This window comes from Cornus florida, unplaced genomic scaffold (genome assembly GCF_030987335.1).
Source record: "Cornus florida cultivar Cherokee Brave unplaced genomic scaffold, ASM3098733v1 CherokeeBrave_3.0.0_Hap2_Chr03, whole genome shotgun sequence".
NCBI lineage: Eukaryota > Viridiplantae > Streptophyta > Magnoliopsida > Cornales > Cornaceae > Cornus > Cornus florida.
Genome location: NW_026775573.1, coordinates 73,082,594 through 73,154,682, shown reverse-complemented (window position 1 = coordinate 73,154,682; position 72,089 = coordinate 73,082,594). Strand labels below are relative to the sequence as shown.

The window sequence follows — 72,089 nt, the reverse complement described above, 5'->3', positions numbered from 1 at the left end:
TGAACATAGAAAGTTAGGCATAACTAGGGTGACTTGCTTTTTCTAATGATCATTTTATGTAAAAGATTAAAAATTTCTTTTTTACAAAATTTCATAACTTCAGGACTCATTTGGATTGGTCTTACCTTAGTGGGAATGTGTCTTCTCCTAAAGCCTTTAACGTAAGGTAACCTAACCGAATGTCGTTTTCTATGCCAAATGGCAGTTGGAAGGTCAGAACAAACTTGGTTTTTAATTTGTTGTTCGAAATCTTAAATTTTTTGTTGAAGCACTGGACCAGCTAACTGATCATCAATGCATTTATAATTAACTTCTTCTTTTAAAAATTCTAACTCTTGATTTTTACTTTGAGGTAGGTTTACGGATTTGGAAACAGAGGAATCAATTACTAATTTTAATTCTTTCCTAGAGGGGGGGCTTAGGAATTTAAACTGGACCTCTTGTCCAAAAGGACGAGTGACTAATCCTTCATTATTAGTAGTGAATGGATAAAGGAGGTAGATAAATGGAACTCCTAGGATTAACTTATCAGTCATATTTTTTTACCAAAATAAAGGATGTCTTGAAATATACATTGTTTTGACAAATATGAGCTTTAGATAATTTGTAGTTTATATCCATTTTACTTCCATTAGCTGAGCTTAGCCTTTTAGAGGTTTTCTCATAGTATTTGGTTGGTATGAGACCTTCCTGAATGCAATTAAGATCAGCTCCCGTATCAATCAAAGCAATGACTTCAAGTTTGAAGTCTTTGTTTATGATGAGGGTAACTTTAGCATACTATTTCTGGAATGATATGTGATTTAAAGTTTGGAGTTTTTGAGAGGGTTCTGAATGTATTGAATGTTCAGAGCCTTCTTCATCAGATGATTCTTTTCCTTTGAAGGAAAACGCAGGGTTTGTGTTTAACTCCTTAATATCATTTTTTATGACTTGGTTTTCTAACTTGAGATTTTTAATTTCAGTTTTGATTATGTTAATTTCTGCCTGAAGGTCCTGAATGGTCACTTCCTTAGGCTGGTTATTAAACCTTTCTAATGTTTTATATAGGCTAAAATTGGGTTTACTAACCGTTGGGGGTTCAGTTTCTGAGTTATCCAATAATACCTTAAGTTTTTTAAGATATAAGGTTTTTAACTCAGGGTCATCTACTTTGCTGATTAAATCAATAAGTAGATGCTCTTGTTCATCAGTTTTTGTGAGAACATTAAGTGACTTATTGGGATTGCAGCAACTATCTTTACATCCTAATGTAATGTTGGGAGAATTAGGAGAATTATCAGATGACTTGGATGAAGAACTGACTTCTGGGTCACTACTATTATCATCAGTGTCTCTTAACTAGAGTATTTGGTAGATAGAGTCTTTAATTTCATCATAAATGTGCAACTGATTGATCTTCTTTTTCGCATAACAGTCTTTTGCAAAGTGACCTAGTCGACCACATTTGTAACATTTAATTTTGCTAACATCTTTGGTATCTTTGTTATCTTTTTGTCTAGAAATGTTTTTACGGAATTTCTTTTTAGGTCTAGACTTTTCTTTAGAATAGTATTCATTTTTGGGGAATATTGATTTTCTATTCTTGTAATGCCTACGATAACCTTTATGACTGTTGTAGGTTTTCTTGTAGGGCTTGGAGTTTTGTCTTGAGGGAGCTATAGGAAAAAGACCATACTGTTCACAGAAGGTTCCCATTTCATATTTAGCTCGTTTCCTATCATCTTGTAACTGGTTATTGATTTTCATGTCAATACGCATCCTTTATCCTTCTTTTTGGATTAAGCTAATGATATTGGCATAAGTGAGGTTATCATAATCAATGTTACCTGTGGCTTTACTAAGAGTATCTCTAATTTTGTGGGCAAAGAGATTAGGTAGGCCATTAATGAATTTTTCTTTCCAAAATGGTTTATTACTATCATCTCTAAACATGACTCGAGAAAGGAATACATCTTTGTACCACCTAAAATCACTCATGGTTGGACAAGTAAGGTTGGTAAGCTGGTCATGTATTCTGGAAGTGATGTTATTTGGAGTACCTATGAAGTGTTCAACTATGGTATAGACTAGTGTGTTAACTCCATCAGGAATACCACGTCTTATGGTTTCATCAAAGATGGGAAGGCCATTGTTGTCTTTTTGGACAGTATTTTTTATTTTGTCACGAGAATCTTCAGTGAGATTTTTTTCCCACCATGATTTTAACATTCTTGAAAATCCCAAAGTAAGTAAATCAACTATTTCCGGTTGACTAAGGTTATGTGAAGTAACATAATTGTTAGCTACCATGGATATATAACTGAGTTTATTGAGAATTTCCTGTTCAGATAAACCATCTATATTCCATTCATAAAGTTTATCTGAAGAAACAGAGAATTGATTTTGGATATTTCGTTCTTCATATTGGAGATCAGGAGGCGTCAGTCTTGGGTACCAATTTTGGTAAGACTAGTGGGGTTGACACATTTATTAGTTAAATGATTGAGTTCTAGGTTGGAGAAAGCATTCTCAATCTTCTGGATGTCAGAGGGGTAACTAGAATTATCAGAGGAAAAATTACCAGAATTGTCAGTATTATTGATTACAGTGATAATTTTTTCATCTTTGACTTGGGATTTACCTTTTTCGAGGGTTTTGAGGATGGTTTCAATTTGGAGGATAACAAAAGGATCTGGCAAGGCTACTGGAAGACCTTTTCTGTGTGAAGGCATAGAAATAATGGGGGTTTCCATGGAAGAAGTAGTAGGAACCGAACCAAAAACATGTTTTTGATGACATTCTGGTGTTTATATTAACGACATCTCCTCTTTTCAAAGTCAATTGATGAACATTGGAAACATTTAAAAACATATCTTATTGTCATCCAAAAAAATGGTCTTGTAGTCTCTGCTTCAAAAATCAAGTTATTCCAAACCAAAATCTGCTTTTTAAGTTGATCTCTCAATTACATTGCTGATTTCTACAAAGATCTTCGTAAGCAATGTAAACCACTCTTTGATCGTCTTCAAAGAAATCCTCCTCCATGCACTTCTGTTCATACTAGTATAGTCAAATCTATCAAGCAATATGTCAAGTCATTGCCTTGCCTTGGCATTCCAACTACTGATTCTTTCAAAATCATTGAAACTGATGCCTCAGACATTGGTTATGGTAGCATCTTCAAATAGCGGGTCAGTCCAAATGCACCTGAACAATTGGTTCGGTTCCATTCTGGTGTTTCGACAAAAGCACAAAGTAATTACAATACTATTAAAAAAGAAATTTTATCTATTTTTTTATGTATTAGTAAATTTCAAGATGAAATTTTAAATCAAAAGTTTTTAGTTCGAGTTGATTGTCAAAGTGCAAAATATGTTTTAGAAAAAGATGTTGAAAATATTACTTCTAAACAGATTTTTGCCTGGTGGCAAGCCATATTAAGTATATATGATTTTGATATAGAATATGTTAAAGGCAGTAATAATTCCATTCCAGATTTTCTCACTAGAAAATTTTTGCAGAAATCTGATGGCTGACCGGCAGCCTCCCCAGAGGCCTCAACTAGTTAAACCCTTTGATATTTGCTCAGGCAAAGCCTCAGTTACCCGATCACAGTCATAATCCTCTTCTGCCCTAGCAGTGGTCAACTGGTTCCAACCACTTACCTCCTAATCAACCTTTAAGTCAGCTCTGGTCAATCCAGCACCAGACCCCTTCAAAGTCCAAGCACAAGTTCAACCCCAGTCCCAAGTCCAAAAATCAACTACTAGAAAGCCATCAAGTCCATATTATGAAAAAACACATGTTGTTCTATTCCACATTGAGCCACACCTTAGTCACATTAAAGACCCTATAGAATTAGCTCGCTCTTATTTTCCAAGTAACCTTCACTATGCCCCAAATCATCCTCATAAAACTCTTGGGTTTTACAGAGATATTCTGTACCATACAGAGTCCATCACCATTAAGATAACTTATGATCGTAATGATTCTTCTAAAGTCATTTACCACTCCCTATATATCCAACGGATTATCTCTATGGAAGAATGGGGCAGTCATCCCTACTTACCCCAACCACTGCCTAATCATAATATTCAGTTTATGTATTATGATTATGTATCAGCCTGGTCCTCCATATTCCTATACCAAAATGAGTCATATAGTCATTCCTGGTTTCTCAATTTTGATATATATTTATATTTATATGTTTTATGTATATTAATATAGTTGGAGTCTTATATAGAGGAGAATTTGAATTGACAATATATATTATTTATTTATTAATATTTATATGTGTCATGTATATTAATATAACTAGAGTCCTACATGAAGGAGGATTTGAATTGGTAATATATTTTATTTATTTTATTGTGTGAGGAATATATATATATATATATATATATATATATATATATATATATATATAATTAAATATAATATATGTGTATATATATTTTATTTAAGAGTATTATTATTTTTATTTAGGTAGTCATACTAGGAATAAGATTAGGGTATTAATGTGTATAAATATACACATAAGGTTATAGTGTTAAAAGGTTTTCAAGTTAAAAAAAATAAGAGAGACAAAGAAGAAGAAGACGGGAAGGCTGACAAAGAGGAAGCCGAATCAGAGAAAGAGGACGTCGGATTTGAAAGAAACAACCAAGGTTGAGACGTCGGTTTCGTTTTGAAACCTTCAGGCAAGTTCTTTTCTAACTCTCCTCTTAGAACCCATAAGTTTATCACATTGGGTATCAAAATCTATAGATTAAATTGGCATGTTAATCACTTGACATAGGATAAATGCATGTGAAGAAATTAACGTGTATATATATACATATATATATATATGATTAATTAGACATTAGGACAGAGGAGTTTAGGTTAACCTATATCATACATTATATGAGTTGTTGGTTAACCTATATTGTACATTAGAAGAAAAGGAATAATTCTTCTTCAACTAAGAAACTTTCTCCAATTTTGGGAACTTGAACTCGTTTTAGTATTCTTTCTGTATCTCTTTCCTCGAGTGTCAAAACGGCTCAAATCTATCACAAGTTAAATGAAAATTCGAAGATTTACAATTTTGTATTTCACGAAAACTTCGTGAAACGGATGTTTATCTTATTAGAACTGGGCTGAAAGACAGCATGAATTTTGTATATACATATATTTTATCCCATAATTGTTTTAACCAATTATATGGTAAGACGTGTTGGTTAAATATATATCTTATCTCATAATTGTTTTAACCAATTTAGATAATTTGTATTGGTTAGGTGTTGGCCAAATAATTCTTAATATTTATGTTTAACGTGTAACGTGTTATTTGGACATTACTAAATTGTGTAACCTACGTATTATATACGCTTACGTGTTATATACTACCACGCATAAATAAATAAATATAACATAATCAACTAATAAGTTATTCAATGATATTTAGCACGTTTATATATGTGGTGGTGTTATTGATGAAATCATAATTGGTTGCTTATTTTAATTAATTATATGCTTATAACTTGCTTGGAGTGCCTATGTATGACTTATTTTATAGTTAATTGTAAAGTTTGGTACATGGTTAAATTGGAGGTATGGATGAGTTGCCAAAGGCATAAATAAATTGCATTATTAATTATATGAATAAAATACATACATGGAGAGAATTGATGAATTGCTAATTAATAGTATGGATAAAAACATACTTTTGGAGGCATGGATGAGTTGTCAGTATATAAACAAATTGTCATTTAATAGGCATAGTTAATTTGCCAAAGTATAAATAAATTACTTGTAGAGGCATGGTTGAGTTGTTATAGTATAAATAAACATATTGCTAGAGCCATGGTTGATTTGCCAAAACATAAATTAATATTTGTAGAGGTATGGATGAGTTGTTAAAGTATAAATCAATTGTTAGGTAAGTTAGATGATTAAATATACATCTTTGAATATTGTGTTTATAAGTTGGAGGTGATTAATATTCTTATATTAGAATAAACTAATGTTTAAAGGATAATATATTATTTTATAGTATTAATAAAATAATATTAGCAAAGGCATGGATGAGTTGCCAAAACATAGATCTTTGCTATGAGATCTTTTTAAATAAAATCATACATTGGTGGAAATTAGGATTTGAATTGAAGGAAAATATTCTTTGAATTATTATTTATTATTTAAATGGCTAAATAACTGTTTAAAAATAGAATTTAGGTTTAAAGGAGTTTTCTCTTAAAAGAGGAATGTACTTGATGGTTAGTTTAATAGAGGTAGTCTTATCATTGTTTATGGTCTTGGATTTCGAGAAATATATTAATGAACCTATTCTTTATATATTTATATATATAATATATATGTATCATCTTATATTAAAAGTTAAAACTTTAATTAAGATAATTTTAGTTAGAAGTGTTTTATTTATCGGTTTTCAGAGGCTTGGTAGAAGGAACTTGCTATTAAGTTTAACCCACGATTTATTTTTCAGGTTATTAGAAGTTCTAGTCTCGAGGTTGAAGATTCGCAGCTGGGAGACTGTCATTCATCTACTCATCTTGTTTATTTTTTAGTATTGTTATTTATTGTTAGATGTTATGTATAAATTAGTGGATTAATAATTTATGGTTTAGGGGTCCTTAACTTATAGAATTCTCAAGTTGTATATTAGAATTTTAAATTCATGGAATTTATTTTTGTAAAGGAGGTTTTATTTTATTAATAGAATTTCATTCAGCGATTTATTCATTCTTTTTATTCTTTTTGTATTCTGTGTTCGTTTATTGCCATATTGTTTTTTATATTCTCGTGTTTTCAGGTGTGGGTCTGGCCAACCTACACGTGGAAATTCGGGAGTATCACAGAAACCATAGAAGAAAGGCGTCCAATTTCATAAGGAATTGTAAAGCAAATACCAACTGAATTGTTGGCCATTGCTCATCGTTATGTTCTGTTCAATCGTTCAGAAGTTGAATATTACATAGAGTACGTGAAATATAAAAATTATTTATAAAACTTAATTAATTCATATGTAATTTTTACACCATATGGCATTTGGAGGAGCTTAAGCAATTGGACAGGTGTCTTGCAATCAATCAAGGTGCGTTACAGAAAAAACATATGGATACTTTCTGTACATGATTCGCTAAAAGTCAAAGAAAATGTGAAGGATGTGTGAAGTGCACTAAAATGGATTGGATATGGTCCTAGAGTAAATGCAATTTCACATTCAAGATACATTATCAATGGACTTCGATTTCACACAAAAGAAGTTGATAGAACCACACAAAATAGTGGTGTTGCTTTTGAGGCAGAAACCATTTATTGATCTAGTGCAAGAGATACAAGTCAAGTAGTTGGAATAATATCCTACTATGGGGTTATAAGAGATATAATTTTGTTAGACTATCATGAATTTAAAATTCCAATATTTCATTGTGATTGGGCAAACATCAAGAATGGGATCAAAATTGAAGAGGGACTTACATTGGTCAACCTTCAAATCTGTATGTTCTACTCAAAGCACTACCAAGAGGTTCACAAGAGCTTGGGAATTTTGAAAAGAATACTTTTTCACTCTCGACACCATTAGATGCATCAAGACTTGACTATAATGTTTGCGATGAGGATGAATCTTATGTACGATTGGATTGTGAGGGCATAACAGTGTAGGTTCACGAGATCTTGAAATTATTACTATGAGATCATGCTTACAAGTTATTTTTTTATAGGAATCAAAATAGGCTATAGGAGTTAACATATCATCACTATAACTCTCCGTGGTGAAGTAAGTACTATATTCATTCAAATGTTGTCTTTTGCATTTTTTTTTTTTTTTTTTTTTTTGGTTATTTTATGAACTTATTAAGTTTAAGTTTCGGTCTTCTTGTTTTTCATGTATATGAAGACATCTAAACAAGCTGGTAAAAGACAGAAAAAGGACTGTTTAGCTGTCATTGCTGCAATAACACATCAAACAAATGAGCCATTGCTCATATTTGAGAGGGATGCTAATTCTTCGGATACACCATTAGGTGAACAAGTACAAGGAGTAGGTGGTTTTTCACCGAACATTGCTACAGGTGGTAGCCCTCCTCCCAATGAGACCATAACGGAGTCACATAAAAGAAAGGCTAGAAGCAAATTAAAATTGGAAATATTTGTAAGGGATGGAAGACACCAGTTGAGCTCATATTTCATGAAACCGGGCAACTAATAGGTGATGAAACTCCACAATTTAAATTGCTCTAAGGACAATTTCAAGGGAGGTTGTGTCAGTCACTTTACATAATTGATTAGATGTGATTAACGATATGAAAGATCGTATATGGACTCTTCTGAAGGTATTGACCCAATACTCGTGTAATGTTGATTTATAACCTTTATTAATTTCTTAGTTCTTTGCTAGTATGATAGTCACGGATACAAGTATGATTTGTGTTCATGATTTTATATATTCTTTCTGCTAATTTTCTGCCACTTTCTATCCTATCTCTATGTGAGCACAACTACTGGATTATAATTACTTGTTTATTTGCTTAATGCAACAAAAATTTGTGGCTCCTAATAATTATCAGAAAAAGATACTTCAATCTATCGATAAATTATGGCATGATCATAAAGGGGTGAGTGCGTTCTCACAGCGACATGACATATCTTATCAATAAAATGCCAACTCCTCTTTTATCCGGAAAATCCCCATATGAAATTTTATTCAACTCAAAACCGGATTATTCCCATTTGTGTGTCTTTGGTAGTTTATGTTTTGCACATAATCATAATATTAAACATAAATTTGACCAGCGTGCCAAACCTGGTATTTTTGTCGATTACCCTTGTGCTCAAAAAGGTTATCGAATTTTTGACATTGCATCTAAAACTATTTTTACTTCTCGTGATGTCATATTTTATGAAGGAATTTTTTCTTTTCATGATTTGTCTAAATCGATACCATCACTTTCTGATGTCACTCATTTGCCTTTGATTGATAACCCATGTTTTGATTTTCCAATTGGAGAGCATGGTGCCTTTTCTTCTCCCATTGTACCACCAGTTGTTGATACAAATATTGTTGAACAAAATAATCCAATAGTACCTATAACGACCCTGGTTTTTTAGGCTAGCGTGTCCTGTGATGAACCAAAGATTGACCCGATAACGGATCCGAATACGGAAGCGAAAACAGAAAACAAGACTCAAAGAAGTCAAAGTGACCTTCCATGAGGTTGTCGAACTCAATGAGAACTGATGCAGAAGCAAAAAGTCAAAATATGACAAATAAGCCCCCAGGGCCAAAATAGTCATTTTTGAAAAATGTGGATTCGGGTGCCATCGAGCACACCGCTAGAAGGAAAACGAAAAACTAATCAAGATGGACTCAAGAATCGCATGATTCGGAGTCCGGACGAAGGAGAAACGACATGATGACGAAAATAGACACTTAAAGCTTTAAGGGCAAACTGGTAATTATTCAGGAAGAACCGGGTGCAACCGAGCACGCCGTTGGAAAGACAGCAAAAAATTGGTCAAGTTCAAAAAAAAAATTCACTTGAATCGGAGTCCGGACGAAAGAGAAAAGCCCAAAAGAAGAATTGACGTCGCGGCGGCCCGAGGAGGGCCATAGCGCACATGGCGCCCATGCGCGAGCCCACCGGCGCGCATGCCGGCGCCCAAAGACATGGCTGATGGCAGCCCTTGGCTACTGTTACATTTTTTTTTTATCTGCCCAGAACTGAGGCTTGAAACGGAGGTCAAGACGAGTTTTTCTGGAAAAACATAAAGAAGAAACCCCCCCTAAAATCGAGTTTTCTACCCGACAGTATGGACGGAATCGAAAAAAACTCACTGTGATATCCCCAAAATGCCCCTAGATTAGAACTGAACAAGAGGGTCATAAAGCTGCTAAATGAAAACTGGAAGCTGAAACTTCACGAGGGATTTCCGGTACCAAGACGATATTTTCTGGAAAAACACGAAGAAGAAACCCCCCCTAAAATCATGTTTTCTATTCAACCATGTCAAAATAAGAAAATAAAACTGATGTAAAAGGTCCATAATGCCCCTAGATCAGAATATGCAAAAAAAATGTGAAATGAATTCACAAGAGGCTCAAAACAAAAACGATAAGGTTTTGCCCAAAAACGACCATGCACGCAAACGTAACTTACCTATTTGGATGTGCTACAATGGTCCATGACTTCAAAATACCACCGATACAAAATCCGACCCCCCAACGGGCAAAAAGGCAAAAATGGAACTTCAAATGAAAACTCGGAATCCAAAAATACAAAACGGGATCAAATGACCATTTGGCCCTTGGCCACACATCAAACATGATTTATGAGACCCTATGAAAGAATGAGAAAGGAATTCTCACACCTGATGCAACCATGGTGAAGCAATGACTTGTGATTTTTTAAGATTTTCACAATATTTCATGAAATTAAAAAGTACATAGAATACAATATAAAGTTCATTGGCCTCCGGCCTCATCTCATACATATCAAATACATTGAAAGAAGTATACTTAAGTATACATTACATACATGGAATCAAATATACATATTTTGACATATAAGTCTACAAAATGACATTTCATGCTAACATTTGCATAAAATGGAAACTTGAAAGCTACACGACATCCAAGGAATGCTAGGTGTCACGAACCAAGTCTTCGTACCTGAAATATGCCCCAGTATCGTAGGGGTGAGTAACATAAAGCTACTCGTAGGAGATGAGCATGCATCGACCTAGCATTTTACAAATTTATCACCTTAAGGTGAAACATGTTAAAGGGGTTCATGCCACCTAACGTCTATATCGAAATGAGACTCAGGGAGTATTCTAAGCTACCTTAGAGTGTTTCTAGCATAAATCACATCATCTATGCCATTTAAACAATATAGAAGCACGTTATACAAAGCAACAAGATATAGGTTCTTAAAGGTATTAACTTGCAATCTCGAATACAGAAACAACTAAAGTGATCATGTCACCTAACGTCTATGTTCTAAATAAGTCTAAGGAATCATCCTAGGCCATGCTGAACAATCAAACCGTAATTTACAGCTTCAATGCAATCTAACCACATAAAAGCATATTATAGAAGGCAACAAAATACAATTTCTTAAAGCTATCAGCTTGAAATCTAAAGCACGAAAACAACAGAATTGGGTCATGCCACCTAACGTCTAAGTTATAAATAAACCAATAGGATCAATCCTAAGCTTTGTTAGAACGTCAAAACACAATTTTCAATATCGATGCAATTTAACCAACATTGAAACTTCCAATACAACGCATAAAGCACAATTTCGCAAAGTTAACATCATGTAACTTAAAATGGAACGACAAATAAGAAACAACAAATTACAACATCATCTAGTTATCAACTTGAAAATGAAATGCGAAATCAAACAAAGTGGATACTCGGACGTCACGCCAGATCAGACCGACAACATAGTTACTTTAGGGTTACTAGCCCATGGGTAACCTCCCTATGTGCGCACTAGACCATATAGAGGGACTATCCCCCGTACTAGAACCACGTCCTAGCCATAGTCAAACAACGACATCCCCAAGTTTCCAAAATCAACAAGTTGTGCAACAACGCATATATCAACAGGAATATGCAAGATAATCAACTATCTACTAAGCACAACCAAATTTGGAAACCTATACAATACATGCTCTAAATCCACAACTAATATGATATGATGAATGTCGAATCTTCAGTGTACAATTCCTTACACGCTATGCATGAAAGATGTTAAACACGAAGTGTGCAAATCATTACACAAGGCAACAATATATTCAATAAGGAAAACATATTCTCATGAATACAAACATAGCAACTATGTTATCTAATGTTCAAAGCATAACCAGATGAATATACAACAAGTCTAAGTCCATGATTTGAATATAGAAACCACTTCTAAAACACAACTAGATTATGGAGCAAATTGATAGAATTTAAATAGATAAACACAATTAAATTCTCTAGATTCTGATTCAATTTCAAATAATCTCAATTTAATACATGTTAAAGGACATGGCATGGTCATCACCTATATCCATTCTAAAACTCAATTAGGTTGTTGGAACAACAAAGTAGAACTTTAATTAAATCATGCTAATTTAATTACCAAGGTTTCAAAACAACTTCTAATAGTCCCAAATTAATATATACTAGTAAACAAGTCATGGCCAATACAAATATCAAGTTAAAACCTTAATTAAGCTAATGGGACTACAAAATAGATTTTAATTAATTCTTTTAATTAAAATCTCTGGATTTTCAAACTTAACCAAATGCTCTCAAATTAACCTATGTTGGAAAACATGCCAAGGACTAATGTAGTATCACATTACAAGTTTATTTCATTCAATTTACGACCATGTGAATTAAACTTTCACTAAAGTTAAATATAAAACAAAAGTTGCAATTCTCATGCAATAAATCACAATTTAATACATGTGAACAACCATACCAAAACTTAATTTTCTACCATGCCACAATACAATTCCAAGTTGTATCTCACTATGAGGATTAAATCTTAAACATGGAATTTAATTAAATGAAGGGTTTGAAAACCAAACCGAATATTCGAAATCAAATATATGTGAAGTTATATGGCATGTAAGTCATGAATATCAAGTCAGAATTTAAATAGAGTGAATAGTGCACTCGGGGCAAATTAATTAATAATTACTAATTTTTAAAACACCTCCAATCACTTTCAAATTCAACTATGTTGGAGAGCATGCTAAGGCCTAATTTAATATGCTAACACATATTGATTTTAAGCTAGTTAAGGTCATGTGAATTAATCTTTCACCTAAGATAAATATTAAATAAAATCTTTAATACTTATTCAAATGTTCCAATTTTAATACACGACAATGAGCATATCGAGGGGCAATATAAAATCATGCTACATGTTAAAAAAAGTCATGAGCAACCGGGAAAATTAGATCCTGTATAAGAAAAATAAATAATAAAATCTCTAGATTTTATATTTAATCATAGAAACAGGTAGTATAAGCATCACAAGCATGCTATATAACAATAATTTAAACCTAGAACATCTCCTACCTCAATTTGAGATGAAAATCCCAAAGGCCCACCAAAATGGAACGGCTCTGAATCCGATGAAACTACTAGGTTTTGTCGGGGACAACACCGTGAACATAACCCCCATAAAAGCCCCATCAAAATCATAACTTGACCTCAAAACCAAACTCAAGAAATGGTCAAAACTGAATTCTAATAAGGGGGAAAGGTAGAGCACGGCGAGGGGAACAACAAACGTTAAGGCCGAAGACTTTCCATCAAGGAAAAGTGAACCAAAAGAGGAGAGAGAAGATGGCAGCACCCCTTGGGCTGCCATGGGAGCTCTAGGTCGTGCATGAAGAGGGGAGAAGATGAACAATGAAATATCTCACTCCCCTTTTATAGAAATCTCAAAAAGTGCTCCGAACGGGCCCCGTCGGGTCCGAAAAAGTAAAATTTGAGCAGACGAGCTCAAATGGCAAAACTTTGTGAACAAAAAAGATTCAAAATGATAAAATATGAACAACAAAAGAAATGGTGTCGAAAACCGAGTCCCGAGCAGAAAGTTATACCCAAAACAAGTTTGGCACAAACCGGGGCCAAAAACCCTGAAACTGGAAAACATCGACCAAGAGGAAATTCCAAGAGTACATAACTCGACGAAATGTGAAAATGAATCCTGTACGAGGATCCAGGCTCAAACAAGACATTTTACAATAACTTTCATTAATTGCACAATGGCCCCTCAAAAAAGTGAAAACTGCACTTATGGCCCTGAATAAAAATATCTTCCAAAAATATTTTCTTAAAAACCCCTGAAATAAAATATCTTCAAAAGATTTTTACGAAAAACACCCCAAGAAAAGAAAATAATTTCAAAGAACTTTGCATCCATGCCCCTATGGACACCAGGAGCAACCAGAGTACTTTCTTGCAAAAGTAAAGATACGTATTTCTTGGAAACCACTCAAGATGGAGATACATGAAGTTAAAAACCAACTCCGAACACAAGAAGTGTGGTTACGCCAACAAAGTGTCAAACAAGAAAAGGACAAAATAGGGAAAATGACGAAAAGTGAATAGTGTCAAAAAATGAAAAATGTGAAAATGACTCGGTCCTCAAAGGAAGTTGTCAATCCACGGAAAAGAGTCTCAGGAACCAATTCCGAGCACTCGAGATGACACTAAGCGACACGAAATAGAGCTCAGAAAAGAAAATTAAACGAAAAAATTTCATTCGTAAAATTTTAGGAAAAATGAAAGGAAGGCAAATGACTGGGTCGTTACAACCTACCCTCCTTAAAGGAATTTCGTCCCCGAAATTAGGAATATACCAGAGAGAACAGAATAATGACCAAACAAAAGGTCAAATCAAAGGACAGCTCACAACGCACTGAAGGACAAATCCTGAAGTTTAAAGATCAACTAAAGGAACGCGAAACCATGAACTGAGACAACACCTCATACGAATTGGCACGTTAACTCAACGTCAACCACTGAGAGAATCCCAAGAAAATAAAATGTCAAACACAGTGAAAGAAGAGAGTGACAAGGCAGTACGAACAGTGACCAGAACCCGCCCACACTTACTCGTCAGCAAGGTAGCATGATGGTATAAAGCACTAGTTCATAACATGCCCCAACCAGGTCAACTCTGAGAAACCTATTGATACGGATGACATCAATGTCGAAAATGATTATTACCAAAAGCACCGCGGGAACCAGGCATCTGCGAGAGTTGGGGTAGCTAATCCCAAAACTCTGACAACAATGACACTGGCACCATTATACTTAAGGCCTTAGATCTAAAAGCCACGATGGAAAAGGAAATGAAACGGTGCCTCCCTAGCCCACGTCTCACTCCACCAGATAAGGAAAAGGAAATGAATCGCAGTCGTCTACTCTCACATGAGCCTCACTCGTATCAACCAACAGAACAGACAAGAAGGTTCCCTACATGGGTCCTCACAGAATGAATTTCTCCTATCCAAGGAAGAAACTAGTGAAACAAGAGCGCATCCAAGGGATACGATAGATCCTAAGAGATAATGCAAAAACTTGACATAAAGTAAACAAGTAGCATATAACATAGCATAACTATCTACTCACAAAAGTAGTAAACAAGTTGCCACATAAGCAAATAGGCATGTTATCAAATCAAATATGTTATCAAGAAGCACATAAGTATATGGTACGACAAAACATGTGAATGAAAGCGTAAGGTATGCCAACATACGTCGCATACAGTCATGCTAACATAAGCACACTGTAACAACCCGGTCATTTGCCTTCCTTTCCTTTTTCCTGAAATTTTACGAATGAATTTTTTTTTCGTTTAATTTTCCTTTCTGAGCTCTGTTTCATGTCGCTTAGTGTCATCTCGAGTGCTCGAAATTGGTTTCTGAGACTCTTTCATGTGAATTGACAACTTCCTTTGAGGACCGAGTCATTTTCGCATTTTTCGTTTTTCGGACACTATGCGCTATTTTGTCTTTTCCCTATTCTATCATTTTCCCTATTTCGTCTTATCTCTGTTTGTGAGTTTTTGGAACAACCTCAATTCTCATGCTCGGAGTTGGTTTTTGACTTCACGTGCCTTCATCTTAAGTGATTTCCTCGAAATACGCATCTTTACTTTTGCAAGAAAGTACTCTGGTTGCTCCCGGTGTCCATAGGGGCATGGATGCAAAGTTCTTTGAAATTATTTTCTTTTCTTGGGGTGTTTTTCGTAAATATCTTTTGATGATATTTTATTTCAGGTGTTTTTAAGAAAATATTTTTGGAAGATATTTTCATTCTGGACCATAAGTGCAGTTTTCACTTTTTGGAGGGGCCATTGTGCAATTAATGAAAGTTATTGCAAAATGTCTTGTTTTGAGCCTAGATCCCTGTACGGGATTCATTTTCACATTTCGTCGAGTTGTGTACTCTTGGAATTTCCACCTGGTCGATGTTTTCCAGTTTCAGGGTTTTTGGCCCTGGTTAGTGCCAAACTTGTTTTAGGCATAACTTTTTGCTTGGGACTTGGTTTTTGACGCCGTTTCTTCCGTTATTCATATTTTATCATTTTAAATCTTTTTCGTTCACAAAGTTTTGCCATTTGAGCGCGTCTGCTCAAATTTTACTTTTTCGGACCCGGCAGGGCCCGTTCGGGGCACTTTTTGAGATTTCTATAAAAGGGGGGTGAGATATTTCATTTTTCATCTTCTCCCCTCTTCATGCATGACCTGGAGCTCCCATGGCAGCAGAAGGGGTGCTGCCATCTTCTCTCTCCTTTTTTGATTCATTTTTCCTTGATGGAAAGTCTTCGGCCTTAACGTGTGTTGTTCCCCTCGCCGTGCTCTACCTTTCCCCCTTATTAGAATTCAGTTTTAACCATTTCTTGAGTTTGGTTTTGAGGTCAAGTTATGATTTTGATGGGGCTTTCATGGGGGTTATGTTCACGGCGTTGTCCCCAACAAAACCTAGTAGTTTCGTCGGATTCGGAACCGTTCCATTTTGATGGCATTTGAGATTTTCATCTCAAATTGAGGTAGGAGATGTTCTAGGTTTAAATTCTTGTTATATAGCATGCTTGTGATGCTTATACTACTTGTTTGCATGATTAAATATAAAATATAGAGATTTTATTATTTATTTTTCTTATACGGGTTCTAATTTTCCCGATTTCTCATGACTTGATTTAAACATGTAGCATGATTTTATATTGCCCCTTGATATGCTCATTGTCGTGTATTAAAATTGGAACATTTGAATAAGTATTAAAGATTTTATTTAATATTTATCTTAGGTGAAAGATTAATTCACATGGCCTTAACTAGCTTAAAATCAATATGTGTTAGCATATTAAATTAGGCCTTAGCATTCTCTCCAACATAGTTGAATTTGAAAGTGATTGGAGGTGTTTTGAAAATTAGTAATTATTAATTAATTTGATTAATTAATTTGCCCCGAGTGCACTATTCACTCTATTTAAATTCCGACTTGATATTCTTGATTTACATGCCATATAGCTTCACATATATTTGATTTAGAATATTCAGTTAGGTTTTGAAACCTTTTATTTAATTAAATTTCATGTTTAAGATTTAATCCTCATGGTGATATACAACTTGGAATTGAATTGTGGCATGCTAGAAAATTAAGCTTAGGTATAGTTGTTCACATATATAAAATTGGGATTAATTGTATGAGAATTGCAACTTTTATTTTATATTTAACTTTAGTGAAAGTTTAATTTCCATGGTCGTAAATTGAATAAAATAAACTTGTAATGTGATATTACATTAGTCCTTGGCATATTCTCTAAGATATGTTAAATTGAGAGCACTTGATCAAGTTTAAAAATCTAGAAATTTTAATTAAAAGAATTAATTAAAATCTATTTTGTGATCCCATTAGCTTAATTAAGGTTTTAACTTGATATTTGTATTTGCTATGACTTGTTTACTAGAATATATTAATTTGGGACTATTAGAAGTTGTTTTAGAACCTTGGTAATTAAATTAGCATGATTTAATTAAAGTTCTACTTTGTTGTTCCAACAACCTAATTGAGTTTTAGAATGGATATAGGTGATGACCATACCATGTCCTTTAACATGTATTAAATTGAGGTTATTTGGAATTGAATCAGAATCTAGAGAATTTAATTGTGTTTATCTATTTAAATTCTATCAATTTGCTCCATGATCTAGTTGTGTTTTAGAAGTGGTTTCTATATTCAAATCATGGACTTGGACTTGTTGTATATTCATTTGGTTATGTTTTGAACATTGGATAACATAGTTGCTATGTTTGTATTCATGAGAATATGTTTTCCTTATTGAATATATTGTTGCCTTGTGTAATGATTTGCACACTTCGTGTTTAACATCTTTCATGCATAGCGTGTAACGAATCGCACACTGAAGATTCGACATTCATCATATCATATTAGTTGTGGATTTAGAACATGTATTGTATAGGTTTCCAAATATGGTTGTGCTTAGTAGATAGTTGATTATCTTGCATATTCCTATTGATATATGCGTTGTTGCACAACTTGTTGATTTTGGAAACTTGGGGATGTCGTTGTTTGACTATGGCTAGGACGTGGTTCTAGTATGGGGGATAGTCCCTCTATATATAGTCTAGTGCGCACATAGGGAGGTTACCCATGGGCTAGTAACCCTAAAGTAACTATGTTGTCGGTCTGATCTGGCATGACATCCGAGTATCCACTTTGTTTGACTTCGCATTTCATTTTCAAGTTGATAACTAGATGATGTTGTAACTTGCTGTTTCTTATTTATCGTTCCATTCTAAGTTACAGGATGTTAACTTTGCGAAATTGTGCTTTATGCGTTGTATTGGAAGTTCCAATGTTGGTTAAATTGCATCAATATTGAAAATCATGTTTTGACGTTCTAATAAAGCTTAGGATTGATCCTATTGATTCATTTATAACATAGACGTTAGGTGGCATGAACCACTACTGTTATTTTGTGCTTTAGATTCTAAGTTGATGGCTTTGAGAACTTAAACCTTGTTGCATTGTATAACATGCTCTTTTGTTGTTGAATTGCATGGATAATGTGATTTTTGTTAACTTGTATTCAGATATGCTTTTGTTATATTGTGTGAATTACTCTAGACCTAGTTCAATTGTATTGAAAATGCAATTCATGTTAATATATGCTCAAGCATTCTTCTTGTCGTGCTCTTTAGATTATCCCAACTATGATTCGTTTCATACACGTATGTATATCATGATTCTTGTTGCTTAGACTCTAAGGTAGCTTAGGTTGCTCCCCGAGTCTTACTTGGACATAGACGTTAGGTGTCATGAGCCCCTTTAACATGTTTCACCTTAAGGTGATAAATTTGTAAAATGTTAGGTCGATGCATGCTCATCTCCTACGAGTAGCTTTATGTTACTCACCCTTACGATATTGGGGCATATTTCAGGTACGAAGACTTGGCTCGTGAAGCCTAGCATTCTTTGGATGTCAAGTAGCTTTCAAGTTTCCATTTCATGCAAATGTTAGCATGAAATGTCATTTTGTAGACTTATATGTCAAAATATGTATGTTTGATTCCATGTATGTAATGTGTACTTAAGTACACTCCTTTCAATGTATTTTATATGTATGAGATGTGGCCGGAGGCCAATGACATATATATTGTATTCTATGCAACTTTTTAACTTCATGAAATGTTATGAAAAACTTGAAAAATCACAAGTCATTGCTTCACCACGGTTGCATCGGGTGTGGGAATTCCATTTTCATTCTTTTATAGGGTCTTATTAATCTTGTATGAAGTGTGGCCAAGGGCCAAACGGTCATTTGATCCCGTTTTGCATTTTTGGATTCCATGTTTTCCATTCCAAGTCCATTTTTGCCTTTTTGCCCGTTGGGGCGTCGGATTTTGCATCGGCTATATTTTTAAGCCATGGACCATTGTAGCGCATCTAAATAGGTAAGTTACGTTTGCGTGCATAGTCATTTCCGGGCAAAACCTCATCGTTTGTGTTTTGAGCCTCTTGTGAATTCATTTTGCATTTTTTTTGCATATTCTGATCTTGGGCCATTATAGACCTTTCACATCAGTTTTATTTTCTTCTTTTGACATGGTTCAATAGAAAACATGATTTTAGGGGGGGGTTTCTTCTTCGTGTTTTTCCAGAAAATTTCGTCTTGGTATCGGAAATCCCTCGTGAAGTTTCAGCTTCCAGTTTTCATTTAGCAGCTTTATGACCCTCTTGTTCAGTTCTGACCTAGGGGCAATTTCGGGATTTCACAGTGAGTCTTTTTCGATTCCGTCCACTATGTCAGGTAGAAAACTCGATTTTAGGGGGGGTTTCTTCTTCGTGTTTTTCCAGAAAAATTCGTCTTGACCTCTGTTTCAAGCCTCAGTTCTGGGCAGATCAAAAAAAATGTAGCAGCAGCCAAGGGCTGCCACCAGCCATGTCTTTGGGCGCCGGCATGCACGCCAGTGGGCTCGCGCATGGGCGCCGTGTGCGCCATGGCCCCTCGTCGGTACGCCGCGACGTCAATTCTTCTTTTGGGCTTTTCTCCTTCATCCGGACTCCGATTCAAGTGAAATTTTTTTTGAACTTGACTAATTTTTCGCTGCCTTTCCAACGGTGTGCTCGGTTGCACCCGGTTCTTCCTGGATAATTACCAGTTTACCCTTTTTGCTTTAAGTGCTCGTTTTTCTTCGTCATGTCGTTTCTCCTTCGTTCAGACTCCGAATCATGCGATTCTTGAGTCCATCTTGATTAGTTTTTCATTGTCCTTCCAGTGGTGTGCTCGGTGGCACCCGAATCTACAATTTTTAGAAATGACTATTTTGCCCCTGGGGGCTTAATTGTCATATTTTCGATCTTTTGCTTCCGCATCAGTTCTTGTTAAGTTCCACGACCTCATGGAAGGTCACTTTGACTTCTTAGAGTCTTGTTTTTTGTTTTTGCTTCCGCATTCAGATCCGTTATCGGATCATCCTTACGGTTCATCACACGGCGCCCATGCGCGAGCCTACCGGCGCGCGTGCTGGCACCCAAAGACATGGCTGGTGGCAGTGCTTGGCTACTACTACATTTTTTTTTGATCTGCCCAGAACTGAGACTTGAAACGGAGGTCAAGACGAGTTTTTCTGGAAAAACACAAAGAAAAAACCCCCCCTAAAATCGAATTTTCTACCCGGTTAGGCGGACGAAATCGAAAAACACTCACTGTGATATCCCCAAATGCCCCTAGATCAGAACTGAACAAAAGGGTCATAAAGCTGCTAAATGAAAACTGGAAGCTGAAACTTCACGAGGGATTTTCGGTACCAAGACGACATTTTATGGAAAAACACGAAAAAGAAACCCCCCCTAAAATCATGTTTTCTATTCAACCATGTCAAAATAAGAAAATAAAACTGATATGAAAGGTCCATAATACCCCTAGATCAAAATATGCAAAAAAAATGAGAAATGAATTCACAAGAGGCTCAAAACACAAACGATAAGGTTTTGCCCGGAAACAACCATGCACACAAACGTAACTTACCTATTTGGACGTGCTACAATGGTCCACGACTTAAAAATACCACCGATACAAAATCCGACCCCCCAACGGGCAAAAAGGCAAAAATGGAACTTAGAATGAAAACTCAGAATCCAAAAATACAAAACGGGATCAAATGACCGTTTGGCCCTTGGCCACACTTCAAACATGATTTATGATGACCGTTTGGCCCTTGGCCACACTTCAAACATGATTTATGAGACCCTATGAAAGAATGAGAATAGAATTCTCACACCCGATGCAACCATGGTGAAGCAATGACTTGCGATTTTTCAAGATTTTCACAATATTTCATGAAGTTAAAAAGTACATAGAATACAATATAATGTTCATTGGCCTCCGGCCTCATCTCATACATATCAAATACATTGAAAGAGGTATACTTAAGTACACATTACATACATGGAATCTGTAATGACCCGGTCATTTTCATTCCTTTCCTTTTCTCGGATTTTCACAGATATTTTTTTTTCGTTGATCTTTTCCTTTCTGAGTTCGGTTTCTCGTCACTTAGTGTCATCTTGAGTACTCAGGAATGGTTTCTGAGACTCTTTTCGGTGGATTGACGACTTCCTTTGAGGACTGAATCATTTTCACATTTTCACTTTTGTGACACTATTCACTTTCGTCTTTTTTTCGGTTGTCACTTTGTTAGCATAACCTCACTTTTCGTGTTCGGATTTGATTCAAATTTTGCATGCATCCATGATATTTAAATTCCATACTATGTGTATTTTCACTTTTGTAGAAAAGCATGCTAAGTGCTTACTTTTCTTGTAAAGAGTATAGATGCATGACTTTTTTGTAATTTTCTAAACTTTAGGGGGTTTTGTGTAATTACTGTAAAGTAATTATTTTTCGCCTTAGGGACCATTTTGCAATTTAATTTGGAAGATATTTTCAAAAAGAATTTTTTTGCAATTTCCGGAAAGTGTGACAAGTGTCACACTCTCATTGGTCCACTTGTTGTGATGTGTGTGGAAACACTTTGAGGCCTTGGATGAGGACATGTGGAGGGTGGAGATTTAACCACTTGTTGGCCTAGGATTGGTGCACTTGTTGGCTTGGATGGTTGACAAGTGTAGGCTTGAGATTTAGCCTAGGATGGAGCCTTGGATTTGTGATAAGTGTAGGCTCACAATTTGATCTTGCATTAGTGTGTGTGTGAGAGGTAGTGTAAGAGCACATAGTGAGTGGAGGATCTCTATCCCTTCCACTCATATTTCATCTTCATCATTTTTCATTTCCTCCCTCTTTTGTAAAGAAAACCCTAGTCTCCATGGATGGAGCCTAAAGCCTTAAGCTTTGACCTTGATTTTTGAAAGCCTTCCATTGATTTTCAAGCTTGAACTTGGGAATACATTTTGTTCCCCTCATCTTCCTCTTCATAACCCTAGAAGGGTTTGCCATTTTGTGTTGATTTTGCCTTGGATTCTAGAGAGACACTTCTCTAGTGAGGTAGGGAATGTTATAGGGTTATATGTTTGTTGTCTTGCATATCTTTGATGCTTATACAACTTGTATGCATGTAGTGTACTAATTTGAGAAATTATGATTAATGGTAGTTTGCTTATAACTCATTTTAGACTTGGTAAATGGCATGGCCATGAGTTGATCTTTGATATATATTAATTTGGGTTGATTTAGATGAGTTTTCAAATCTAAAGATTAAATGGATTTAATTTGGTTTAAATTCTAGTAAATTATGTTTTGCTTGTAATCCATTTTAGACTAGATATATGGTATGACCATGACTTAGTGCTTGATATAAATTAATTTGAGATCATTTGGACAACTTTTGAAATCTAGAGATTTAATTGATCTAAATTAATTAAATTCTATTTGATATATGTAAAGACCATGATATGTTGCTTAACATATATTAATTTGAGGTTATTTGAAATCTAGAGAATTTAATTACCTTGTTTAATTAAATTCTATCTAATGGCTCAATGGATCTATTGGTATTTTAGAAGTTGTTTCTATATTCAAATCATGGACTTGAACTTGTTATGTATTCACTTGATTGTGTTTTGAGCATTGGACAACTTTATTGTTATATTTATATTCATAAGAACATGTTTTCTTTATAGAATATATTAATGCCATGTGTAGTGAATTGCACACTTTGTAATTGACATTATGTCTGTCATTTTAGAATTGAAACTCTAAAGCATGGATTGTGTGGTTTCAACCTACTTGTGCATGGAATGTGTTTTCATGCATTATATAAGTTATGTTAAGTTGTGAACTTATTTGGTTTAATTTTGGAATCGTGGAACATTGTTGAGTTGAGATGGCTAGGGTTTGGCTCTAGTACGGGGACGTGAGTCCTCTAAGTCATTGAGATAGTGCGCACTTAGGGTGGTCTTCCCTGCGGGTTAGTGCCCGGAATAACCATTGAGGTCTCGACAGAATTCCGAGCTTAGATGTCCAAGTCTTCCATTATTTGTTTTCGCATTCAATTCCAAGTTAACAATCATGTTTATATTGTAACTTGTGGTTTTAGTTATTGGCGATTTTAATGTTGTTAAGTACATCCATGTTTATAATTTTAATGAATCATTTTTATGTTGTTAAGTACATCCATACTAAATTGATATATTTAGTTGATTTCACACTTTTAGATTTCTAGTTGATAACCTAGAGAACCTATGTCTTGATGTGTGGTATTAGATATTCTAATTATGCTAAATTGTTATATTTAGTTGATGCTGCATTTTAGACTTCAAGTTGATTACCTTGAGAATCTATATGTTGTTGCTTTGTGTAAGCATGACCCTATGTTGCTAAAATTGCATGAATGAGGTGATTGATGCTAGAAATGATCCTAGGTAGCTAGGATGCTCCTTGAGTCTCACCTTTGACATAGACGTTAGGTAGAATGAACCACAATAATTAAATCATGCAAACTTGTAAAACGTAGGTCGATGCATGCCCATTTCCTACGAGTAGCTTTATGTTACTCACCCCTACGATACTGGGGCATATTTCAGGTACAAGAATCAAGGTTGCGATTCTCATCATGCTTGGATGATTGGTGGACTTGAAGATTTTTATTTCTTGTAAAGGTTGGCTTGAAAAGCCATTTGTAGCCTTATATGTCAAAAAATGTATATTTGAATTTAAACATGTAATGTGTACACGAGTGCACTCCTTATAATGTATTTGACATGTATAAGATGAGGCCGGAGGCCAATGACATGTATTTGTATTCTATATAGTTTTGACTTCATGAAATATCATGAGAATATTGAAAAAATGTTAAGTTTTGTCTCACTATGTTTGCATCGGGTGTGGGAATTCCATTTTGATTCTTCCGTAGGATCTCAATAATCATGCATGAAGTGCGGCCAAGGGCCAAATGGTAATTTCCAACCATTTGCTAATTTTGGTTTTCAAAATTTCCATTTCAAATTCATTTTCGCCTTTTTGGCCGTCAGGGGGTCGGATTTTGCATCGGTCATTTTCGGGAGCCGCGGACCATTTCCGCGCGCTCAAAATCACTTATTACGTTTGCGTGCATATTCGTTTCAACCTAGAAGTGCATTTGGGGTCAAAAGTATGTTTGGTGCAAACTTACATTTTTTGCCGTTTTGAGCCTAAACTGAGCATAAGGGCATTTTGTGGTTTTCACTTGAAAAAAAAAGTTTTCTTTTGGCATGGTTGGCTAGAAAACATGATTTTGAGGGTAGTTTCTTCTTTGTGTTTTTCTCAAAAAGGCCCAGAAAGTCCTCAAAATTGCATTTCAAGTCAGCATTTTAGGAGTAGCCTACAGGAGTTCGAGCGCTCTAAATGGGGAGTTCGAGCGCTCGAATTTTGGGCAGATTTCTTAGGGTAATTTTTGAGCACTCGAAGTCCTTGATCGAGCGCTCGAAGTACTGTTCATGGGTGTGTGTGTCTTGGTTCAGCACTGCACCTCCGACTTCAAATCATCATAACTTCTTCGTTTTAACTCCGAATTGGTCCGTTCTTGAGTCTAAATTGATCGCGTTGAAATAAGCTGCCAAATGGTACCAATTAGAGCTTCAGATTCTTCGTGTGGCTCAATTTATTCAAGTTTTAGTAAGGTAGTGTTTATTTTTGGTTCGAACCGGGATAGGGTTTCCCTTTCTTCGACTTCAGAACTTGATATATTTGCCGTCCGGACTCTGAAGCAAGTGATTCTTGAGTATATCCTTATTAATTTTTTGTTATCTTTCCAATGGTATGCACGGTGGCACCCATTTTAGTGTAGAATTGCCATTTTGCCCCTAGGTTCATTCTTATCCGTTTTTGAAATGTTGTTTCCATATTTTCTTCCTTTGGGTTTCGTGACCTCGTTGAGGGTCACATTGGTGTCTTAGAGGAGTGTTGTATCTCTAGAGACCATTGTTCTATCTTTTGCTTCCGCATTTTGGATCTGTTTTGGGTCATCACAGGACACACTGGGTTGAAAAATCCAGGGTTGTCACAGAATCAAATATACATATTTTGACATATAAGTCTACAAAATGACATTTCATGCTAACATTTGCATGAAATAGAAACTTGAAAGCTACACGACATCCAAGGAATGCTAGGCGTCATGAACCAAGTCTTCATACCTGAAATATGCCCCAGTGTCGTAGGGGTGAGTAACATAAAGCTACTCGTAGGAGATGAGCATGCATCGACCTAGCATTTTACAAATTTATCACCTTAAGGTGAAACATGTTAAAGGGGTTCATGCCACCTAACGTCTATATCGAAAAGAGACTCAGGGAGCATCCTAAGCTACCTTAGAGTGTTTCTAGCATAAATCACATCATCTATGCCATTTAAACAATATGGAAGCACGTTATACAAAGCAACAAGATATAGGTTCTTAAAGGTATTAACTTGCAATCTCGAATACAGAAACAACTAAAGTGATCATGTCACCTAACGTCTATGTTCTAAATAAGTCTAAGGAATCATCCTAGGCCATGCTGAACAATCAAACCATAATTTACAGTTTCAATGCAATCTAACCACATAAAAGCATATTATACAAGGCAACAAAATACAATTTCTTAAAGCTATCAGCTTGAAATCTAAAGCACGAAAACAACAGAAGTGGGTCATGCCACCTAACCTTTAAGTTATAAATGAATCAATAGGATCAATCCTAAGCTTTGTTAGAACATCAAAACACAATTTTCAATATCGATGCAATTTAACCAACATTGGAACTTCTAATACAACGCATAAAGCACAATTTCACAAAGTTAACATCATGTAACTTAAAATGGAACGACAAATAAGAAACAACAAGTTACAACATCATCTAGTTATCAACTTGAAAATGAAATGCGAAATCAAACAAAGTGGATACTCGGACGTCACACCGGATCAGACCGACAACATAGTTACTTTAGGGTTACTAGCCCATGGGTAACCTCCCTATGTGCGCACTAGACCATATAGAGGGACTATCCCCCGAACTAGAACCACATCCTAGCCATAGTTAAACAACGACATCCCCAAGTTTCCAAAATCAACAAGTTGTGCAACAACGCATATATCAATAGGAATATGCAAGATAATCAACTATCTACTCAACACAACCAAATTTGGAAACCTATACAATACATGCTTTAAATCTACAACTAATATGATATGATGAATGTCGAATCTTCAGTGTATGATTCGTTACACGCTATGCATGAAAGATGTTAAACACGAAGTGTGCAAATCATTACATAAGGCAACAATAAATTCAATAAGGAAAACATATTCTCATGAATACAAACATAACAACTATGTTATCCAATGTTCAAAACATAACCAAATGAATATACAACAAGTCTAAGTCCATGATTTGAATATAGAAACCACTTCTAAAACACAACTAGATCATGGAGCAAATTTATAGAATTTAAATAGATAAACACAATTAAATTCTCTAGATTCTGATTCAATTCCAAATAACCTCAATTTAATACATGTTAAAGAACATGGCATGGTCATCACCTATATCCATTCTAAAACTCAATTAGGTTGTTGGAACAACAAAGTAGAACTTTAATTAAATCATGCTAATTTAATTACTAAGGTTCTAAAACAATTTCTAATAGTCCCAAATTAATATATACTAGTAAACAAGTCATGGCGAATACAAATTGCAAGTTAAAACCTTAATTAAGCTAATGGGACCACAAAATATATTTTAATTAATTCTTTTAATTAAAATCTCTAGATTTTCAAACTTAACCAAATGCTTTCAAATTAACCTATGTTGGAAAACATGCCAAGGACTAATGTAATATCATATTACAAGTTTATTTCATTCAATTTACGACCATGCGAATTAAACTTTCACTAAAGTTAATTATAAAACAAAAGTTTCAATTCTCATACAATAAATCCCAGTTTAATACATGTAAACAACCATACCAAAACTTAATTTTCTAGTATGCCACAATACAATTCCAAATTGTATATCACTATGAGGATTAAATCTTAAACATGGAATTTAATTAAATGAAGGGTTTGAAAACATAACCGAATATTCTAAATCAAATATATGTGAAGCTATATGGCATGTAAGTCAAGAATATTAAGTCGGAATTTAAATAGAGTGAATAGTGCACTCGAGGCAAATTAATTAATCAAATTAATTAATAATTACTAATTTTCAAAACACCTCCAATCACTTTCAAATTCAACTATGTTGGAGAGCATGCTAAGGCCTAATTTAATATGCGAACACATATTAATTTCAAGCTAGTTAAGGCCATGTGCATTAATCTTTCACCTAAGATAAATATTAAATAAAATCTTTAATACTTATTCAAATGTTCCAATTTTAATACACGACAATGAGCATATCGAGGGGCAATATAAAATCATGGTACATGTTTAAACTAAGTCATGAGCAACCGAGAAAATTAAATCCTGTACAAGAAAAATAAATAATAAAATCTCTAAATTTTATATTTAATCATGCAAACAAGTAGTATAAGCATCACAAGCATGCTATATAACAAGAATTTAAACCTAGAATATCTCCTACCTCAATTTGAGATGAAAATCCCAAAGGCCCACCAAAATGGAACGGCTCCGAATCCGATGAAACTACTAGGTTTTGTCGGGGACAACGCCGTGAACATAACCCCCATGAAAGCCCTATCAAAATCATAACTTGACCTCAAAACCAAACTCAAGAAATGGTCAAAAATGAATTCTAATAAGGGGGAAAGGTAGAGCACGGCGAGGGGAACAACAAACGTTAAGGCCAAAGACTTTCCATCAAGGAAAAGTGAACTAAAAGAGGAGAGGGAAGATGGCAGCACCCCTTGGGCTGCCATGGGAGCTCTAGGTCGTGCATGAAGAGGGGAGAAGATGAAAAATGAAATATCTCACCCCCCTTTTATAGAAATCTCAAAAAGTGCCCCGAACGAACCCCGTCGGGTCCGAAAAAGTAAAATTTGAGCAAACGTGCTCAAATGGCAAAACTTTGTGAATGAAAAAGATTCAAAATGATAAAATATGAACAACAAAAGAAACGGCGTCTAAAACTGAGTCCCGACCAGAAAGTTATACCCAAAACAAGTTTAGCGCAAACTGGGGCCAGAAACCCTGAAACTGGAAAACATCAACCAGGAGGAAATTCCAAGAGTACACAACTCGACGAAATGTGAAAATGAATCCCGTATGAGGATCCAGTCTCAAACAAGACATTTTGCAATAACTTTTATTAATTGCACAATGGCCCCTCCAAAAAGTGAAAACTGCATTTATGGCTCAGAATAAAAATATCTTCCAAAAATATTTTCTTAAAAACCCCTGAAATAAAATATCTTCAAAATATATTTACAAAAAACACCCCAAGAAAAGAAAATAATTTCAAAGAACTTTGCATCCATGCCCCTATGGACACGGGGAGCAACCCGAGTACTTTCTTGCAAAAGTAAAGAGACGTATTTCGTGGGAACCACTCAAGATGAAGATACATGAAGTCAAAAACCAACTCCGAACACAAGAAGTGTGGTTATGCCAACAAAGTGTCAGACGGGGAAAAGACAAAATAGGGAAAATGACGAAAAGTGAATAGTGTCGAAAAACGAAAAATGTAAAAATGACTCGGTCCTCAAAGGAAGTTGTCAATCCACGGAAAAGAGTCTCAAGAACCAATTCCGAGCACTCGAGATGACACTAAGTGACACGAAACAGAATTCAGAAAAGAAAATTAAATGAAAAAATTTCATTCATAAAATTTCAGGAAAAAGGAAAGGAAGGCAAATGATTGGGTCGTTATAGTACCACTTACTATTAATCAAAATTTATCTAATAATTCTGAACCACCTAGTGTGCAACCAAATCCCATACTTTCTTCTGCAGGTACAATGCCAATTGTTCGGCCTAGTCGCAATCGGCGACCATTACCTTACTTGGATGATTATCATTGTTCCACTGCCATTCATGAACATGTGCCCTCTCCATCTGATTCCAAGTTGGCAGGTACACCCTACCTACTCCATCAATATATCTCTAGTTCTAACTTTTCAGTTGCACACAGAGGGTTTCTTTCTACAATTTGTTCCACAAATGAGCCTAAAACCTTCTCCAAGGCTATGAAGTCACCACAATGGAGGGTTGCCACGGAAAAGAAAATAAATAAAAAATAATAATTATTTTTATTTGTTACCTTAATTACCTAATTTATTCCACCAACTACTTACCTAAGTGAAGATGTCCTCATTCACCGACCTACAAAATCAGTCCATGGTTTACATAGTTTGAATTTTTATTTTTATTTTGTATATCCTTTCTTTACTTTATAATATATGTTACGATCTTTGGGCCGTGACTTAAGGCCATAACCTAATCAGAGGTCATGTTATGAATTTGACCTAAGTTCATATTTATATTATTTTCTTTTCTTATTTTATATTTTTATTTTATTAATTTATTTTACTGTTTATTACCTCTTACTCATTTTTTATATACCATTCTTGGGGTCATGGCTTAGACCATGGGTCTGGCTAATGGATCTAGAATGATAATGTCCAAAAATTTTAAAGTTGACCAAAATGCCCTTCTTTGAATTGAAGCTTGTTCCATTTGATTGTTTTGCATCCCTTTGAAAATGCTAAGTGCCTTTTTTTTGGTCAGTTATTGTAACACTCTCTGGATATTTCAATAAAGAAGTGTATATTTGTGATTTGGCAACTTGCAAATAAGATCAGCCAAATGCAACCACTTAAACCACATAGAATCAAGCTGCCCTCTCAGCTTCATAAATCCACCACACAAGAGAAGGAGTATTATCACCCCTCAGAAGAAATCTACAAAGTTTCAGGAAAAGCTTCAAATTTAAAATAGAAGTAAATGGTTATAACGGTCCAGATGCTTTGTGATCCGACTCAAAAGCTTAAGCTATTAGGTAGGGCTAACACCCAATCCATATATATCCATTTCACTTCCCATCCGGATCTGATGTGGGACAAGACTCCCCTTGTAACAATGCAGCTTGGAACTCATCATGCACACTCCGGTGCAAAAATGACATAATACTCAATACTGATGAATGACTCTTTCTAGTGGGCAATTCAGATGCCGGAGGAGATACTGAAAACATATGGTAGTAGTAATTAAATTCTCTAGATTTCAAATCATTTCCAAATGGCCTCAAATTAATATATGTTAAAGAACATAGCATGGTCATCAACAATATGAAGTCAAAAATCCAATTAAGTGGCTAAAACACTGAAAATAAAATTAATTAAACTAATTAATTAATTTTATCTAGATTTCTAAAACAACTCCAATAAAGAAATAAATAAATAATAAGCTGAAGGGAACTAAATAATAAATCCTTATTTTAAAAAAAATCCTTAAATAAATAATAATTAAAAATAGCATAATAAAATCCTCCAATTATCAGATACTAATAATTAATTAAACTACAACTCGGGAATCCATACTGTGGACCCCTAATAATATCCTAATTGAAATAATTGAAAAGAGGGTTAAGGAGGATGTTTCATATCCGGTCTTTGATATTTTAGACTAGTGAGTTGACACAACGTCTTGCTAGAGACGTTAAACACTGACATTCGTAGTTATTTTATTTTATTTTTATTATTATTTTATCACTTAATATTTATTAACTTTTTTTCAACTCGAAAGTTTTGACGCATCCTGGACACAATGGCAAGGTCCATTTTATTTACTTTAGTACTAAATTTATTTATTTCTCAAGTTTTACTCAAACTTGAATTGGCTAGGGTGCAAAATTACGATTTAGCCCCTTACTTTGATGGAATATTAGAAATCGCTTTACAAAGTGGACTTTAGGTGTATCCTATGGTTTTGAGACGTTCCGGTTCCGATGGTGATATCCATTTTATGATCCGGTGGTTGGATTTTCTGATTTTCTTAGCTCGGCCAAACTAGTTTTATCGAAATACCCCTACAAATCGGTAGGGGCAAAATGGGATGTCTACACAAAAGTTATAAATCTCAAATTCCGAAGGAAATAATATATATTTCCAATTTGATAACGGGTACTATTAAGTGAATCTAATGACTATAGAGATTTGATTCAAAGAAGGAATTGCAAAGTAAAAATGTAAGCAAAGACTGCCATCTGGGTTTTGATTCAAAGAAGGAAATAAAAAAGTAAAAATAGAAAATTTTCATGGAACGTTGAGAGGAATTAGAGTTTTGAATAATAAAAAAATTAAAAAGCAATATGCTTTTGATGGAACTAGAAGGAAAGGAGGGACGAATTAGGGTTCGGATTAAAGAAGTTAAAAAAGAAATAATGAAAAAAAACAAAAAGGGAAGGAGAGAAATAAGAAAACGAAAAGGAAAGAAGGGACAGATGAAATAAAGTTAACTTCAATGTTCCATTACTTGCCTTTTTATTGTGCCAAGACAAACAAGGCCTTAAGAAGCTCACTGCAGGGGATTGCATGGAAATCCGCTTCAGAAGATTCGTGCCCTATTCATGACGTCATATTAACTTGATTGGACTATGACTTGGAATCAAACTCGTTTTTACTTTTTCTTTATTTTTTTCGAAAAAAATCGAATTTATATATTTTCTGTTGTAGACCCAGGTTCAAGACCCAGCGCAACGGAAATATTCTCCAATTACTTCTTCTTCTTCTTCTTCTTCTACTTCTTCTTCTTACAACGGATATATTTTTAAACTCTACCTTTCTTACGCTCTAATTAAGGGTTTCAATTTCGGAAACCTCATCTTCATCACGGGCACGGTTGAAACTCGCCTTTCCTATCCTCCAATTAGGGTTTCAATTTCGAAAGATCTGAGGTAATTTCTTCTTCTTCTTCACTCACCCACATACGTATTCACACGAAGAACATGAAAATGATAACTGCTTTTTTTTTTCTTTCTTTCTTTTAGACATTTGAATGCTGTTTAATTTCTCTTGAATTGTTGCTTTATACTCAAACCCTAGAACCATGCGTTAAGTGCACATGATGTACTCTTATACAGATTTCTGTACCAAAAATATGAAACCTGTGAAGAAGCAAACCTGACCAGCCAGTGTCATTCGTTTTTACTTTTTCTTGACTCTTTTTTAAAAAAAAAATCAAATTTATATGTTTAAGAAAATACTTTTACATTGTTCTTAAACATATACTTTTACATTGTTAATCAATAAAAAACATATACTTTTACATTTAATTAACATCGTCTGTTTTAGACTTGTAGTCTAGTTGGTCAGGCTACCGGCTCTCACCCGAGAGACCCGGGTTCAAGACCCGGGGCAACGGAAATATTCTCCCGTTAGGGTTTCAACTTCGAAAGTTCTTCTTCACTCAACGGAAAAAATTTCAAGTCCCGGCAACGGAAATATTTTTGAACTCTGCCTTTCTTACGCTCTAATTAAGGGTTTCAATTTTAAAAGTTCTTCTTCTTCACTCAACGGAAAAAATTTGAAGTCCCGGCAACGGAAATATTTTTGAACTCTGCCTTTCTTACGCTCTAATTAAGGGTTTCAATTTCGGAAACCTCATCTTCATCACGCGCACAGTTGAAACTCGTCTTTCCTATCCTGCAATTAGGGTCGACTCTGCCTTTCTTACGCTCTAATTAAGTGTTTCAATTTCGGAAACCTCATCTTCATCACTCGCACGGTTGAAACTCGTCTTTCCAATCCTCCAATTAGGGTCAACTCTGCCTTTCTTACGCTCTAATTAAGGGTTTCAATTTCGGAAACCTCATCTTCATCACGCGCACAGTTGAAACTCGTCTTTCCTATCCTGCAATTAGGGTCGACTCTGCCTTTCTTACGCTCTAATTAAGTGTTTCAATTTCGGAAACCTCATCTTCATCACGGGCACGGTTGAAATTCGCCTTTCCTATCCTCCAATTAGGATTTCAATTTCGAAAGATCTGAGGTAATTTCTTCTTCTTCTTCTTCTTCTTCTTCTTCACTCACCCACATACGTATTCACACGAAGAACATGAAAATGATAACTGTTTTTTTTTTTAGACATTTGAATGCTGTTTAATTTCTCCTAAATTGTTGCTTTATACTCAAATCCTAGAACCATGTGTTAAGTGCACATGATGTACTCATAAACAGATTTCTGTACCAAAAATATGAAACCTGTGAAGAAGCAAAATGTGAACTTTCTTGTAAATTTCAACTCTTGTATACTAAAGATTGCTTTAATTGTTGTTCCTTAGTAATTAAACCGTAAAAGCATGTCTACGTGGCTCATAAATACATATGTGTCTATGTTTCCCCAATTTTTCAAAATATTCACATTCTAATTATTCTAGAGTTTGATTTGTATCTAAAGACAGTGATTAATCAGTTTTAGTGTGAGATTGCGCAAGTTGTGTACACAATAATCTATACTGATTTTCTGAATCTGTATGCTGTTAGCAGTTTTAAAGACTTTAATGCTAATAAGAAATTGGGACTTGATCGCTGGGCAAAATTTGGTTCTCTAGATACATCTAGTTGTTTTATTTGTGAAATTAAGGTGGCGGATTGGGAAGGTAATTGATGATTGGAACTAAGGTGAGAGACTGGCTCTAGGTGCGAAAATCATAGCTTCGTAAATTGACTAAAGCTGAACTGCTTTGAATGTCACTCGTATTGGCTATTCCTCTGGGTTTTCTAGATCCTGCACTAAGGTGATGGTACCTGGTTGAGAAGAGTTGATATGGTGAAAGCATAATTTGAACAGCTTCTTTTGGGGTTCTTGGATCGAAGTTTTATGCTTTATTTCTGAATGCATGACTAAGCCTTTAGGAACTCTTGACTGATAGACATGGTCCAATTTTGGCCTCTACTAATCCCAACATCTAGATATATTGTAAGGTTACATTTCTATTATTTTTTTAGAAAATTGAATACATTTGATTCATTATCTTCACCCTGTCATTCCTTTTCCGTTCTCCCCTGTCCCGGTCATTCCTTTTCCGTTCTCCTCTGTGGTCAAAAACACTTTGGTGGCTTACACAGTTACATGTCAGCTCAACAAAGTTATATCCTGAAAATATGTGGGATGCTTGGGCCAAATTATAATTTAGATAAGGGAACTTGGCTGGGCCTATATCTTGGTCATTTGGCATGACAACCTTTTTGATGCACTTATGATGTTCTGTGCTCATGCCCTGAAAGCTTGTGTGTGCTTGTTGTGCATAGGTGCAAGTAGAACTGCTCTTATGGCGAAGTACATGACACCATAACTTGTTTTTCTTTCTTCTTTTCTAAAACATTTGTTAAGTTTTTTAATTAGAAATACAACATAGTGTTTTAATATATCATTTCTGCTTTAACTCAAACTTCTTTCCTTGTTTCACTTCATCTCAGTGGCCACTTTGAAAGCTCATCGTATGATTTGTGTTAGAACTGATGTTTGCTCTTGTATGTCATAGGCAAGGACTCTTTGCCTACATTTCACTTCTGGAGCCATGGCTTTGGGGGATGAGATGATGGAAGGTTCTGTTTCTTCTCAGAAACTTGATTTCATGGAGGGCGATCAGAGTTGTGATTTGCTTTCCTCGGAAGATTTTGCCTGGCTTGATTCCTGCCTGATCAATGATCCTGAAATATCATACAGCACTGATGAGAATTCTTTCAAAGATGCCTTACTGGAAATTCAAATTTCTCAACATGATTCACTTGACAATTTCCTATCTAGAAGAGATTGTTTTCCCGGTGAAACTGACACTCAGATTCTTCCTTCTAGTGAAGAGGCAACCACTTCACAGAGCCTGAGGGCAAGGATTGATGATATTTTTCTCACTAATGAAGCAGCAGAAATGGAAATTGAAAATGATGGTCGTATAATCCTCAAGAAGACTGATTTCTTAAGGTCGAGATCCAACTTGGTAAATTATTTTCTGCCAAATTACAATGGCGACGTCAAAGGAACTGAAAACACTGAACCTGGGTTGGATTTGGGTTTTACGGGCGTTTTGATGGAGCAATCAATCGGCGATATTTTCAGGTTTTGGGATTTGGACATTCCAGCTGAGAAGGATGGACTTACCCGGTCTTTAACTTCAGGGCCTCGTGGGATTAGTCGAGGTGCGCGCAAGCTGGCCCGGACACCCACGATTATCAAAAAGAAAAGAAGAAGAAAAAAAGATAGACTTACCAAGCAGCTGAACAAGGCCCTTGCAGAAAGTTCCTTACAACCATTTGATGGTCTCATTTTTGGTATTGCAGGCCTGTCGTTAAATCAAAATTGTTGTTAGAATAATTCTGTAAAATGATTAGAATTTCGGAGTGTATATCAAACTACCTAGTGCTCTTTTATTCATGTTATATTAACACATTTATTGGCTCATCTGGGTATGAAATTGAACGAGAGGCTTAAAAACTTCAGAGTTCTCTCTCTTATTTATTTATTTTTGTATCTATAGCAATTCAGTCACTAGAATACTGGCACTTGTCTAAATATTTTCTTTCTTTCTTACTTACTTACTTACTGATGTTTAAGTTTATTTTAGAAATTTAATTAACTTGGGCTTTAGTGACAGTCAAAATTGTCCCTAAAAGCTCCTAAACCGTCCCTAAAGGTCAAATTGGTCTGAGTTAATTTGCATCATCTTAAATATTTTCTTTCTTTCTTACTTACTGATGTTTAACTAAAAGAGAGACTCAAAATAAAATTAAAAAGAACTTTCCATTTATTATTGAGTAATGTTATTCAAGTTGAATAATATTACAAATAAAGTATTTAGAGACTGAAATTCGAGGGGTGATTGGGGCTCATTACATGACGTATGGTGACATCATATGATAGAACACACTATTACACTACATAAATAAAATTCCATAACTACCAAGTTCAGTTCTTAAATCATTATTCTTACAAATCATATTAATTTGTCAACTTACTTTTCTCATTTATATCCTCAGTCGTAATGCGTGATTTTTCAACGCAATCAAATATGTTTTCAAACACATTAAATTTAGGTTACAGTAGGTAGATTTAATGGATTTAATTGTACTGAAAACTTTTTTCAACCAATTAAATATGTTTTTCAACCTATTAAACAGATTTAATGTATTGAAAACAGATTTTAACTACATTGAGCACACCTACTGCATGGTACAGTCCATACTAAAGACTATCCCTACATTTAGAACTCAATTGTTTGTTTTTAATTTTATTTTTTATGTATGTATATAAATATAAATAGATAAGGGTTAAATGGACTTGTAATTAATAAATAATGAAAAATACCATTATACCTAACACTACTGGTACAAAATGAATTAAAACCAGTTATAGAAATTTAATTTTTGGTTTTTAAGATGATGCAAATTTCCAAGGATCCTTTAAATTGTTCTTTGGGTGGGTAATCTTTTAGTGTTTTTTTTGCCCCCCCAAAATATTTAAGACTAAACTCAATGAAAAAAATTTATTTTAAAACTGAAGGTACAGTGGACCTAACGGATGGAAATATAACATTAATAATTGAAAATACTGGTTAAATTCCTCTGTCCCCATATTAATAGTCCAATATCTCGTTTTTAGCTGTTTCATAATAATTGTCACATTTTAAAATTCAACACAATATTTTTTATTACATTCCCAATTTACCCCTAAAAGATTAAACTAATTAAAATCTCAAAATGGGTGGACCCCATTAAGAATAACTTTTCCTGGACCTTATGTTATGTTTGGTAGGTAGGAAAGAAGGGGTGTGGAGAGAAAATAGGAAAAAAGGAACAAACTTTCTTTGTTCGGTAGAGATAATACAAAGAAAGAAAGGAAAATAGTCCTCCTTTACAAATTTTCATTTATCCAAATTTGGGCAGAAGAAAGGAGGTAAGACAAGTGGACTATTAAATTAAATAATATCCTAAATTACAAGTTTTATCCTCTATAAATTACAATATTATAAATATTATTAGATATAATGGTAAAAACAATTAAAACTTTTTTTCTTTTTCTTCCCTCTTAACAAATATGGTAAATTACCAGTTTATTCGCTTCTACCAAATTTTTTTCTTTCCTACCTAACGAAGTATTAAGCAATCTTAACGTATTTATCTCTTGGAAGTCATTCAATTTAAGACCCATTCAAAACAAAACTTTTAAAAGGGAAGGGCAAATTTGGAAATGTATTTATTGCCAATCTAATAAAATATAATAAAACTTGTTGTCTTAAAAAGTGTGAATTGTGGAAAATAAAATAAAGAAAATAATAGTGTTGATATATTATATAATTAGAAAAGAGAACAAAATTGATAATATTAAAATCTCTATTGGGTCAAATTCTATTGAATCTTTGAGTTATTTGAGTTTCGGAAATATAGTTATAGGAAACAAATAGATTGAATTTTTTTTATTTTATTTTATTTTATTTGAGTTTGGGAAATATAATGAGAGATTATGTATGGAAAAAATGTTTTTGTTATGCAAAACTGAAATCCCCCACACTTTTTTTTCACACGTTTAAGGAATAATAGCAAAGGCTCCATTCACACGTTAAAGGTCGGTTTTTTAAGTAATTGACGGGTGCATGCGAGAAGGAATGATAAATTATTTATGGGATTCTAGCAACTTCCCTTTCACAAAACTAGCAACTTCCCTTTCACAAAACTAGTAACTTAATTAAGGGTTAAAATCACAAAATCCCCCTATACTTCTAAAGTAATGCATAAAATCCCTAGTTAAATTAAATAGGTTTCTGAACTTACAAAACTTATCAAATTACCCCAAACCCGTAACCGACCCTTTAAATGGGTTGTGAAACATCAAATTTGACCTTGCTATTTAATATTAAATTAAAATTTGAAAATTATTATTTTTGAAATTACAAAAATGTCCCCTTAACCCTTAAAGTGGGCGATCTTCTTCCTCTTTGCCTCCCACTCTCTACCTTTCTCTCTCTAAAACAAGACCCATCAAAGAAACAGAACAAGCATTATTTTTTCCCTTAAACAGAGTAAGTATTGAGATTTAACAAAAAATGGCAACAACAATCGGCATTCTACAACTAAACCACCAACAAACCACACCCCAGATCATTTTATCACTGCCCTTGACCCCAACTCTCTGATCCTCTCACAATCTTCCAACTGACTGGCTATTCGAGACTATCGTGATGGAGGCTACCTTCACAGTGGTTGGACTAATTCTCCAACTTCGCAGAATCGGAGTCCATCAAGGACTCACTCATTGACGACTCGCCAATCTTCCGCAATAGCAACTTATTCTCCCTCCCTATTTTCTCCCATTGATTACATTCGTTGCCACGATCGACAACCCCACACCTCTTCTCCCCCGAATTCGTCGATCTACTCCCTCCAGATTTTGCTCTAATCCCATATGGTTTTGTGTTCTTCAAGTTTAACAAAGGTGTCTATATCGATTGTAAGACACTCGTCGACTCTTTGTAGTACATCCAAGAAATCTGGCACCAATTGAGCAAGAACAGATGACATCTCCCAATGGGGTTGCCGAAATTTTTTTCTTAAAATCTAACCTATTTCTAGGTATGGAGATATTTCCCTTCGTCGACAATGCACTCTTTGGCCAGGAATTAGATCCTTATTCATTTGGTCAAACTACATAATTTTGCTGTTTCCTTATCCCAATCAACCTAGGTCGACCATTTCTTGCCACCGCCAATGCCACAATAAATTTTCGGTCGAGCATTATAGATATCTCATTTGGCAACATGATAGTCAAGCTTAATGTCTTCAATGCAAGCCAACATCCCATAAATGAAGGTGAATGTTTCCTAGTCGATGTTTTGGATGATCTTATGCAAGAATCTCTCCCCTCTATTCTCTCAAAGGACCCGTAGAAGCATATCTTGCTCACTTCAACATGGATGATTTTGACATTGATAGCTCAATTTGTGAAGTGAATGCTATGATGGATACCGTTGCTTTTATGGACTATCCTCCATGGAAAACTCCAAGGGAACCACTCCCTACACTCTCAAGTACTCCTCCGCTACCATCTTTAGTCTCTCCACTTATTCTAGAGCTTAAGCTACTCCTATTAAATCTCAAGTACGCCTTTCTTGGCCTAAATGAAACTCTTCCAGTCATCATTACTTCTAATCATGAAAATGACCAAGAAGGGAATCTTTTGGAGGTACTTAAGAAGAATAACGAAGCCATTGGATGGAGTGCTACGGACTTGAAGGGCATAGATCCTTCCATTTATAGGCATCGCATTCATATGGAGGAGGATGAAAAAACCCTTTAGGGATGCTTAAAGAAAGTTAAATCCAAACATGAAAGATGTGGTAAAGAAGGAAGTAATGAAACTGTTGGATGGTAGGATTACCTATCCTATCTCCGATAGTAAATAGGTGAGTCCTACTCAAGTAGTTCCTAAAAAGTCAGGAATTACCATTGTTGAGAGCTCCAACGGGGAATTAATTTCAAAACACACCACCACCTCATAGCGTGTGTGCATTGATTATAGAAAGCTCAACTTTGCTACTAGGAAAGACTATTTTCCATTTCCCTTCATTAACCAAATCTTAAAGCGATTAGCCGGGCAAAGCTATTATTGTTTCCTAAATGGCTATTCCGGATACAATCAAGTAGCCCTTGACCCTCTTGATCAAGAAAAAACTACCTTCACGTATCCATTCGGTACATTTGCATATCGACGGATGCCTTTTGAATTGTGTAATGCTCCCACCACTTCCAAAGGTGTATCATGTCTATATTTTTGGACATGGTAAAGAAATTTCTTGTGATCTTAATGGATGACTTTTCAGTCTTTAGGTTTACCTTTAACTCTTGCCCTCATCACTTATCTCTAGTTCTACAAAGATGTCGAAAAACAAATCTTGTTCTTAGTTGGGAGAAGAGCTATTTTATGGTTCAAGAAGGGATTGTGCTAGGTCATGTTATATCCAAAAGGGGTATAAAGGTGGACAAGGTAAAAGTGGAACTCATTTTTGAACTTCCTTCACATTCTACAATGAGAAAGATTCATTCCTTTCTAGGACATGTCGGCTTCTATCGTTGATTTATCAAAGATTTTAACAAAATTGCTAGACCCTTGTGCAATTTATTTGCTAAGAATAACACCATTCATCTTTGATAAGGCATGCCTATATGCATTCCAAAAGCTCCGTGCTACCTAGTTTATGATTTTGGATGGGGGTGAATAGAGTCTTGACAGAACGATACCAATTTTTTTTTTTTTTCCTAAATGGAGGAAATTTTATAGATATAAACAATACAAATACAAGAAACACATTGGCACACCCCAAAACAAACATAGCCTAAGCAGTCCCGAATCATTCCAAATAATTATATAAAATAGATATGCATCTTAAACATAGATTAAAACAAGCTATTGTGTAATTTAATTCAAGATTAATCAAGAACACCAAATAGCTCATAAAATCAGTTTTAAATCAATTTAGGCATGCATACATGATCAATTAAAGGCTGATTAGTTCCTGGAATTAACTTAGGCCTGTATAAAAACACAAATCTAAGGGAAAGAGTAAGAGCAAAACTTGCCTTAAGGGTTTGAATAAACCCCAACTTCTTCTTCTTCCTAAGCTTTTTTGGCGACCTTGGCTGCCGTCAAAGTCCTCTCTACTACTCCTTGTTCACCCACAAGCCAACATCTTTCTCCCTCCTAAGGTTTGACCCTAAGCTTTAGCCGAGTCTCTCCTATTTCCTTTCTTTCTCTCTCTATTTATCTCTCTGTAAAACTCTCTGTAACTCTTTCCTTCTCTCTAAAATATAAATCACGTAATTATAATATAGCCCCCTCCTACAGACTTATGCTTACATATATATAGGCTAACACAAAACCCTAATCCTATATGCATAAAAAAATCTGCCAATAAAAGATAAAGAATAAGAGAAAGATGAAAAAATAAAATATAATATAAAGTAATAATACTAACTATACTAACGTAATATTCATGTCTATATAATATATAATTACATATACAATTATATGTACTAACTATAGTTATTAATATTAATTATTTATAATATTAATAAATATAAAATCTTCATATACATATATATTCATAAATATATATACATCCATCCATGGGTAGATATCCGTACCCATTAATAATCCTATCCAAGTAGTCCATACGACCCAATTGGTTGGTCCATTACTACTATCCAAATCCATACTTTAAAATTAAAAATAAAATCAAACATAAAGAAATTAAATCATTTAATCCTAACAAATAATTACAATTAAACCACATATCATTTAAGCAAGCAAAACACCTAATTAATTAACCACACAAACACCCAATTAAATCAAATAACTCACATAAGCAATTAAAATAAATAAGCATATAATCATTTAGCCACATAAGCACACAGCCACGTAAGAAATACAATAAAATAAATAATTAAATCCATTTTATATCCTTTTGAAAACTAGGGGTATTACAGCTTTACATTCTGTGATGTACCTTGACTGCAATCTTTTTGGCAGCTTGGATATTTGTTTTGTTTATATATATGTGATGTTGATGATCTCAGTATCGGTACATTGTTGTTGTGGCCCATTTGAGATATCTCTTTCTCTCTCTTACTCAGGGGCCTTTTCCATCTTTATATCTTTCTGATATGCCATTTGCATGCACATTGCACACCTTCCTTATACCATTTTTGATCTTAATAAGGCTTGTACCAGTGTGATCTTTTCAGGACCATAGTTAATCCCAAGTTTGGAGGGGTATTTCTACCACCATTTTGGATCATTGCGTTCATGTTGCTTCTTCGCCATTGCTACACTAGTATACTCTTACCCTCTTTTTCGTTGTTCTCATTACACATTAAAGACAATGGGCAGTTTAAGTTTAGTGGTAAGGTGACTTTATGGAATTCTTTTCAAACTCTGAATCTGAAGTGTGCATGTGAGATTTGAGATCCAATTCTGGACTTGATTTTGATCTTTTGAAGCATAATTGCCTTGGAATGGCAAGTTTTAAGAGTCTAATACTTCTTGTATGCTTTTGGATGCTATTTAAGGGTAAATTTTAAATTCTTAATATCATACTTGCTTTAGTGGTCCACATCATCTTGCTTGTTAAAAATGTTTTGAGGATTGATTCTAAAGTACTTTATTTGCATAGACGCACACTAGCATTCAAATTGTGGGGTACATGCTTAGATGATCATTGTTTTGGTTATATCCCATTCGAGCTAGTAGGATTTGATGAGTCATCATTCTTAACAAAATGACCTTGCATGCTAAATAATAACCCTTTTTGCTAAGTAACCGGGATTCTTGCCTCATTAAGCATTGAATTCTCGCGTCAAAAGACGAAGGGCCCAAATTAAAAAAAAAAATGATAAGTGCTCTCACCAAAAGAGGTGAAGAGTTAGTAAATAAAAAGTAAGAGTTATCTTGATTTGTAACCTAGTTGGCTTGATCTTTTAAGTCTTTATGGGTGTTTTAACACCTAATGCCCTAAAGCCGTACGGTTTGGGAGCCATTGACCCAACACTCGTTACACAAGTCTTCTAGAGAACTTAAGAGATCTTTACATTACACCATGTTCTCATCTTCGATCCCATTGAAAAAAAATGGTTTATTTATAGTCATGATGATTGATATTTGAGATGTGTGCTAGTTTGAGGCTAGTTTGTGATCTTTACATTGACTATGCTAAGATAGTAGCATATTTTGATGTATGTTCACTCAAAAAGGATGCTAGAATTGATTTCGATTTGTATGATTGACTTGCTTGATGTGTGGGGACTATAATTGCTTGCATGATGTTGAAATATTGAGAATAGCTTAGAAATGGCTGAAAATTGCATACTTAAAGTAGTTTTCTTTCGACACTTGTTTGAAATGTGTTTAATGCTTCTTAAGTGAGAAAGAGCCTTTGATGTTTGTGGGTATCATTGCTGGAAACCCTTACGAGACTTCACTCGTCCATTAAGGGTAACCTAGGGGTTCAAAATGCTTGTGGTATATGTTAAATGCAATTGTGATCCCTATGAAAATGGTGTTATCTTCTTATTGCTTATTTAATTCTAGTTGTGTAGTTGTTTTTTTTTTTTTTTAATTTTTTTCTTTGCTCATTGCTAAGGGACTAGCAATAGTTACGTTTGGGAGTGTGATAAGTGTTGGAATATGCACATTACAGCCCTAATCTTGAGTATAATAGAACCTTATTCTATCTTTATTTTCCCGCTTTAGTCTCATTTTGTGTTATTTCCCTTTTCAAGTTCATAAGGTTGAAATGAGCTAAATATGGTGTTTTAGAGCCTTGGGAAAGTCAATCAAAGTCTTGTGAGAAACTAAAACAAGAAGGAAGCTGAGCTAAAACATTCATATCTCTGATCGATCGAGCCAAGATCCTTAATCGATCAAACTCTGATAGATCGAACCAGAAGCCCAGACCGATCAAGCACTTTGTCCTCATCCAAATAAATATTTTCTTTAACAACCTTTGATCGATCTAGCACTTTGTCCTTATCCAAATAAATATCTTCAAAAACCTCTAATCGATTGAGCCTATGCTCTGATAACAGGTCTGACAGCTGCGAAAATCAGAATTTAAGCATTGATTCAAAGGGGCTCAGGGTGCAATCAAGCAGGTGTCCTTGTGTACGTGGTCTGACTAATTTGAGGTCACAAGAGCCACCTATAAATAGAAGATTAGCCTATTTTTGCAAGGGTTGGCAAGTGCAGACATTCGAGATTTAATTTGGGATATTTTTGGACACTCTCTCTCTACATTCTCTCTCTGGGGTTTCTCTCAAGGAAGAAGAAGAAGATAAACCCAAGCTTGGAGATGGATTGTGAGACCATCATGATGATATCTACCTTCTCCATGAGTGGCTAGTTCTTCACGTAGAGCTTGGATGAGCCCTAAGCTTGTATAATTAAACCTTTTGTCTTTCAATTTTGGGAATTATGTATAGTAATTAATGCTTGGTCTTTGATTCTACCAAGGTTTATATTGATAATTCTTTCAATTGATTCTCTATATTGGTTGCATGTTGTCTTATGTGTGATTAATTGAGGGTTATTCTCTACATTAAGTACTTTTGTAATTGTGCTTAGTGATGGCCATGCATGGTTTCTATTGGATACAATTGCTCTTACTTTGATGGATTATACTTAGTCTTGATGGGTTGTGCTACACCTTAGAGTAATTGTAGTTACTTAGACAATTCATATTTGATTTTGATAGTTCATACTTATTCATTGCAATTTGTATTATCTTATTGATTATTGATGTGTGCTTGTAGCCACATTTCTATTTCAATGTGTTTTCCCCATTAATTGAAGGCATTTGGTATAATTGCATGAGTTTAGTGGTGTAATCTATGCCTTAAGCCTCTCTCCTTATACTTTAATCCAAGTTTAATGTAGCTTTATTTCACTTGCATGCTCTATAATAATAAAACCACCATTAGTCTAACCAAACCATTCACTATCTTTTCAATCTCAAGCTCATTGATGTTAAGTTAAATTCCAAGCCAATAATCCCTATGAATGATCCCTTCTCGCTGTACTAACGTATAAGTGTTTAGTAGTTTTATAAATATAAAAGTTGATATCCCATTTGCCACATATAAACACCTATTTTTGGTAACACACAAGGTGTGCATCAAGAGGACAGTATACAAAACATAAGAGAAGAGGAGGAGGCATCGAGCAATCAATTAAAAGACATCTAGGTTTATTTGTTTTAATTCTTTTTACTCATGTCATCTTTCATCTATTTGCTTTGTTCTTTTATCATGTGTAACTAAATTCTCAACCAAGGTTGATGATGAAACCTTTATTAATGAAATAAATTTCTCTTGTTCTTTTATCAATTCCTATTTGTTTGGTTTTAATGCGTATGATTTTTGCTTCATATGATTAATTGTTGTAAGTTTTTTTCACCATTATTATCATATATTGATGGTAGTTAGAAATATCAAATAATTAATCTAGGCTTGGTTTTTATATTCTTTAAAAGTAATAATCTTTGATCTTATGTTTTTTATTAAGTTGAATACATAGGATGCTTAGAATTTTACAACTTGTAAGCGAAGGAAAATCTAGATTTGAAAATATTTTACTTGAGTTTTAATGATAAGATCTTTCAAAAATAATGGAGTGACTTCCAAATTATTTTTATTACTTAAGGAATTGATTAATTGATGATTGAGACTTTATGGATTTAATGGTGGTGGAATCCAATACCTTAGTGTTTTCTCTCTACTGATTTCAATCTTTATTTTTATTTTAATCTTGCTTTTTATTATTATTCACTCTACAATCAATTTGGGTAACTAGGTTAGTTTTAATTTAATTTAGATTTGTATTAGTTTTCTTCAAAGCATTCCTTTGGGCTCGACCTCATTCTTGCCTATCTATATTCCAATAGATTCGTGTGCTTGCGATTATATTTTAAAATCAACATCAGAGGGTAACCCACGCTTTATTTTTCAGGTTGTTCGAAGTTCCAGTCTCGAGATTGAGGATCCGCAAATTGGAGACTTGTCTTTCATCTACTCATCTTATCTACTTCTAAGTAGTGTTGACATTTATTATTAAATGTTAGTTTATTTATATATGAACTGGTGGATTGTAGCTTTTGGTTTAGGGGTTCTTGACTTACAGGATTCCCGAGTTGTATTTTAGAGATTTACATTTATAGATTTTATTTTTGTAAGGAATGATTTATTTAATTAATAGAATTTCTTTCAACAAAATATTTATTTATTTTATTCCTCTTGTAATCTATATTCGTTTATTGCCAATTTGCTTTTGATATTCCTGGGTCTTCAGGCGTGGGCCTGGCGAACCCGCATTCGGAAATTTGAGGGTATCACATGATGAGCCTGAGACCCAGAGTTGCCTTCCTTTTTCTGGGCATTCTTCTTCTGAACATACCAGTCTAGATAGCCATGTAACTTAAAGCATGTTTCTCAAACATGTTTAGTACCATTACAATAGGTACATCTCCGAGTATCAGAGGATTTAAAATCAGATGAACCGAAAGAGGACCTGCTTAGAGGAATAGTGGTACCAATAGAAGGAATCACTGATGCAATCTTAGGAAAAGATCCCACCTTCATAGCTGAGCCATCACTGAATTTTCCCGCCATCATAGTTAGTTGACGAAGTTCCTCATGGCGCACAAAAGCATAAGCATTCTGAATATTTGGAAGTGGATCCTGAGCAAACACTTGGCTCTTAATTTGGTCTAGACTGGGATCTAAACCAGCCAAAAAAATCATATAGACGATCCTCCTCACTCTGTTTTTTCATTGTAGTCGCATCTTTTGCACATTCCATGGAACAAGGATGAAGATAATTCAATTAGTGCCAAATAATTTGAAGTGCAGCATAATACTTAGTCAAATTATTACCATTCTGACGTGGCTCATGTGCTCAGCAACGGAGTTCATACATCTGTGAAGCATCTTTGCCAATAGAAAATGTTTGAGCAACTGCAACCCAAACATTATGGGTAGTGGGCAAGCAGAGAAATACAGCCCTAATTCCAGGAGCCATCGAACTGAGCAACCATGACTTAACCATGGCATTCACCTCCACCCAAGTAGCATAAGCAACAATATCTTTTTCATTAGGCTTAACCTTGGTATCAGTCAAGTATCCCACTTCCCCTCGACCTCCACCCAAGTAGCATAAGCAACAATATCTTTTTCATTAGGCTTAACCTTGGTATCAGTCACGTATCCCACTTTCCCTCGACGTGTGACATATAAGTCCACACTATTGGACCAAGTGGAAAAATTGGAACCATCTAATTTATTTGGAGTAATTTGTAAGGACAAGTGGTCTTGATGAACAGTAACCGAGTCAGACAGCGGAGAGGCAGAAGTTGAATCTCCTTTGTCTTTTGAGTCACCCATTACTTGTAGCACTTAAATACATATATATATATATTGACTAAAGAACACAGCAACGCAAATTGTAAACCCTAAAAATTATAGCAACACAGATTGCAAATTTCAATAAGAAGAATAGTTGTAGTAGAGAAAACCCAAAAAACTCATGGTATAAAAGAAGAATGAAGTTGGCGACGAGTCAACCCAAAAACAGATTGTCCACCACCTTCAGATCAAGCCAAGAGGGTCTGGGTAAGTCGAATCGATGATTTTTCGATAAGCCGCAGCGGAAATCAATAGTTAATTTGGCAAGAAATAGACAAACCAAGCCGATTTGAAGCAAAGATAAGGCTGATGACAAGAACTGATTAGTCGAAGAGAAAGACAAGCCACCGTCAAGCAGAGTATAGCCAGCGGCAGGTATGATTTTAGGTATTATAGAGTGACGATAAGTATAGGTATTGGTAGAGTTTAGACAAATTGGTGATTGCTAAAGTAAATCAGAAAAACCCTAATCGTATAGGCTCTGATACCATATCAAAACTATAGAAAAATCTTACAATCCTTTTATTCTTCTAACAATGAGGTATATATACTATACACATATTATACATATAAGGTAAGTATTAAGTTTACAAAGTCAGCTCTTATCAACTATGCTAATTGTGTTAATAGATGAAAAGAAATCCTTAATCAATCATGTTAACAATAGCAAAACAAATGAGAAGGTTTAAGTCCCTACAATGCAAAGTAGGTATATAAGTTTCTTGCTATGGTAAAATAAAATGAAATAAAATAAAAACTGCAAAATTATTACAAAAGTACCTTTACACTATATTTTTGAGGAATAGTTTTTCATTTCATTACTAAAAGATTCAAGTTTGAGTGGAGAAAAAGGAAAAGTAAGAAAAAAATAGTGTGTTTCTTATAAGCCCTTTTGATCATCGGTATTGAATGAAATTGTTTTAACCCATGGAACTATTTTATCATCTCATGCTATTTTAATATCAATCTCTTTGAATGAGCTCGTATTTTCTTACTCTTTTCAAAACCAAATCATTATATAACCCTTGCATAGTTCCACGTCTTTTATACATATTACTAATAAATTGAAAATAACATTATAATAAACACACACAAAGAATCAAGTAGAATTAAATATTTAGCAAACACACCTCAACTATTGGCTTGTTACAAGATGCACCCTTCAACTATCAGTTGTTGCCATTAACACCCTCCGACTTTCAAATTTGCTTACGTTATATTCTTGAGGTTGACGGTTTTCAAGTTTAACCGACTCGTTTGTCAGCATTTAGGTATACAATACTCAAAACGTAAAATGCTCCCTTCTCCACTTTTGTTCTACAGTCCAAATTTTAATTTATCTAACATGAAAATCATGACCGTAGACGCATACGTGCACACAAGTTTGTTAATGTGGTTAAACTTAAAAATCGTTAGGTAATGTAAACACTTTTAAAAGTTGGAAGTGTTAATTGCAACAACGAGTACATTTTGAAAGTGCATTTTGCAACAAGTCAATAATAATTGCAAAATGCACCCATAGTTTTTGTCATACGCCATACGGCATCTACAACAAGATCATCGGGCAGATACAGAAGATAAAAAACACATAAAATACCATCCCAAACTAACAAACACCTCTTATAGTCAAGATCAATAGTCTTGACAAGCCAAAAAAAAGTAACAGTTATAGAAGGAAAACCACCACAACAAAAGAAAAAAAAAACCACCGGCAAAAGAACCAAACACACCAGCGTAGGCACCAGAGACAACGTGCGTCGGCAAAAGACGCAAATGCATCAGATCCACTCCCAACACAAAACATCAAAAAGCTCCATAAAGGAGCAGACAAACAAACCCAACTCCGGCATCCCAGCAACCATCGACTCTCGAAAAACGGCGCAAATCAAGATATCGGGCACCCGTAGTTCGAAGTGTTTATTGCACTCGGGTCTAACTATTATTTTTTAAAGTCATGAAGTTCGTCTGGCTGTTTCACCACGTATATGGAGAGTTGATAGAGAGATGATACATTTGCTAAAGGAGTAGTCAACGGGTTGTTGATTCTCAGCGTGGCCCAAGTGATCGATTAATATCCATATTCTTTTTCCTTTCATAAATATATTTACTAATCCAATCTTACAGCATCACAATCAATTTGTCAAATGAAAATCTTGAATGAAACCACCATAAGTAAAAAATAATAATAATAATAAATCTCAAGATTTTTTCCTTTTTACACTAATTTTTATTGTTCTGAAAAAAGAAAAATTTTGTTAGCAGCAAAGATCACTAAATTTAGAATGGAAAAAAGAGTAAGGGCAAAAAATACATGCCCATACATGTATAAAACTCTCCACCAGCCAATAAGTTGAAAGAAAAGATAAATATGACAATTTCCTATTTATTTACAAACACTTGCAGCAGAAGAAAAGAGCTCCACAAATTCCTTCCACAACAGAAGCTTCTCTGAACAGGCGACAAATCGGTCAACCTGGACCCAAATAAACCCGCTGATCTTATTCGTCCCGATAACATAATTCAACCATACATCCTCCATGAATATAGAGAAACTGACCTCAAGAGTGCCGCTATTTGGGTAGGCCGAAAAAAGGAAGCCATTATTGAGCAGAATAGATGCTAACTAAAATCAGCTCAGTTAAGAAAAGACCCCGAAAGCACAGCTCAACTAGTCAGTTTGAAGAATCATGATAAATCAAAAGATCCCTGCCCTTCGCTGATTGCATAGAGTAGTTTCTTGAACATAATTTCCTGTTCAGCCAACAAATCAAATAAAAAAGAAATCAGAAAATAATTTCCATTAAAAAATAATTTCCAGTTTCATATTTTCTCACTATAACAAAGAATAACATACCAAAGGTTGTACCCTACTGATTCAAATCCCAGTAGGAGCAAGTGGGTGGGTGGGTGGGTGCGTTATTTGGGAGGATTAAAAAAAAAATTAAAAATCATCAAAAAAAAAAAGAAGGAACTTTTAAGAATACCAAAAGGGTGGGTGGGTGTGTTATTTGGGAGGATTAAAAAAAATTAAAAATCATCAAAAAAAAAAAAAAAAAAACTTTTAAGAGTACCAAAAAGCTGTACCTTGGTGGAGTAGGGAGGAAGTTTCAGGTAATTGGCACATGTCATCACACTAGGCAAGTCATCATCCGCAGATTCTGATGATCCAATCCCATTCGACATTGTGTTACCAGTGCTTGAAGAATGCTGTACCAAGAGATTCAAGTAAAAACGGAATAAAAATCTACATGTGCACTAAAATTAATTGAAGAATAAATGGAGGCCCTTGACGACATTTGCATTATGTATTATACCTTTCTAACAATAGTCAACTTTGGATTCAGCACTGCCAGACCACCAGGCGGAAGCCGAGGTGCACCAGTAACAAATTGACAAAAAGCTCGTTGCTGCTCCGGGGTGAATTCACCCATAATCTCAAGTAACTGAAGACGACAGAAAAAAGGTAACATTAGGATGGTGTGAAACTAACAAAAAAGCTATTATGAAGCCATAAAACTGGAATCAGATTTTTGGGTGGGAAGAGAAAATACATTAAGAATTGCAGGGCTCTTGGCAGTGTATCCATGATCAAATTTGATGTGATCTACAAGTGTCTCTGCCTGCATAAAAGAAGAATTTAATATTTAACCATGTTAATGTAAGAAACAGAAGTTTAAATGGGAGTTGTCACAAGAACATACACAAGAAAATATTACCTCCCATAATTCTCTACGGCCACAAAGCAAATAGTCCAACTCATGCGGAGAAAATATTTGTAGGGTCAAGATGTCAAACACCTGATAGGTACAGAAAACGAGTTTATTGGTACTCACAAATAGCACCAAACAAGCATGTCCAGAAGCTATGGTACATGGACTCTAGTGTCAGTGTCAGACTTGGGTGCATGTCTAGGTGTTGATGTTCATACCCTAATATTAGAAATATAGAATATAGGACTTTGCTAGTATCGGTGCCTCATAAAAGCGGGTGCAAGTACTTGTGAAAAAGATAATTTGAAGAAGGGTAAAGTTTTGAAGACTTTTAACCAAATAATTGTTAAAGAACATTAACAGAGTTCAGGTCTTTTTCAAAATTATGCTACATGGACTCTCCTATTTCCCTACAAACATTGTCCACGTGATACAATGTGGATCCTCTAAATGTGATGAAGGAACAAAAAAAAAAAAAAAAAAATGATAACAAATAAAGTTTCCTACTTATGAGATATATATGGAATTAGCCTTTCTCATCATTTTCAATTTATCTAAACAGTATACTATGCAAGAATATAACACCATTATATTACACTATTATGTAACATGCTGTATTTTTACATGTGCAAGAAGTGCCAAGTGCCTGTATCCAAGTTTTGGATCATTTGAAGATAAATCCATATGTCCCAGCACTCGGACAAAACACTTGCACTCGGTACAAATGCCCAAGCCAGTCCAACATCGTTTTTTTTTTTTTTTTTTTTTTTTTTTTTTGATAATTAAGTCTGTCCAACATTGTTCACAAGCCGAGGCTTCAGAATACCGAGCTCGGCTCTTTAGGCTCATCAATGAGCTCGTATAAGGCCTCATATAAGTTTTAGTCCTGCCCGTTTTATGGTATAGATAATTACATACATAAATCTAAGAGCCCAAGGTAGGTTATTTATAAAATTATAACAAACATGTTTTGTCCAAAAGCCTACGATCGTTCACATTAAGGCCCATACCCTTGCCCAAGAAGATTTAAGACATTACTACATTGAAAAAAAAAAAAAAAAAAAACCCACAAATTTGCAACCCTAAGCATAGACAAAAGAACGTCCCTCTCTGTTACCATTATGCAGACTGCCGCCTCCTCCCCCCTCCCTTTCTCTCATCTCTCTCCCACAGTCTCACATAGTTACAGATATATACGGTAAATTGCATCAAGCCCCCCCTTAAACATCTTCCTTTTTGCAGAAAAAACCCCTAAACTAATTTTTTGACATATAACCCCTTGAAGTATTATTCATAATGTTTTCAAATAACCCCTTTTAGTGTGCCATTAAGGGGGAAAAAAAAACATAACTTATAATATTTTCAATTATGAAATTTACACTCCTTTGGAAGAAAACAATACCCTTGGCCCGTTTATGATATTTAATATTATGAGACCTGATCCGCTTCCCATTCTCAACCAGAAAGTAAAAAATCAAATTTACCCTTGATAATCAATCTGAAAAGTCTGATACCTCAAAACTGCCATTTTCTTCATCTTTTTCTTTTCTCTTCATAATTGACCACCTCACAATCCACCATCACCACCGTTCTCCGCCACGTATTGACATGTGTGTATAATGGGTGTGTATGCATGCATACCCAGTATTTGGATTGTAGAGGGAAAAACCCACCTCAACACTTCCACTCTATTCTCTCATTAAAACTAAACCCTTTCTACAGAATAAACCCACTTCTCTCTCACATATACAAGAATGAATTGTTCATATATGTGTTCCGAGGGCTATTAATTTGGTCAGAGTGAAAGTGGAAAAATGCTTACAATGGTGGTTGCAGGATATGGTGACAGCACAAAACCACCATCCCACCCATTAACACCGGCTTATATCTATAAGCATTACACGTCATATTTTTCTAATATATCACTCACCAAAGCAACCAATCCATGTTATTTTCATGGCTAAAATAATCAAAACTGACCCATGTATTGTGCCGACTCCAATTTGGTGAATTGGTGGGTGGGGGTTGAAAGAAAGGATTTTGTTCCAGAAATTAAGATTCACCAGATGTTCAGCATAATAAATTTTGGTAGGATGGGCATGCAGCTGATCAATGTGGAGCATTCACTGAAATGTTGACTATGTTAACTAGGAAAAAAAAAATCTTGACAATGTTTGTGAATAGACAGAAGGTGGCGGTGGCAGGTATAGTGCAAGGAGGGATGAAAATCTGATGGGAGGTGGTGTGGGATTGAGAGAGATTAGAGAGAGAAGGAAAGGGAGGATGAATTGAAGACGATGAATTGCATCTGTAGTTTGTTACTTTCTTATGTGTGTATATAGAATTTCACACATTAGTTTTTTAATTCTCTATTTAGATAAAAGGAGGTCAAATTGGCAATGAGAATTAATCAGTCAAGGCAACATGACATTATTGACCCGATTTGCACATTTTCAAAAGTTGAAGGGTCATTTGCAAAACACTGCTAGTTAAGGACTTCTTTTTTTTGTAATTTACAGAGAGTAAAGATATATATATTGAACTATGAGATGTAAATGATCCTGAGCCAAGCTCAAACTTGCCTGAACATCGTTGAGTCCAACATTCAAGGAATAGGTGCATAAAACAGCATTAGTTATTGTAAAATGTGCAATGATATATCATATGCTAATCAAAACATAAGAATTAAAATACAATAAATAAAAAATGACAAAGGCATTCAATTCTTAAATAATATATGAAATTTTAATGAAGACCACGGGAAGTTCCAAACCTGATTATGGGAGGTGGTGTCTGGTGTGGGATTGAGAGCGATTAGAGAGAGAAGGAAAGGGAGGATGAAAACAATGAATTGCATCTGTAGTTTGTTACTTTCTTATGTGTGTATTTAGAATTTCACACATATTAGTTTTTAAATTTCTCTATTTAGATAAAAGGAGGTCAAATTGGTAATGAGAATTAATTAGTCGAGGCAACATGACATTACTGACCCGATTTGCACATTTTCAAAAGTTGAGGGGGTCATTTGCAAAACACTGATAGTTAAGTACCTTTTTTTTTTTTTTTGTAGTTTACACAGTGTGTATATATATATATATATATATTGAACCATGAGATGTATATGATCCTGAGCCAAGCTCAAACTCGCCTGAACATCGTTGAGTCCAACATTCAAGGGATAGGTACATAAAACAGCGTTAGTTACTGTAAAATGTGCAATGATATATCATATGCTAATCAGTAACATAAGAATTAAAATACAATAAAAAAAATAAAAAATGACAAAGGCATTCAATTCTTAAAAAATATATGAAATTTAATGAAGACCATGGGAAGTTCCAAACCTGATTAAATCCGGCTCTAAATGCTTCCATTTGCCGTGTAATCCCTGTCTTGACAGTAGCATCAACAACCAGAGAAATGTATTCCTCCAAGTTATTAATATCCACCTGCAATTTCAACAAGAAAATTTGTTTCTCAAAAAATACTATTGATGACAATAAAAGCAACGAAAAAAATATTTGAGTGCAAAATATAAAGACACATTCAAAGGATATGTCAAGTACATTATCATCGCCTGGTTTCAAAATGTAATCTGGATAACCAGGAAGGGTAAAATCCAAACAGAGATCTTCAATTGGAGCCCCACGAAAACATAAATCAGCAATTCCATCACAACTATGACCATCCATAGATTCTAGGTATTGTTTCCGGCAAACAAGGGCTTGCAATTCTTGCAACGTCTTCCCGAATTCGGCATCAAAGGAAAAGATGTCATGTAAATCTAGCTCCTGCATTGCATTAGAGAAGACTCCATGTAATCAAACATATCAATACTACAACAACAACAACAAAAAAATCGGGGAGGGGGGGGGGGGGGGGTTGGTTTGGGGGCGCCTCTATATATAAAGGTGTAACATTTCAATTCCTAAGTAAACAATTAATCAAGAAACCTACATGACCAAGCACAAGCTTGTACAATGCTGTTGAAAGTGGCAAGTCCAAGAGTCGCCCATCTTGAAGCGCTTTGGCCATCACACGCCCAACCAACCGAAAATATTCAATAACCTTTGAAAATTGGCTACCACCAGAAGCATCAGCATTTGGAGGCCAAGGACGAGGAAACAACCCAAGAGGAGCATGGACAAGATCTCTATCACCCACAGCAGTATCCAAACCAGTGACATTATTGGTTTTCCTATTCTTCTGTTTATCTCCATCAGCTTCCATTGGAGGTTCATTTGATGAAAAATTTGACCTCCACATTCCCAGTCCAACTTTTTGCAAGTCATGACTTAAAAGAGTGTAAAATTCCAAGGTAGGACCCAATCCAGTGCCAACTTCACCAAAATATTCTACTTCAAGAACAGCCTTTTGGCTTGAGTACATCTCCATGACTTTTGCAGCAGAATCCAGAATGCGATTTCGGGACACACGGACTTTCTGGCGCTGTAACCTCCCAACTCTCACCTCTCTCTCATTGGCTGATCCGTGACCATCAGCACCCTGCTGCTGTTGAAGGCGATACAATGCACGAGACAACCCAAAAGCAGTAGAATAGAAGTACTGACGCCTTGTCTCGAAAGGAAACAAGAATGGACATGCTTTTGTCAACTGATAACACCATGAAGGAAGACTACCACTACAAAGGGCAAGGGCATCCTGGATTTGTCGGGCCAATTTTGGAGTGAGCTTACTATTGATAAAATCCTCAGAAGGAACCTTGATACCAGTAGCACTCAGCTCATCTAGATTCGAAATCTTCCCTTTGGAAAAAATGTCAGTCACTGCCTGGACTCTTAAACGAGGTGCGAGCTGATTCAGACCCTCTAATACACGCAATAATGCCAATATATTGTAAGTAGGATTACATCTTTCCAGATCACAAGGAAGTTCCCCTTGCAAAATGCTATCGAGAAGTGACATTCGATGCAATGAGGAGTCAGAATTGGAATTCGATGTAGACCCAACTTTTGTAGATTTAGATGGGGTAGTAGAATTTAAAGCCCCAACAGAGGTCCTATCACTTGGGGTGTCTGCCCTTTGGTACGTAATGGTGTAAATATCACTCCACAACCTGCTTCCATCACTAGGAACAAAATCACTTCCAGTATACCTCTCATCATCATCGTCATCCAACACAAGCTGACGTTGAATGGCCTGATAGATAGTCAAGTGCCTGTTAAGCTGCTTCCCACCTGCAGAAAATTTTAGTCTAGGAGGATCATTAGAACCAACCAGAGGGCGCCCTTGCCGGTCTCTGCCTCCCCTTATGCCCCTACCATTTGCAGATGCAAGCCCAGCCATGGCAGCAGCGGCAAATGACATTGCACCTCTTGAACCGAAAGAATTCCCACTCCTAAATTCTGTAGAATCCGAGCCCCTAAGCGTGGCTGCTCTACTACTAGAACCAGAAGCTGGATTGGTCTGGCTATCACTTGTTGCAGGACCAACAGGATTATCATCAGCTGAGTCACCCAGTTTAACGTCGTGTACTTTGTCTGACATGCAAACTGGAAGAGAATCATCTCTTAGCACCTGAAAAATGACAAACAAGAAATCCATCACAAAACTGAAATAGCAAGCAGAAAGATGCAGCCACTCATTTTAGAAAGAATTCCATCTCCTTGATCATAATTATCTGACTAGTTAGTCCATAAACAGGATCGGTCAGCCATGCCAACATGATTCAAGCAAATCCCTCTCTCCATTTGTCATTCCCTCCCATGACACATACAGAATGGTTGGATAACACAATGTAACACTGTTACACTGCCACACGAACTACATCTTTATGGATCCTGATTTTAGATATATCATCCAGTTCAGATGCAAATAATGCTTTCCAAAAAATCTAGATTGGAAAACATAACAAGTAACAGATGACTATGATTGCAAAAAAACAACTCCTGTAAGAAATAAGGAAGAATGCAATAAGAAAAATAAATAGATAAATAATCAGTAACATACATCATCATGGTCATCTTCATCGTCATCTGAGATATCGTCATCTTCGATCACCAACGCATCATCAATTTCAACAGGAGATATATCCAACTCCTCATCCTATATAGCACAAAAAAAAAAAAAAAAAAAAAAAAAACCGTTATTATTATAAAATAACTCATAAGGTCAGAATTATAATAAGAGAATACAAGCAGGATCTCTATGATTTTCTTATTAGAAAATTGTATTTTCCTTTGCAAAAATCTAAGAGCTTTATCTACTTTCTCTGCCCCAGCTGAAGTTCTGTAGCTACTCTTCATCGCTAACTGAATGGTTCTAAAATATTTTCATTATTTTACTTTCATTTAATTGACTGAGAACATGTAGATTTCATTTTCCTTAGGAAGGAAAATGGTAATACAAATTTTCCACCTAAGATGGAACTAGAAAAGCAAAGGTCCCACAGGTTTTTGCACAGCCAGTGCCATGGAGCAATTTTCAAGAAATATGGAACAAGTGGGAAGGAGGTCCTGTCGGTCCCAATACAATTTCTGGGTTTAAAATAAAGCATTCAAACCACACATTTAAAGTTTGATTTGTTTCCTAATAAATACTTGATATTGTAGAAAGTAGAAACAGTGATTTGGTTGTGGTTTATGATGCATGATGGTAACCTAGAGCGTACAGAGAGAGCTGGTAAGGGGGGAGGGGTGGATTGGGGAAGATTGTTTCAGAGACAAAGACAGCGACAGAAAGATAATATAATTTGCTAACAACTGTATTCTATTAATAAGAGTAAAGAGAGATGGGAGTCATTTTTGGATACTCGATGGTGCAAGAAATTTTTGTTTTTCTAGAGAGATTTTTGTTCCCAAAAGAGAGAGCAGAAAAGCTGACTGCAGAGAGTGATGGTGCTGGTGATGGCATAAAGGTGGCAGCGGGACTCAGCTATGCTGGTCAGAGTTCTTTTGAGATTGTCTAAGTTTTTTTCCTCTCGCCATCCAGTTGACCTTACTCCTTTACCACCTGAATCATGTCCTTCTGAGCCCACTGAATGGCATCCTTTGCCCAGCACATCCATGATATTCATGTCGATATAAGACGAAAATTTGCTTTAAGTAATAAAAATCATAAAATTGTTCGAACTGCTAACCGTAAGAATCAGGAATTCAATGAAAGATTACGCTTAAGATTATATGCCCAAAACGTTACCTTAAAAACTCCTCTAAGATTTTGCATGCCCAAACTAATAGACCATTTTGTATCATTCGTGAGTTAGGATCTAATGCATATTTTACTTACTCGCCGTCAGTTCTCAATGTGGAAGACTTGTTTCCTTACAGAAGCACCTTTGACCCTCTCTACTTTTTCAGCAGGTACACCCACAGGTGGAGTCACATTTTCATTAACACCAGTTCTTTCACCATTTCAGCTGAAAAGTACGGTTCAGATTGCAGATGTCCTTGACCCTTAAATAATTGCTTCTCGTTAGGGTGGTTATCAGCGATACCTTGCCCGTTGGAGGGGTCATCCAGATGCAGATGAGAAGTTGATCACTAAGGAGGAGTTTCACAGCATGTACCTAGACTTGTTGGAGTAGTATCACGAACTTTACTCTCCGGAGGAGAGAGTTCTCAGCCAGGCAGAATTGATATAGAGATCTTGATGAGCTGCGTGGTCTACATACTTATTATAGACAAAGGCGCAGATGATGATTTTAGGATTTATTTTATGTTGTTTTTCTTCGTTTTTTAGGGTTCTATTTTTGGTAGTAGGGTTTGATTATGCTTACGGAAGAAGAAAAAAAAAGAGTTTGATTGTGTGGTTCCCATTTGATGTAGCATTGAGTGGATACAAAGATTACAGAGACTGTTTCCAGAGAATACAGAGATTTTCTTCCCCACATATATCCTCTTCTCTCTTCTGCTCCTCTCTAACATTTTGCATCAACACCAGTACTCGAATTGAAGAGCCACTACACAATTTGGCAAATTGCAAAGGCAAGGTTTCTAAAATATAAAAGTATTTCTACTTGGTTTCTAACTTGTCTAAAATTATCCAAATTGGTTTTAAACTCTTTTAGAGTAGCATATGATTTTATGCTCTTAAATAAATTCTCATATATTATTTTTTATATACAACATAAGTTACAAATATGCATACAACATAGATTCGCATAGGCAAGCAAGCACTCAGAGAGAGCTTAATATTTTCTGATCCCCAATGCAAACAAGTCATTTTTTTAGTCTAATTTGAGATATTGAGTATGTGGTTTGTGTTATGATAAGGTTCTCCTAAATGATAAGGTTCTCCTAAGGTTTCTAGATAACTAGTTGTAATGAATCCATGTTTTAGCATCACCGTTGAAGAAAAAGAAGATTGTGAGGAGCCATTGCATTGATGAGTGCAAATAGAGGGCTGGTCTATATACAATGTTAAAACAACTAGCTAGGAATTGTAGGGATAGAATCTAGATTAGCATGGTAACACTGTACTCTTTCTTCTATATTGTCGATTGCTGAGCTCTGTATCAGTATCCCGTGGTTTTCCCCATTTGAGTTTTCCACATGAAATTTTGTGTTTCTATGTTTACTTTTAGTTCTGCTTTGTTGGTGCAGTTGTAGTTACTATTTATTAAAAGTACAAACTGGACAATAAGCAAATAAGATGTATTAACCCCTCTCAAGGTCAGTTTCACGTACGGAAATCCAACTAGGTATTACGCTACACCTCTCTCGAAATAGCCTCCCTTTTAGCATGCACCAGTATAGGAAGCGCTTCCGTCCTGTCTCCTTTACATCTCCCCTCCATCCTCCTTTATATCCAACCAAACAATGTAAACCTATTCATCCATCCCATATCCTTTACTTCCCCTCCCTAGCTTCCACACTTCAGCTTATCGAAAGGATCATAAGAGAAAAATGAAACCAAACAATATATAAGAACTCTTCCTACAACTTGCAGAAAATCCCCCCACCGGAAGAACCAAAAATTTAAAATAATAAGGGCAGCCAACTAAAACTCAACAATACTTCATTTGTGTTCCCTTTCTAGACCTCTTGGTGTCCCCATTGCAATATATCAACTAAATCAACTAGCAAAAATGGGGAAGAAACCTTAGGGAAGTGCAGTAGTGCTCCTTCATTTCTTGTACCTGAAAGGCTTTTTCCAATATGCCTGAACGCTCTTTCTGTTCCCGCAAGTGAAATGTTGAGTCTGTTTGCATAACCAGTATCACGTCTACTGAAATTCCGGGAGTGGAGAAAAAGTGAGAAAAAGTTCCATTTCAATCAGAGGATTTGTGGTGGGCTGGGCTAAGTCTACAGAAAGTTAACCAATACACTAGAAAGACACAAGTAGGGTGTCATACTTCAAGTGTCACTTCTTTCCATTGGAACCTAGACCTAGCTACTGGTAATAGCAATCAGAACGACAATGTGACTAAGCAGCATTTTCAACTGAACCAAGATAAGCAGAGCAGTACACTTATAATGGCCAGCATCCAAAAGCCATTTACAAGTGTGGACTAACTATTGCACAATGAAATCAACATTTCACTCTGTTTTAAACTACAAAAAAGGCATACCATATTGAATTGCATATAGAGCATACCTCAGAACTAGAGTCCCCATTTACTGGCTTCATTTGTGCATCTTTATTCAAAGCTGATCTTCTATGGGCAGCATTTCTAGTTTGTGGTCCTCTTGCCTCTTGAGCAGGCTTCAAGACAGCTTTACCCTTTCCCTTCGACAAATTTGTGTCTTTTTCTTCAGACAACTCCTTTTTTGCTGTGTCTCCTATATTAACAGACGATCTGGATCTAGTAGAAGGGCGACGAGTGGTGGAAGCAGGAGTAGAAGAAGATGGTGATGAAGCACCAGCTCCAGGTGTTGTACCAGACTCAGAGTTCCCCACCGATGATGAGGGTTTCTGTCCAGACTCACTTCGTTGAACTCGAGGCCAAAGAAAGTCTTCCACAGCTGCTAAACTTGCTAATGGATCAATTAGTACAACATTTGAAGAATAATCACGGAGAGATTTATCTTCCTGTGCTCGACAAAGACGCAACTTAAATGGCTGGGACAATGCACTTAGACCAGAAGATAGGCGTGCATTTCCACTAGATGACCTAGAAGAATGGCTCAGCACCACTGGAAAGCGCTCTAAGGAGGACAAGGCACTTTGAAGCTTGTGAACTAACACACTCATAGGAGCCAGGTTCCCTTCATCAACACTCGAAGGGAGGGAGACTGCAACAAATGACTTGTATCTTCTGATTGCTTGTTGTCGAAGCTTGGGCAGGTTAGCATCTGAAATTCTTTCCTTCGAGAAGCATCCACATGAAAAATAGTTCAGTAAAGCATTAATAACTCCACTACCAATAAACTCAAAAGTGGACACACCATCCCCTTTGCTAAGCTCTGCTAGCATCTCAGATATTACCCCGACCAAATTCTCCTCTTTACTACCAGAAATATCGGCAAAAATTCCAGTGGCTTTGGACTTTCCCTTTGATTTAGTCTTTTGATCATCAATGCCAGCATTCAGCTTCATGCAAAGATTCTTTAAATGTAGAAGATCATCTGTAACTCCAACTTCACTGGTCCCACTATCCGAAGGGAAGTATTTATCTTTAAAAACTTTGGCACATGAACTGACTGCCATCCGAAGACTAGAATTGACGGTTGGAATTTCTACTGAAGGAGGTGAACCAACATTCGGAACCGAGCTTTTTGAATCTTCAGTTGAACTTACATCTGGGTTTGAGTTAGCACCACGTCGTCGATAACGCCTAGAACGTGATGATGTTCCAGGTATAGAATCATTATCCTTCTCATTTGAAGATGGTTGGGAAGGAGCAGTGCTAGAGGACCCAGTTCCTATAAGTGCATCTACAGCATGAACAACACCTTCTCTCACAAACATCTTTGAGAAAGTCCCAGGAAGCTTTTCCATTAGAATCTCGGCTATCTGAAGAGCAGGAATCAAAACTTGTGGATCCTTCCATGCTAAAACCCCAGCTAAGAAACTAGGAACCAAATAATGTATTCTACATAAGTATTTAAACAGACAAGTGGAAAAGAATATTAAATAGACAAACATTATAGACATGGTCATACCTCGATATGTTTGTCACGCTATTTAAAGACTGGATCATATCTGCAGAGCTGAAGTACATCAATTTTCCAATAACTAAGAGACATTTGTGGCGAACAGGACCATTCACGCTGGATCCATATATCTGCTTGGGGGAAAAAACAAGTCATTACTGCTTACTAAATGTAGCAAGTAGCATCTAGGTGGTAACCAAGTTCTCTGGAAAACTGACCTGAATCAGAACTGGAAGAATGTCCATTCCAAATTGCTGCAAAAGTTCTGGTTGATCATTTAATAGTTTCTCACGAGTTGAAACCTCAGGCACACCTCCATTTGTATCTTCTTGTTTGCCAGAACTACTGACAGTAGACTTCTTTGACAAAGATCCTTTAACAAACAAATTAGTGCTGGCTGGAAGAGAGATGATTCCTTGAGGAAGTGGGGGAAGAAGCTCATTTGCAAGATTCACGATCTCAAATATCTAACCAGTGAAATGATAACCAGAAGCTTATAAATATCCATATGAAGCAGATTGGTTCCAAAATCATAAGCTAATTAATAGCATGTTAAAGAAAAACAAAATGCAAAACACTTGAAACAAAAATAAATAACCCGAGGGAAGTGAAATTGCATATTAGAAAAATAAGATACCAATAAAAAATTAACACGATGGAAAATAACTAGCACAATCATACACAACCATGAAACATCTCTTTTTCTTTCTCATCCACCATCCACTGACCAAAATAACATGCAGCTATCTAACAAGTAATTATTAACCGATAGATGATAGACCAACTTGGAGAATTAACACAAAAACAAGCTCTCTGTTTCCTTGTGCTAACAACTGCATGTAGTGAGTAACACAAAGATGACCCTTAAAGGTGGGCCAGTATTCCACCTTGAGATATTCTCTTCTGATTCCAATGGTTCCATGAGATTCAACCATTCGAAATTCCGCATTCATGCCTCACAGTATAGATCAAATTGCAGAAAGGTAAAAATCTCTGGTAAACACAAGAGTATGAGAGTACCCACAAAACCGCATATGAAAAGAAAAAGAAGATGCAGCAAGTACCTGCTCTGGCGGTCTACTTAAGGCCGGGGAAACAGATATGCTTGCAACAAGGCCAGAACCTGATAGTATATCTTTAAGAATGCCACTGATCCCAAGGAGTAACAAAGTTTTGGCTCCTAGAGGTGAACCACTTGCACATGTTGAAAGCAGCCTGATTAAGCCCTGAATGCCTTTTAAAGTTAGAACTGGAGCCTCCAAATACAAATGACATTTTAATGGAGAAGCGAAATAAGAATGGAATCTACCGTGTATGTTGGTGTACTAAGAGATGCCTGACCACCTCCAGAACTACTGGTGGAAACAAGTGAGGCAGCTTGTGTAATTAGTCCATGATTGCAAAGTTCATCCAGCTTATCTGGAGATGATGCAAATGCCTCAGCAATTCTAGTCAAGCAAACAGACGCATGCTCTAACACCTACAAACACAAAGCAGTACACAGAAAATAAGAAACAAAGACAAAAAAGGTATTTGCTAACGTCAAGCTTGAAACTACAAAATGGTGACCACACCTTCGCATCGTGGTACTGAAGAAGGTTTGTCAACAAAGGAACAGCTTCCATCACAAAATCAGATGCATCTGAAGGGAGTTTCTTGCACATATTTGCAGCAGTAGACAATGCTACTCGCTGAGAAAGACACCATGACTCAGTAGGGTTTCACAAAGTAAAACAGGTTTCTCCTATGGTAACACATTATCACAGGAAGTTGAAATTTTCACTATTTAAGTTACCTGAACTCCTGTGGAGAAGAAATCAAGATACGAAAGTACTGCCATAAGTGCGCCAGCTCTCAAACAAGCTGTTGGGTGCTCCTGAGATATCTTCTTTAAAGCTTGCAGTGACTGTCCATTAAAATAAGCTTAGTTATCAAAAAGAGAAACTTTGAAACAATAAAGTTTGCCAATTGCAGTGAATTCGACACAAAGAATGGTGATAACATGTTAATATCTATCTAACAAATGCAGTTCTCTAATTTATAAGAAATTAACTATTCAAACTTAAATATTGACTTCTGTTTTCATTTAAAATTGTTCTTTTCACAAAATCATTCACAAGATCACCTGTTCAGCCAAGTCCATGTACTCAATTGTGAGCAGCCGAGCAACAAAACAGGAAACAGCACCATAATGCACAACTGCAGCGCACGATGACGGTAGCACGTCACACAGATGGGTCAGCGCCCTGGCAGCAAGGAGCATGATATCAGGATTGCTCTCATGGTTAAGCAGCCCCACGAGCACAGGAACAAAAGAGTCCACAGAGAATGTACTGAGGGAATCCTCAGTTCCAATCGATAGCATTTCACAAAGCTGTGTCAATGCCTCAACTTGCCGCCCCTCCTCGCCATCTGCTCGCAACCCAGATAATATCTTCTTGAGACGGCCGCTCTGATGCGATGACGAGGCAGATCCCATAGCCGATGATGGAAGCAAATCATCCAATCCTGCTCCCAATTTGCGAAGGAGCCCTTGAAGTGCACTACTTGCAGAGGTCAAATTCTGATGCAAAATCCCAACACCGCCCTCACTGTCATTATCATCGTCGTCTAACCCACCACCACCGTCTATGTTCAACCCTAAGCTCCTCTCGGTTTCCCTCTCTCTATCCCTAACCCTAACTTCATGCTCCTTTTCCTTTCCTTTATCCGAGTTATCCTTATCTGAACCCTGATTCTTTCCACGTCGGCCACCGGGCTCACGCCGGGCAGCAGAGCCAGACGATTCGTTGGTGGAATCCATGGGAGTGGAAGAAGCCAGAGAGTCTTGGGACCGAGTAGTTCGTGAACGAGTCGAGATTGATGAAACGACGACGGGGTTAGTGGTGGGAACTGAAGACGAAGAAGCAGCTGCGGCGGCAGTGGCGGTGGCGGAAAGACGAGCTCGCTTGGTGGAACGGGTGGTTGGACCAGACGAAGAAGAAGAAGGCGCTGACGAGGTGGCCTCCGCCCGCTTCCGGCTCCGAGTTTCCATACAAAAACCCAGCCCCCTCAAAACCCCGAATCGCCTCGCCGATAAACGGCGATCAAACGCTTCCCGATTCACAAACTCTCATCATCTCCAAACCCTAAAAAAAATAAATTAATAATATTCGAATTCAATCGCTTCCCACAAACGAAAAAGATCGAATCTTTCTCGAATCAGCTCTCCAATCCCCAAAATCTCCAATCAGAAACCCTATAATCCGAACAGATTTCTCTACCAAACGCAAAATCCAATCTAGATTCGGGAAGAATTAGGGAATGATAGGTTACGTTGCTTGGGCATACACGTCTATAGATAGATACATATACATGTATATATATATAGTTTTTTAGAGAGAGAAGAGAATAACTGTTGAAAGGAGGAAGAGGCAAGTGTTAATTGTTGATGGTGCTCTCTTATAATGATGATGTAGCTTAGCGGTCGATTTTTCTCTCTCTAAAATCCTATATACGAAGGAGTATGTATACTGTCTAAGCTTCCATGGCGGTGAATACTACTCCGTTATAATCAGTCTTGTAGAACTATGTTACTATTATTATATACGATTTATATATATATATAATATGCTTCCTTTTTTTTTTAGAAAATTTATGAGAGGGCCATGTAGAGTCTGTAGACTCTAAAAAGATTCCAAGTTGAATCTGTTTTGATTGGTTTGCGTTCGGACCGGTTTTAGTAGGAGTACTTTTTTTCCTGGGTTCACACGACATCTTTGTTTGGATTCCCAAAGCCCTTTTTGTTCTATCAAAGGAAAGTTATACGATTTCAGGTAGAGGTTCGGGTTCAATCAATTTTTGGAATTTTTATTAACCATTTTTGGTTCTGCAATGTATAAGGAAATAGCAAGAAAACAAATAAAAAAATAAATTCTTACAAAAAAAAAAAAAAGGTATATTTTTACCGAAAATTTATTTTCTATAACTACTTAATTTTTCAAAAAAAGATCTTTAAAAACATACAGAATTTTTTTTTTTTTTTTTTTTTTTTTTTGAAAACCATTTTAGTAGACAAATTTTCTTATGCTCCGTTCGTTATAAAAGAAGAAAATTGGATGGAAGGGAGAGAAGAATGGAAGGATAAGACATCCCTAGAGAAGAGATTATGAACTTACTCCTTTTGTTCGCTTGAATGAAAGAAAAGAGAAGAACCTACCAAATTCTTTTGTTTGTTATTACGTATTTGAACATTATCATTGCGTTATTTATATATACATATATAAATACTGTTTTTCGAACTACGTGTGAATGTGGAGTTTTTTTCGTTCTAAATATATTCTTAAAAAATGCTTTATGGCATTGTATGGTTCTTTATGTAAACTGTGTATTTTTTCTTCTGAATCATTTCTTTTACTAATAAGGCAATTATATAACAAATAATCCCCACGCTTGCCTTGAAACCTAACCTTTGTAACCCTTGTTTGGTTGAGATCTGGATCTTACATATATATCTGTAACCCTTGAGATCTTACATAGAGAAAAGAAAATATGATAAATGAGTTATCTTTCTTCTTTCACAAATTTTTATCCCTCCATATTAACATAAGCGAAAAAATTATTTCCATCCAATCAAACAAAAAAAATGAAATGACACAATTGCTTTCCCAGGAATGTCTTATTTATCTCTTATTTTTTCTCTTCCATTCAATTTTCTTCCTTCCTACCAAACACAGCATTGAAATTGGAATTGAATAATCAATTGCATGCAATCAAACATAGCCTAAAAAATTTTATGTAATCAAATAAAGAAAATTAAATTTTCTACATTCATTTCACTTTCTTTTACTTTCACTTGTTTATATTAATTTGATTATAACGAAATGTATCTGTTTTTGAGAATTTATATTATGTGTTTTTTAAAATAGAGTTGCCAATGAAAAGAAAAGAAAAAAATAGAGTTTTTAAAAAACCAAACAATATTTGATTATATTAAACCAAGACCACCTCACATGAGCTTGGGTTCTCTTATAAAAATTAATTATTTTTTTCAAAAAAAAAATCTTTTTGATTAATAGTTTTTGACATAAAAAAAAAAAAAAAAAAAAAAAAAAAAATGACAAACTCAATCTGTTTAATTGACATGTAGAAAAAAAATCTAAAAAAAAAGACCAACCAAGACAAGCTAAATTCAAATTTCAAACAATCCAATTAAAACCCAAGTTGCTTTTTAACTACCAATAGAATAGTGTATATAGATAATTTAATTTTATTTGTGTGATCATATTTTCTACCAATAAGTCCATTATTAGTTTACAAGAAGAATTATAAAGGGGCAGTTGGAAAGGGATAGAAAAACTGAAGTTGACATTGCTCATAAAACTAATGCAATATCAATGTACCTGTTTAAAAAAATATCAGCTTGACATTTTTAGAATTTAGCGTGTGGAAAATGGAGGTTTTGCGCATACCTTACCTTGTTATTGATTGCACACCTTGTTATTGATTGATACACATCTATGTAGTATGAATATTGACACAATCGAGACACAGATACGACATGATATGGACATGCCAACACGTTAAATTTTTAAAAAGTAAAATACGGATACGACTTAAACACGCTATATATAAATATGAATTTTTATCTATATACATGTATTGAGTAAATAATATTATAAAATTTTAATTCATTTTTAATTTTTATATTAAGAGTTGTAATGACTTTATATCATATGTTTTATTTTAAATGAATAAATATCATTTAATGCTTTGCTTGTGGTCATTCGTGTATAATGTCAATTTTTATAGGGAAAAGTAGAACACTTCAGAATGTGTTCATATTATTTTTTAGATTACCGAGTAAGCTTTGTGCTGGAGATGTTTGAAAGTGTCGACCTAAGTGTCCAAAAAGTGTCGGCGAACTATCCCAAAGTGTCGGGAAAGTGTCCAAAATAATAAAAAATTATTTTTATTTATGGATGCATATATGAATTGTCGGATATGTATCCGACACTACACGGGTACGACTCCTTCGTAGAAATGTCCGTGTTTCGTAGATACACATGAATGGGGAATTGAAATGACCACCGGGCCAGTGACCTAACAATAACAAACTCATACTTTTCAAAGAAAGGTTAGAGGTTCAAACTTCAGTGAAGGCATGAGTGTGTGAGTACCAACTAAAACAAATAAATAAATAAAAATAAAAAATGGGAACTAAAACTTGCTAGTGAATGAATTCCATTTCAAAATTTTCATTGAAACACAGTTATAATGATGGTCTGTTCAGAAAACTTTGTGAAACAAGCAAACTCTGATGCAAAATCCAATTGGACAACATAGAAGTCCAAAATATCTGAGCTACATTGACAATTTATGGATAGGAATGAGGCAGGTAAGAAAAATAGAGCACCTGTCCCAACTATAATCTTACAAGTTCAACACACTCATGGATTGGAAGGAACAATAATAGTTTTACTGATTTTAACAAAAATGAATTACAAATTATCTTGAAATGATTCATGTCATCACTAGCCAAACACCCATAAGGCTATGTTTGGCAGGCAAACATGTAATTGGAGCTTTGGAATTGGAATTGGAATTGGAAAAATTGAACCAAAATTTTCTCCAATTCCATGCCGCCAAACACGGCCTAAATATATTTCACCATTGAGAGATGTAGAACAATAAAACAAGGCCAAAAGAAAAGCCACCCAAAATGCAGGGTAGAAATGCTTGGAAGTACTGTCATGTAAAGAATGCAGAGACCTGGAACAAGAAATTTGTCCAACACTGGGACATACAAAACGCATGGAGTGTTCGTCCAGGGCCCTCTTGTCATGGACACCAGTTAAAATACAAATACCTAGAGGGCCTCCGAAAAGGATCAGCCTTGTTAGTTCATCAGCTACCTTATCAACCTGCAGGCGAAAGTGCTTAAACCAGAAATTAAGCAATTTAATCTCTCACATCAATATAGGACTTGAACATTTCCATGGGTCATTCTATCAGGCGAGGCAGTTGGAAGCTTGGCCGCTAGAAAAATGTTAGAAACGCTCTTCACAGTTAACTCGTTCATCCAGCCAAGTCAGAATGGCATTCAACACCCATGGCCTGGTTGTTAAGATATATAAAATTAAATAATAATAATAATAATAATAATAATAAAAAGGTTCAGCAGAGGCACAGTGAAACAAAGTAGACATTAAATGCAGGAGGAAGACAAGAATCAAAGTTGCCAGGGGATTCATTAGACATAGACTGTAGCTGATCCTTTTTTCTTTTTTTTTTTGATAGATAAATATTGTGTGTGAGCAGCATAATTCCAGAAAGATGGGATCAATAGGCAATGATGATGGGAATGTTGTCAAAACAATCAACACAGAAAAAGGTAATCCAACAGTGTAATACATGAAAGCAAGAGAAGACATGTGAGACAGCAAACACAAATTTCATCTTATGATAACTTCCTCGACAAATCAATGCAGTCTCCTCATATTTGAAGGAAGAATAGCACATTGTCGAATCCAAAGAGGCACAGAGAGAAAATGAATGAGTAGCCATAGCTTGTTTGAACCAAAACAAGGAAACTGAAGAATGAATGTCACAATGCTTAAGTTGATGGGCCATCTAGAAGAGGAGCCAATTAGTGCTCAGCACTGGCTGGTGAATTGACCAGAGTCCGGACCCAATAAATAAATAATATTTGAGTAGCAGAGTAGGTAACTTTTTCACGGTGGTTGCTAAATATAACCACGAGCATTTTCAATTCACAAGCCTTCTCTGAATGCATCGTCAAACATGCTTTGTGATTGACATAATTAACTGACAGAGATGAATGTTGCCTATCTAGTAACAAGATCAAACATTCTACGCTTTGGACCCAATACAATAATACTAGACAGGTAAGCAAAATATATGCAGCCATTAGAAGGCATTCAGACATTCACCGGCCAACACATATACAAAAGCATACTCTCCTGTCCTCTTAACATTTCAATTTACTATGGGCTGAGCTTGCCAAGGCTGGCGGGAGATGGAGAGAGAATTCCATTCTCTAAAAAGACACCAATTGGAGATAAAATGAGAGAAATTTGACTTGTCCACATTGAGGACAACGCGAAGGGAAGGGAAAGACTAAAATTAACAAGGGTTAAAGATCACCAATGCAATATTTTATTTCTGAAACCTTGTGGTAAAATATATATTTGAAACTTGGAACCTTTAAAAACTCTCACTAATAACGTTTCCTTGTTTCATTTCTTGTCCTATGTCTTCTAAACAATCAATCAGAGAATATAAGGAAAATAAATAAATATATAAATAGATTGCAACCTTGCCAGTCTAGAATTGCAAGCATGCCAAGACCGTTCTATGGCCTTAAGTGTGAGAAAGACCAGACAAACTATATTCCTGGTGGCTGTAAGTAGGCAGCCATTTGTGGATCAGACGCCAAAGAGAGGGAACCCAGGAACAACCCCTCTTTAAGCTTCGTTCTATGGCCTTAATTTTTGGTAGTATGGATGTCCATGTGATTCACGTCCATTCTCCCCAATTTAGGCATTAGCAACTCAGTTTTAAAGTAAGCATAGGCACGAGATGAAAATGTTAGGGAGGTGAGTAACCAAATACAGCTCAGTGGCTTATACTAATAATTATAAAGCTCAACAATCAGCTGCCTAGACTTGAAAAAGAGTTCAAAGTGATTGTATAACTTGCAGTTAAAATGTCATCAGAGCAAGTAGCTTGATGTGGATTGTGGACTCGGTGACCTTAAAAAACCAAGTGCCCATGTATTTGTGCTTTAATACTCAACCCTAGTCTACGAGGATCATGTGGCATCCCTGCTTTCCTCGGAGTAACAAGGAATATGTGTACAATTTCCACCCAAACATAGTCTCCCTCCCCCACTGCAAACATACACAAACCAAAAGGAAATAGACCAAAGACATCAAGAGTCTGAAATCACTGATCTTGGCTCCCTACACCCTACCATCATATCTCATGTCTGGATCAGCAACTAGTTCCTGAGATTCAATATACAAGCCCAGTTCTTGTCAATTATTTCATTTCTCAACTAAAATAAATGATTTGAAGATCTCATGGGTGGAGTCATTGGTTGCCACACACCTTTCACTGGTGGGCTAGAGAACATATTTTTTCAAACTGAGAACCACAGTTGCTGTGTGATACACAAACAAAGCCATCAGTGGCACTATGCCAAAAAATGTCACATGAAACCAAATGAGTGAGGTGCCCATATATCACACTAGAGTTGTGATGTGGAAAGCTTCATAATTCCAACACTTCAATAAGAATTAGAGTTAAGGTTTGCTGCAAAACAAATAGGGACATTAAGAAAGGATAGGGTTTGAGAAAGGGAACTAAGGCTTATAAGAATTGATTACCAGTTCAAAGTGTGGTTAGATTATTTTATTTTGGTCCAATGACAACAGGCAACCCAACTTGAGGCATTTCCCTGCCCAAACTGCTCACCTCCCTATCGGGTGAAAGCGGGCTTCAAATCCAGGTCTCGGGTACAATTACCAAGAGATTTTATTAGTTAAGCTACCCGGAACTGAGAAGTTATTCTAATGCAACCTGAGGCTCTGATGTAGAGTAGCACAAGACCTTTGATTTAGACATAGAGGGCGGTGAATAGGTCTTAAATTAAACCTCAAGTAATTTTAACCAATTTTTAAATTACAACTAATTTAATTGCAATTTAAACATCAACTAGCAGGTAAATATAACATATCCATGGTGTAAATCATGCATGTGAAATATTAAAGCAGTAAAGAAACACAAGCAACTAGGAAGCATGGACATGCCAAAATGGGTGAAGAATCCGTGTCCGACACCGACACGTGTCGGACACACCAAAAAACGTGTCCGGATTTTTTTTTATTTTTTTTAATTTTC

The 72,089-nt window shown here is 35.5% G+C and overlaps 2 protein-coding genes across 4 annotated transcripts; one reads left to right on the top strand and one right to left on the bottom strand.

Annotated features, from left to right (window-relative positions):
- Positions 1 to 32,030: 32,030 nt before the first annotated feature.
- Positions 32,031 to 35,936, top strand: LOC132300775 (uncharacterized). 2 transcript variants are annotated; one of them, XM_059798010.1, is made up of 2 exons: positions 32,031 to 32,373; positions 34,963 to 35,936. In XM_059798010.1, exon 2 carries the CDS (start codon positions 34,999 to 35,001, stop codon positions 35,785 to 35,787), a length of 789 nt encoding a protein of 262 aa, XP_059653993.1. In that variant the 5' UTR covers positions 32,031 to 32,373; positions 34,963 to 34,998; the 3' UTR covers positions 35,788 to 35,936. The 2 variants fall into 2 exon arrangements, with proteins under 2 accessions (XP_059653993.1, XP_059653992.1); XM_059798009.1 differs by lacking the exon at positions 32,031 to 32,373 and adding an exon at positions 32,727 to 33,467.
- Positions 35,937 to 49,588: 13,652 nt separating this feature from the next.
- On the bottom strand, positions 49,589 to 65,798 carry LOC132300774 (E3 ubiquitin-protein ligase UPL3-like). 2 transcript variants are annotated; one of them, XR_009480563.1, is made up of 18 exons: positions 64,312 to 65,798; positions 63,982 to 64,092; positions 63,761 to 63,877; positions 63,496 to 63,666; positions 63,251 to 63,412; positions 62,405 to 62,653; positions 62,196 to 62,317; positions 60,688 to 62,104; positions 57,100 to 57,195; positions 55,087 to 56,667; positions 54,696 to 54,920; positions 54,474 to 54,578; positions 51,136 to 51,216; positions 50,971 to 51,039; positions 50,734 to 50,862; positions 50,504 to 50,626; positions 49,977 to 50,170; positions 49,589 to 49,892 (listed from the first exon to the last, which is right to left on the bottom strand). XR_009480563.1 is itself a non-coding variant. In XM_059798008.1 (17 exons), the coding sequence occupies exons 1-17, from the start codon at positions 65,218 to 65,220 to the stop codon at positions 50,105 to 50,107; spliced, it is 5,733 nt and encodes a 1,910-aa protein (XP_059653991.1). In that variant the 5' UTR covers positions 65,221 to 65,798; the 3' UTR covers positions 49,589 to 50,104. The 2 variants fall into 2 exon arrangements, 1 of the variants encoding a protein (XP_059653991.1); XM_059798008.1 differs by having other exon boundaries at positions 49,589 to 50,170.
- Positions 65,799 to 72,089: the final 6,291 nt, after the last annotated feature.

Coding starts and splice junctions, on each gene's coding strand:
- LOC132300774 (XM_059798008.1), bottom strand. CDS start 65,220: ATGGAAACTCGGAGCCGGAAGCGGGCGGAGGCCACCTCGTCAGCGCCT. Junction 63,413..63,495: donor TTAGTACACCAACATACACG/GTAGATTCCATT, acceptor AAAGGCATTCAG/GGCTTAATCAGGCTGCTTTC. Junction 50,863..50,970: donor AGAGCCCTGCAATTCTTAAT/GTATTTTCTCTT, acceptor TGTCGTCTTCAG/TTACTTGAGATTATGGGTGA.
- LOC132300775 (XM_059798010.1), top strand. CDS start 34,999: ATGGCTTTGGGGGATGAGATGATGGAAGGTTCTGTTTCTTCTCAGAAA.